We start from the raw sequence: 72089 nt of genomic DNA, 5'->3' as shown, positions 1-72089 counted from the left end.
GGACACACTCACCAAATCATGCATATGACCAACCACCGCAAAGTCCGCACACTCCGGAACGAGAGTAGGAGTGCCGCCAGCCCCGTATCACCAATGACGTCCCCCGACCGGAGGATGAGACGTCCAAAACGCGAGCAAACTACCGGACTCACAAAACAAAAATTCACCAATAGTATTACATGTATTATTATAAGCACTACACATGTGTACATCCACATCAAAAAACGATGCACCTGTCGGCCGCCACACGCGTTCCACTCCACATAAACAGCCAGGAACAAATACCATACCCGTCCCAAGTCGAAGCCACCCCAAGCCATACCGAAGTCACCTGATCTAGGAATACAGAAATGTATTCCCAAACCATGCGACCCGGGGACGACCCGAAGCGACCCCCATCTGAGACAAGCCCGGCACCCACCCCCAGCTATCATGCGAAACGAGACACATGCAGCAACCGACAAGCGCACCGCCCCGATATGGATGTACACATATGGGTTTTTTTTATACAAAAACGGATGATTGTATTACAAATCTGTAAAATGCATTGGAAGCAGAATTTATTGCTGCACATTTTGACACCTCATTTGTAGCAATTGACTAAATATTGACGTCACAGCGTACATTTGAATCAATGTAGCCCAAGATTTGAAAGTTGCAGTTAATTCTATTGATTTTGCATTCAGTGTAATGGAAGGAAATCGGTGTAATGATATCTGAGTGTTTTTGTATTGTAAAAATGTGTATGTAAGTGCAACTTTCAAATCTGGACATCACTACATTAAATTGACCGGGGTTTTATTGTTTTCTGGGCTATCGTATCAAATGAGGTGTCAAAAATGCGCAGAAATAAATTCTGCTTCCAACCCGTTTTACAGATTTGTAATACAAAAGCCCCCTTTTGAATAATGGCCATTATTTAAGGGGGTTAGTTACTTTTTTTGAGATGTTTATAATATATATATATATGCACGAATGGAAATACCCATCCGATCGTCTACCCAGGGTAAGGTTACCCAGGGTAACCTTACCCTGGGTAGACTCTATATAACTTTGTAAAAATCTGGATATATATCCGTGTGCTGTTACTAACCATGCTAACACAAACAGGGTATATGACGTATGACTTCTTGCCAACGTGTAATGTCTATTAAAATTATACTCCTATGAACATTATACATTTTTGCAGTGTCAACCCAGGGTAACCGTTGAAGACATATTGTCAACTTCAGGTAGTTAGTTTAGTGTGCTGGTCAACCTGGGTAGTCACGATGTACACTTTCATTTAATACACATATATGTATGTGAACTTGAAAGATGAACATAGTTGAAATGTTACATGCTGGGAAATTTCGATATGTGCAATTTAGACGCACAATATTGTCAAAAATATTACAGGTATATTATTACTCAACTTTCTATTTTACTGGTATATAGGCCTAATTACTTTATTCTTCCTTTATTTTTTAGTTTCTTCATCTTTCTAACATTCCAAACACCGGCCAAACCCAATCTCTTCTCACTTTTCATTCTGAACTTACACGTGTTATATCATGGTTATGGGTTAATAAAACTGTACATAATAAATTGTAAATACCAACTTGGACTACCGGTACGTACATGTACCACGGCCATGTCCACGCTACGGACGTTCCGTGCTGTGTAAACACTGGGAACGCTGCATAATGTCATACTCATGAGCTGGTCATGCTGGTCGGGGGTTTCCCACACAAACACCACCAAACATTAATGCTTTGACCCCGGTGCTGCATTGAAAGTTTCAATTTCAATTTGAAACCAACGGGAGTGTCACGCTGCATGCATCAACGATGATATTGTACGTTCTTTTAATACTCAGACCCCAGTCCCATCACTCTGTTATAGCACATGAATGCCTTATACCGGTATAACTTGGAGGCCAATTGATCAGTGTTCTAGTTGACATGTACGTTCGTTATTTATTAATGTGCAAACTTGAATGTTGTCCTTATGAAACGGGAATTAAATGTATAAGAACAGCTCTAGGGTGTACATATATCGTAACTAGATATCAAAGTCCCTATCACATTGTCTACCCAGGGTAAGGTTACCCTGGGTAACCTTACCCTGGGTAGACGATCGGATGGGTATTTCCATTCGTGCATATATATATATATATATTACAATATTTAAAGTATTTATTGCCCTTTGATTATTTCCACGGACTCCAGTTGCTGTAGCTTCCTACTTTTGCAAAAAGTCCTGTTGGCTTATCGCGACATGAATTGAAATACTTTGATTCTGATACTTTTTGTTTAGTTTTTGGAGTTTCAGAGCTTAGAAGTGGTATCATCTCGCAAAATACGTCTGGATTTAATGGTGGATAGTTGGTTTGTACGTGACCCTTCAACCTCCATTGAAAGAATTCGTTGTATTTTTGATCATCTCTATCTAAGGCCAAAAGATATTGAGCAAGCTCTTCCGCAGTTGCAAAGTCCCCGACGTGAATGAAAGAATTAGGCGGCGCCAATTTTTTATAAGCAGCCTTTCGACCTCCGTATACAACAGGTACAACATTATGCTTCATGCAATTCTCCCAAAATTTCTCAGTAATGTATTCGTCACACTCAGTATTTTCAAGAGCCAAATAAAATTTATATTTGCTTAGCATATTGTTACATTCAGGAGACATTGGCGGTAAACAGGACAAGTTTCCACATTTTCCGTACATATCAACAGGTATGTAATTCAGTAAATCATGGACGAATTCGCTACGAGGCCAAAAAGTGTTCTCGCAATTACTTGCCATCCATGCTATCAGGTGAGTTTTGTCTTTTGTCCAGTCGTTTCCAGGAACAGTGTCCATCGGCTTGGATGCGACAAAGTGTCCGTAAGGAATTGACAAAGATGAGTGGGAATGATACGCTATTTCATTATGATATTGTATGTTAGATATTTGAGCATCCCAGTAGGTAAACATTTGAGGACTTTCCATCCCCAAAAAGAACCAGGTGACGTCATCACGAAGAATATTACTCAATTTCTTTATGGTAGCATCTAATTTGTTTTTCAATAAATTTGGAGCTATGTTAATGACAACACCATCACTGTTGCCCAAAAGGCGTTTGTCACTTAAGGTAGCACCTATGGTTAGATTACAACGTTGTACTGGACAGGATAACTCAAAGCATGGAACACAATTTTTGATATTTGACGTGAACATATGTTGCAGCAGTTTATACTCTCTCCAAGCCTTAAACGGTCCCATAGATGGCGTCAAAAGAGTAACTTGTTTTGTGCAGTTCCAGGTCGGCGGTTCATTGACGTCGTTGACTCTTCTTGAGCCTCTTCCTAGTTCTGATTTCTTTACTTCATCACCATCCAGTTGCGCTCTGTTATAATTGCGGTTATGTAAGAAGGTCAACAATAAACCCAAAACAAAGATGGCCGCTAGGAAAGCTGGAAGACTAAACCACCCACTACGTCGAAGCTTGGTTAATAAGAGCACCATCTGTTGATTAAAAGGGTCAATTAAATATTGTTAATTCTCTTGGAAAGAAAGGCAGATAGATGTTAGGAGTACCTTTCCTGGCGCTCATTTTAGCGAGAAGACAACAATTACCCCGAGCCGAGTAACTCGTATGCGTACTGGGACATACTTATATATAATAGAATACCGATACACATGTACAAGACATGAAACTTGGCGTAGCTCGTGAGTTATCGGGGGGGGCAACGGTCCGGATCCCGAAGGGGGCACGTCGTTTTTCGGCATTTTTTGGGAATCGATTGGGAGGCACTTCCTCTGTCTACCATGACGCTACACCGCCAATTAGAAAATGTGTTGATTTTAAATTAGCCTCAACATCTTTGATGCAATAAATCAATGCTGCTATATTCCACTGATTGCGCAATAATGTACAGCAATAACTACAACAACAATAACAAAAAACAATTATTTGTATATCGAATGTGGGAAAAATATTCAGGTCTTTAATAATTAGTCTAAAAACGGAATAAACCAAAATATATAAAATACAATGTTTTCGGTTAAGGTTAGGGGTTAGGGTCAGTGACGTAGATTTATCTTTGATATTGGGGGGGATGGGTATGGAAAAATTTCTTGAAATATAGTGAATCCAACACCTATTGGCGATAGAATAAGCTTATGGTCCCAATGCGCGCGAAGCGCGGGAAAATTGCACTTTGGGGGCTAAAATGGCCAAATATGACGTTAATTTGGTCAGAAACCCACATACATACGTCAACATGGGGGGGGGGATGATTGTATGGACCACCCCCCTGGCAAAATATTGGGGGGATTTAATCTAGGATTTAATTTAGGGATATGGTTAAGGTTAGCGTTAGGGTTCAGGGTTAGGGTTTAGGGTTAGAGTTTAGGGTTAGGGTTTAGGGTTAGGGTTAGGGTTTAGGGTTAGGGTTTAGGGTTAGGGTTGGAGTTTAGGGTTAGGACCCAGTATCACCATAGAATATATTTTCTACTTTTTAAAACTTTTACATAATAATTTCCCTCATTCTTCAAACCCTGCCCTCTTTCGGGGGCTAATTTATAGTTTAAGCTTGTTGGATATCCATATTTCGCGGTTAGTGCTTCTTTGTAGCCTTGCGGGGCAAACTAGTTGGATATCCAAATTTCGCGGTTAGTGCACTGAATAGATTCATCAGGTTTGAAGATAAATAAATAAGGTAAATATAAGACGCATCAAGGAATCAATCTGGATTCGTAGAAGAGGACCCAACGTCATGAATAGGGACGAGGGGGCACACTATCTAAGTCACGTATAATGATCCTCTACTCAGTCTACTGAGTGACAGTTCTACACCCTCTGTGGTCAGGAATCGTCCAACCGGAAGAAGTGATCATCAATCAATATTCTGATGATGCTTTTCGACCATGAAAAGCGAAACCGTCAAACTTGTGAGTAAATTTTGGTTTTGTTTAGAAGAAATCGTATATTTATTTTTTCGCGGTTAGTGGTTCATTTTTTCAATATGCTATAGGCAACTCCAACATTTCTCGGGTATAGAATAGAAATACAACAATATGTGAAATGATGTGGCCTTGGCGGGGATATTAAATTGCATTCGATCACCCGTTTGTACACATTGTACACACGTAGACAAAAGAATGGTGAAAGTTTACAACACAATACATCGATTTTTATAGCTTACAATTATCAGCTACAAATACGAGTAGACGGACAGATGATCGCCTATATTTACAACCAGCCCATGCGATTCCTCAGAAAGGATGACGGCATCGGACAAATAATTGATCAGAAACTGTCAGCCATGCTGAAAGCTACTGAATGGAATCATCAAAATGTGGATATATACAATCGTATGATTATCCCCAAAATGACATGGGAGTTCACTTTATACAATCTCCCAAAAACCTACATCAAGAACTGCAGGCAACCTTTACGAAGTACTTGAAGAAATTAGCCGGCATTAGCAGGTGCACCTAAACGAAAACATGGCCTATAGTTGAAAAAATTCACCACCGCGTGTCAAATGCATGCAGGTCATCAAATACCCTCTGAACAAATATTCCAGAGATTGAAAGACCCAAACACTATAGAGGGGTGGAATGGAGTTAAAGAGCTCGAACAGAGAGAGCGCCACATATTAAATGAGATGAGCTGAGGTCAAACTGACCGGGCAGGACTGGGTTTCAAGAAAACCCAAAAGCTTATTAAGGACATGAGCCAGAAAGAGCACAGAAATTGCCTCACTAATCTGGTGAAAGAAGTGAATGAAGAAGATATGCTGGTTTACCTCTACGGATGTGCTAAACAAGGACAGTGGTTGAAATGGGACTCTGCCATACAGACGGGCACCTCATGGAAGAAGCTCCTATATGTCTGAACACCAGAGCTCCTTTCTTTCCATATCAATGCCATCTATGACCAACTTCCTTCACCAGCTAATCTGAAACTGTGGGGGAAAACCAATCGTGGACTGTGCACATCATCACCAACAGGTCGATAATTACATTTGTACAGACGGGATCACATGGATATGTAAAACGCACCATCAAGCGCTGGATTACTATTAAACTGAATTAATAAATAAAATTACCTCTAGAGATATCTTTCCATTCCATTTAATGAAAAGAGTCATAATCCTATTGACCAGGATAATTGAAGCTTGCACCCTCTGGTTGTGTCTATAGAATTGATTGAGCCACACACCACACACAGTTGAATTCATACAATACATAAAAGAGCTAATATGATTTGAAAAGACCGCCACTTGACGATAATTTTATTCATATTATGTCAGCGTTAAAGTATTTCTGGTACTTATTCGTAGCTATAGGCCTAATGAGCTCCGAGTTATGCATGGAACATTGAACATTGGTGGTGTCATATTCTTTTCATATGATTATATTCTCAAACAGCTGAATATATCACATTATTAGCGGTCGATTTAAAAACGTTTCAGTGGAATTGCAGTTATAAAGACGTATTGAAACAACACGATAATCGTATCTTAGTTAATTGAACTTCCAGTGAATTAATTGAAAAGAAAAAACTGACAACAAATTGCATTTTCTTGTGTTGGCAACATCAAAGAGTGTAATATTACTCATATGAGCACGCGCAGATCGTAAAAACGTGCCATTGCAGGTAATGAATGGAAACGCTGTGGTATCTCATATCGTACAGGTAATCTGCTTAGCCTGTGTCGCTCGGCCTATCTCGAACACAATCACCATGCGTAGCTCTTGAAGAACTAATGGTTTCACCTACTGTCCCGGCATTTTTTGACACGAAGATATAAGGATAATGACGCTGTGCTGTGCCAATTCTGCAACTACCGTACCTGTACCTGCTACAGTGCTACTCGCTTGAGAATGGAAGGTACAACTGGCGCCATGACCAAACACTAAGAACAATAGCATCAGGCCTGGCACCATATATTGATGAGGCTAACAACAGCAAAACAACAGAATATACTCCAGACTTCATCCCTACCATTGCTTTCCGTACAGCCGATGGCACAACACACAGGAACCCAGATCTACGTACTCCAAAGACAGAAGTAAAAAACGTCCTGAAGAAGGCTAGAGACTGAGCCTTCCTGATGGATGAGGAGCACAAGCCAATAGTGTTCCCTCCAGAAATAGCAGAAACTGCCAAGCGGCCTGATATTAGGATCTATTCAGCCACCACCAAACATGCAATCATCATAGAATTGACAGTACCATCGGAGGAGAACCTAGCCAATGCGTACGTCAGGAAAAGGTATAAATGTGAAGACCTGGTAGCCGAATCTGAAAACAGAGATTGGACTGTGTTTTACTTCCCAGTAGAAGTGGGAAGCAGAGGCTTCTATACCACATTACTTACCAAGTATTTAGCTGCCTTAGTAGTCCTAAAGGGGAAAAGGAAAGCAATCCTAGACACTGCCTCAAAAAATGAGAGCCAGCTACATCATCTGGCTATGCAGAAATACAAGGCATTCCGGCAGATGGAGTTTATACCAACACCATCGATATGCACTGGGGGAATGAGGAAGGTTGAGCTCAGACCGGTTAACCCGCTAAAGTCTGGTCCTAAGTCCAGAGACCCGAGTGCACACTATACTGTGAAAATAGGCTTCGTTGGTGACAATGTTGTTGTTTTACCAACGACTATTCCTCAACGACACTTTACATAGCTATACACTAGTCCTGCCTGCTGCCTTACATCACCCCGGGTGGAGCGTTGCAACAGTGTGGCACTTGCTAGTGTAGCTTAAGCCCTGTTATTCATAGGCTGAAGTACAAGCTGACTTTGTTTGTTAGTTAGACTGCAACAAGGTGATTTTTCCAATTTTGTCGTCTTCCAAGAGAGAACTACACCAGGGGTGTCCATCTTAAAACCGTATTATAACATTTCTGTTAAAATGGATTAGTATTTATTTTCCATAAAATGTTAGCTTTTACAGTTAGATATGTCGCCTTTAATTTTGAGCCAAACAAATGAGGTAAAGCAAAGACAATTGGAATTTACTAATAGCGCCAATGCATTTTACTCCAGCGGTTGTAATACGGTACGACCCTCTGATGTATGTGTATGTGTGTCCTGCACGCCGTGTACGTACTGCGTTTTGCATGTTATGAACAGAACACCACATAAGTGTTCGAATAATATTTTCATCGTAATAATAAAACCACGGTTCCTGGGTTTTATTCAAAATCTTGGATTTTGACAAAACTACAGCACCTAAAGTCTTGATTTTTGCAGAGCATTACTAAAGTACATTACAATCGTGTAAAAACCAGAATTTAATTTTTTTGAGGGCGTTCTCCACAGCAAATGTTATAATATGGCTTTAAGAAGGGTGAAATTTGACTCCGATAGATGACCGCGCTGGTGATCTACCCCCTGTCATTTTGAAGCAGAAGTAACGAGGTAAAATGAAAGAAAACACTAATTACCTTGACCGCTTAACTGTGGTGTTCTGTGGGGGATTTAAATGTCTTAATAAGACATCAAGGTTGCTCTAGACAACAAACTTGGCTGAGCTGATTCCAAATAGGTCAAGAAAAAAATTGTTTGCTTGCCCTCAATTGAATTTTAACAATTGGGTCGGTCGGTCGGGATTGTCTTTTCTTTTTTCTTCTTCTTTTTTTTTTTTAATTACTAGCAAACTCTACTGTTTGTATTAATTAAGGCTCAAAATATGAATAATCAGACAATTTTGGTGTCAAAATGAAAATTTAATACAAGCTGAAGTTAGTTAATGTCTATCATTACTGTAACAGAAAAGCATACGACCGGCGTTTGCTCATAGTTGTAGATATAACCATTGGGTGACCGTGACATGAATTTTTTCTCATTTTTAGGCTACTTCGGGCACAATAAACATTCATTTTTGCCGCACAATCAAATTGTACACGTTACTGTTTGCTTAATATGTTTCATATATTATCTATGGCCTCAGTACGTAAAATAGGCAAAAAATGTCTCGCGTATTCCATTTTTTGAGTGTTTTACAAAACTTCGTATTTGCCGGCTTGTTATCTAACAGCAGAGGTCACGTAAAAATTACCGGAAGTGATTGAAGTTGCCGTCGTACTGATGGATGTAAACGTTGGCAGGTTTTGAGATGTGTGAGGCATGTGTGAGGATTGTGTGTGTGAATTCCCGAAAAATGATGCCGGCGTGGCGAGTCGCTCGATTTCATGTCTCAACCGAAAACAGGGCAACTACTAATACATTTTTGTTTCATTGTGACCAGAAAAATTACTAAAATGTGACCTTAATGTATATATAACACTATGGTGAGTGAGCGAGAGTGAAATAAAATTCCACGGTGAAAAAGAGTTGGAAACGGCGATACTGTAGAAGTTCTATGGGGCATATATGCGTAGAAACATGGAAGATGCGACTCAAGTATTTGAAATGAGTTTTTCTGTTAGCCAATATTTTACTGATTCTACTGCATATCACATTTACGCCATGACGCCATTTTTTTCTACAAAACAAAAATGTAATTGCTAATCATGGAAGTCGATTTTACGCAATGCAAGCTTTGAGCATAGCGGTTGAGCCCGAACAAGTAAAGACAGTGGGTAAGGTTTTTCTGTTAGCCAAGATGTAACTGATTCCATTGCATTGTTGCCATGATCTCTTCGTTTCTTTCCTGAGAAGCGAAATTACGATTGCCTAATTTTTTTTATTGTTACAGTCTGTATTGCACTTATTTTAGCAGAGTTAAATCTTAATAAGAATAAGGGATCAGGAATAATCCGGAATCTTACCTTTAAGAGAAAACTTCGTTTAATATTAATCCAGCGGCGTAACACATTGTATTTTTTCAAAATAACTGCATTTAACGCAAATCACGTTAGCCAGTGCAGTGTCCACAGTTATAGGTATAATAAAACTATTTAAGCTAGTGTCTTCGTGGGTATATACGTTTAATTCTCGGTCTGATGGATGGCATATCTATTGTATATATAAATGACCGTCATGGCTTGGTAATTATAAAGAAAAAAGATCAGTTTAATGGTACTTTCAGGTCAGCACGCTAAATAGATAAAATAGAGACATTTCCACTAGGGTAGGAATACAGTGACTCATCACAGCTTCGGAGTTTAAGGTCAGCAATTATTTTAAACTGTTGCGATTTGGTAGTTCACAGCATCTTGCGAATGGTAGTGAGTTTTGACAAAAATTACATTGTACCATTTCATAGCGAATTTGAAGAAGAATTCAAATATCATAGATACTCTTGTAGGTCCTGAGTTATGTTGTAAAGACGGCTGAAACAACAACACTTTTGTAAAATCAAGCAAGTTTTCAAAGTATATGATTTGTAGAGTGAACATTTTGCCAAACATGTAAGTGGTATTACCTTTACTACTTTTAATTTTAGAGGGGCAATACCTGTTGTGGTAGAAAGATTAAAAACTGAAGCAAGTGGCTTTACAATTTCGTTTGCTACCCTTTTGATAATGAAGTTTCCAATATTATCGCAACCAGCACTTTTGTTCTGATTGAATTTATCTATGATTTTAATAATTTCAGGTTCTATAATAGGTTTCATATACATGTTACTAGATACGGGATTATCTAGATAATCAAAATAGTCTTTTCCCGATTTATGAATATTTGCTGCAAGTTTCGGACCTATGTTCACAAAATATTTATTAAAATGATCACATATTCCTTGGGGATCTGAAATAGTAGCAGTATTGTCATTATTGTCAATCTTAAATTTATTTTTAATTTGCTGATTTTTACCACGTCCAATGATAATATTAATTGCTTTCCACGTCTGTTTCATATTATTTTTTGCCCGTTCAAATTTGGTATCATAATAGTTTCTTTTCGATTTGCGTATCAAACCATGCAGTTTGTTCCTATAGGTTTTAAATATTAGGAGGCATTCCGTATTTGGATTCTGCAAGTACTGTTTATATAAAGAATTGTTCATATTTATACAAAGTAAAAGCCCTTTAGTTATCCACGGTGATCTTGGTTTCTTTTACTTGAACATTTCTTCAATGGCACACATTCATATATGTGATGCAATCAAGCAAAATCAGTCGGAACTCGGAAATATTAAATTTTCAGTTTCCTACAGGATAGTAAAAAGCATTTACAAAGCTGCATTTTGCAGAAAACCCCATTGAAATTGAACAACCAGTTCCAAAGATATGAGCAACTAAAGAGTTTCCAAAACAGAAGAAAACAATAGGAATTATTTCCTTTGTTTGGCTATATCTCAAAATCAATATTTCCGAGTTCTGACTAATTATCAAGACATTCTTGCCATTTAACATTAGCCAGTTAACACCACACCAACAATAATATTGCGACTTTTTCCTTTTTCTATTTCAATGACACATGACTCATAATTTGAAGTTGCCTTACTTAAATCTTTACGTGGCTTACAGGTAAGTTTGTCGGAAATGTACATACCTGCGCCATCTTTCTCTTTTCCGACTCTATTAGTATATTCAAAATTATATCCAGGGATTTGGTAAACGTCATGTGGTTTATCTTTCAAGTGTGTTTCAGAAATGCCTATAATGGTAAAATCGTGGTTATCAGATAAAATTTAATTTGCCCTCTTTTAAGAATGAACATTGACTTGGTGTGGTATAATTACATTCATGATTACAACTAACATTAGCAACATCATCTTTGTCTCTAGAATTACTTCCAAATCGCAATGGACTAAAAATCATAATAGCATCATATTTCTTACGGTCTATATTGGCAATATGTGTTTCATTAATGAGTTGAGATATATCTGTGTTATTATCATCATCAATACTAGTATTTTCGTCTACCAATTTATTACATTATTACATGTCCATTCATTACATTTCAGGCGCCGAATTTCATTCGGTTTTAGATTATAGCATTTTTTGTGAACAAATCCCTTGCAATTTCTACATGTTATATTTTTATGACAATCTTTTACTATTTTTGAGCATGAAACACAGATATCTTTACATACAACAGACATACAATCAGCATTGACTAAATTATATAAATAACAATAATCTAAAAAAAACCTAAAAAGAAACACTTCTTTCAAAATATAAGCGATTTGTACTAAATGAAAAGAATTATCTTTTTAATCAAATTTTGTGATCAACCAGTCACTGCAGCATGTTATATAATATCATTATACATATTATTAGAGGTTCAACATAGGCCAATAAAACATTTAAACACAATATTAATAATAATAAAATCAAAATGAACAGCGAGACTGGTTTAACGGCAACCAGCATAATCATATTGATTTGATCAATATTCAATCCGTTTCACTATTGATGTGACTTGAATTATATTGATAAGAGTTTTTCACAAATTGCTGCATTCAAGAGTTCAGTATTACATTGATTTGGTCAAAGATTTAATCATTATCGATATGACTCGCTTATTGGTAAATTTTTTCACACATTGCTGCAATTCAGTATCAACCTTGCATAATAAGTAAATTATTGAGTTATAATAATGGAAGTTCAATACTTTTCCAGTAGTAAGTGAAAGAAGAGAAAATAGCATGGAAAATATTGAACAAAGACATACTATGATTCTTACAAAATGTATATTTTGCATCAAGCCTCTACACTACCTCTCCAAGACCTGTCCACAGAAACAACGTATGTTTGTCCAGACTACCTCTCCAAGACGTAACCAAGGGAACAATGTTTGTTTGTCCACACTACCTTTCCAAGATGTAAATCAGGAAACAATGTTTGTTTGTCCGCACTACCTCTCCAAAACATAGCCAAGGAATCTTACCAAGACTTAGCCAAGCACAAAATGTTTGTTAGTCCACACTACCTCTCCAAGGAAACAAGAGTTGTTTGTCCACACTACCTATTCAAGATATAAACCAGGAAAGAATGTTTGTTTATCTACACTACCCCTCCAAGACGTAACCAAAGAAACAATGTTTTGATTGTCCACACTACCTCTCCAAGATGTAAATCAAGAAACAATGTTTGTTTGTCCGCACTAACTTTCCAAACATAGTCCACTCAGTCTCAGATGTAGCCAACCGCGAAATATTTTTTGCCCACACTACCTCTCCAAGGCGTAACCAAGAAAACAACGTTTTTTTGTCCACACTACCTCTTCCAGATGTAAACCACGAAACAAAGTTTGTTTGTCCTGACTTGTTTTATTGCGTAGTCCGAAAAAAATTGGGCCCCAAAATGTCTGCTTTTTCATGAGATGAAGTATCAGGATTATTTTGTGACTCCTAATGTATTCTTTAGTCTTTCAAATTTCTTCTTAACAAAGTTATATAGTTGGTACTCCAGGTCCAATTTTGTCATCATTGTTGCACGGATCCTTATGGAAGGGAGCGGTCCTTTGTGCGACTTGGTCACGGCACTGGTGTTATCTGGCAAAACAAGGTAGACAAACAAACCCATAATCAGTTACTTGTCTGTGGATAGTACAGGTGTGGGGGTTGAAATTTTACGCCATAAAAGGTTGGTTTAGCAATAGTATCTAAATGTTCTATACAGTATACATACATACATTCATAAAATATTTCTATAGCGCTGTTCCGCAGTTCAAAGCGCTTCACAGTACAAAGAAAAATAAATGAATACATGATCTGACATAGATATAGTACTGTCAAAAATATTATGGACCTTATTAATAGATTTAACAGTAGTTGTACTTACTTTAAGATTAAGAGCATTAATAAAGTCTGCACAAAAAGTAACTCAGCTGTTATAAATACGCATATACAGGGTGGTACCGGGCTATGTGACATTTTAAAAAATATATCAAAATTATTAAATTGCTAATTAATATAGTTTTTGTACTATGAATAGAAAGGAGCATATGTTAACTTATTGATCTATTAATCTGAAGTTGATAGGTTGATGCATCTGGGAGCTATTCAGTATCGAAGTTACGTAATGTTACTATGTCAACGGGATCACGCGCTAGAGTAATGAACCACGATCGAAATGATCACCACATAAAGTAAATGGCACTCGAAGGCATACCAAAGTAGCGTGATCCGGTAACCAAGAGAATTACGTAACCACTTCGATGCTGAATTGTCATTTAAACGAAGTTCGACGTAATCATGGTTTGACTTACACAACACAAGATGAATAGTAGGGATGACCACTGTTAATACAGTTTCCACTAGAACGATTTTTCATTTACTGTGTGCGTGCACTCACACACGTATTGTCTATGGAGAAAGTGATCGATACAAGAAATCCCAGGCCTGTTAAATGGCGTACATACTTGTTTTGATCCTAATGTAGGCCTATATCAGGGTGTTTCAAGAAATTCCTGATTCCACCAGAAAACATTAACCAAACTTTTTCCTGTTTGGTCAGTAAATAGAGAGGACCTTCCTTCATGAAGAGATCAACTTTTTTAATGAAAAATTTAATGAGATGAGAACTACAACAGGTTGAAGTGACACCATTCCGTGCATCAGGTGTTCAAACGCAATTATCTCCGAATTTGGAGTGAATCAGACAAGCAAACTTACATACTCATAAAATTTAACTATTTTGAAGACAAAATGTGCAGGATGTTAAGAAATTTAAGAATGTTTAAGCCTACCGCGGCCCATCTCAAATCTTTTACTTCCCCGTGCACTACTCACTACCTAGTCTGTGTTACAGACCGTGTACCTATATCCATAGGGAGAGAAACTACTGGGAACCACACACTCTCGGAAACCATAGTGGGCACATGCACACACAGTGTATTGCTCAATGTAGTAAAGATAACCTTTGAGTTGGAGCAAATTTCTTAAAATTGGTAGTGATTAATGTTACCAAACTTATGCCATGATGAAATATAATAATTTTTGAAGATAAAATGTGCTGACCTTAAAAGATTGAACAATGTTTAAGACTACCGCTATTCATTTGAAATAATACACTTATTGTTCATCTCCTCTATGGAGATATTTTCCATGGCGACCATCTATGATCATGCTTGAGGTTTCACCAAACAAACCATGGGTTTTGAGGTCTTATATTTTTTGTTGTATGTCAACAAAATCGATTACATTTTCAGGATGATCTTATTTTCATGTTGTTATAAGCAAATATAATGTTCCAGATAACGCTAGTTAATAAATACATTAAGAAAAAGTACCTTAATGTTGCACTTTCTGTTAGTATTCCTTTTTGGACTTTAACTTTTTAACATGTTCTAGCAGCCCTATATAAAACCGTGACACTCGAAAGGCCATATCTCTGGAATGAAACGTCCGATTAAGATTATTTAAACGCCAAAATGTTTCTTTCATCAATTCCAAGCCAATAAGTTAGGTCTGAATCAATTTAAAAGTACTTCAATTTTTAGTGGACATGCCTATGAATAGGTTCACTGCTTGAACCATTTATTGCATACATACTCTTCAATATCTCACCTCAGTATACATAACATAAAATTGCTTTACACATGCTTTTAGAAAGATAGTTCCTGAAGTCCCTGCCTTACGACTCTGGCAATGTGAGGTGAAGCCCTATCGTGAAAGAACTTAACAACTGGGATGGGTCCATTCTGTAACTGCCCATATCAAATTTTGAAGCATTGCAAGTTATAGCATGTTTGCATGTGCTCTTAGAAACTATCTCCTAAATCTTCTCTGCACTTCTCCATAGCTTCGTGTCGACCAGTGATTCTTAACTATGAATGCACACTGTAGTGTGGAATACTGTGGAGCCATTCCAACCCGGCATTCCAATAACTTTTACCAGGTCTAAACTAACCTACACTGTCTACAGTCTAAAGCCATTCTGCCACACCATCTAGTAATCTCACAAATACAATTTAAATTACCGCCCTGGATGGTGTTGATACACAAACTTCTTTCACCCCACCTAAATTATTCAAGTCAATAATATTACTCTCAAGCAATAAATATTGATTATTACATTAATAGGGCCTACATATTATGAATGAAGAAATAGGCAAGGAAAATGTTAAAAATTTCCATGATTTTCAACGTATCATCCTCATAAGGTATTTGCAGTAAAATAGATCTTTGAAAACGGTGCGCTACTGATCCAGCGTTACGATGAAAAGTGTAAAAACACCTACTTTCCTTTAGAATCATGTAACTTCTGAATAGAATGTGCTATCGTTATGATCTAAAATTCTTAGAGAAGATAAAACTACTATAATTACAAATATTTAAACAATTAACCCCAAACTGGCACAAAATGTAGATTAAAAAATCGGCAAAAAATCAGAAGTCGTCGGTACCAATCATTTTGATACACCCTGTAGCGTCAGAACTAATCATTGTTTTCACAATATTGCAACATAGAATGAAGGATAATTTATTTATGCGGATTTTGATAGCTCATTCGTCCAATTTTGTTCAATATTAACAACACAGCAGTGTTTTGAAAGAAATATGCCCGAATCTAAAAGTTGCAGCTATTTGTATTGATTTGAAGTCAGCGCGAAGATAATGGCGGATTTTACGTGCCACAATGCTGCGTAATAACCATTGATCGGTATAAACTGCAACTTTTAAATTCGGGTATTTTTCTTTAAAAGCGCTACTGTGGTGTTAATATTGAACAACATTTGACAAATGAGGTATCACAATACGCGTAAATAAATTACCCTTCTTTCTATTTTGAAATATTGTGAAAACAATTATTAGTTCTGAAGCTATAGGCGTATTTATAACAGCTGAGTTACTTTTTGTGCAGACTTTAGATTTAAGGTTATGAGGTGAGCCTGCAACAAAGAACTCTGTTTTCTCCATGTTTAACTTCAACTTAGCATTGAATATCAAGGATGCAGTTCTGAAGCCGATTTATAGCATCAATTCGATCATGGGGTTGTTTAGGGTTAAAAGCGGTGTATAACTGAGTATCATCAGCGTAAATATGGTAAGAAATTTTTGCTTACGAATGATCATGCCAAGAGGTAAAGTATAAATTGTAAAAGACAATGGTCCCATGACAGATCCTTGAGCCAGTCCACAGTCAAGGTAGACAGCAGCAGAAAAAAATGCCATCGATGTTGACACGACTGTGTCTGTTAGACATGTATGATTGAAACCAATCTAGGGGTGGTCCAGAAACACCCATAGTACGAAGTCTGTTAATGACGGTGGCATGATCGATGGTGTTAAAAGCTGCGGTGAGGTCTAACATGACCAGCAGCACAACGTTACGTCACCCTCGTTATGTAATCAATGTCATAATTGGGCATAACAACAGCATCTAAGTCCCTACGGATCTTGTCCGTTTTACTCTTGAAGAATTTGGAAAACTGTTCACTCATGATATAGAGGAGCTATACACAGGCAATTGTTTGTTAGAATTGTTGAGTAAAGTATTAATTGTACGAAACAGATCTTTGTTATACCCATTAGCTATTTTGGTTTTTAAAAAAACTCAGTTGTAGCACTTGTGATCATGTCGTTCACCAAGTGCAATTGATCAAGGTAACATGTACGATCGTGTTCTGACTGAGACTTTCTCCGTTTTCTTTCGAGCCTTCTGCGAACTCGCCTAGCACAAGCAATGTCTTCATTAAACCATGGTAGCCGAGTGCGTATGGACAAAGATCTTGTTTTGAGAGGGGCATGATGGTCAAGTAATTTGGTACAAACGACAGAAAAGTGGTTTACCAATTCATCCGCTGATGACAAGGAGTCAGGAATTTCAGAGAGCTGACATTTAAGGTCTTGAGTAAAAGATGTAGGATCAAAACCCCGGAAGTCCCGTTTGGTTTTGGTTACCTTCTTGGGAGGAGGTTTGTTATATGCCAGAATGAACTCAATAATAAAGTGATCAGAGATCAGTGACTCCTTAACACTGTGGGTAACAACAATGTTGTCATCAGGCCTGGATATCAGAAGATCAAGGGTATTACCACTTGTATGGGTTGGAACGGTGATATGTTGTTGAGAACCATTTATGGATATGGTGTCATGAAAATGACGAACATCTGGTAATTCAGGTTTATTAACGTGGACATTGAAGTCCCCTACTATAATCAATTTGTTTGGCATAAAAGAAACCTCGTCCATTAAATTATCAAATTCCTGTAGGAAATCTGATATAGGATATTGTTAACCTTTGAAGGTTTGGGTCTATACACACATATGTTAAACCAGAATCAGAGTCAGTAATACACATATGTTCGATTATTTTCAGGTTACAGGTTGTCGGAGTTATACGCAAGTTCAGGGTTGATTTTTAAAAACAGAGCACCAACTCCACCTCCACACACAAAAGTTGGCCATTTTACAATTATGTTAAAGACAGTCAATGATAAGGAACATGGTTGTTTGGCAACAAACTGCCACATATGCTGAAGTATGTCAATCATACATTTCGTACATCTTAAAGCATTATAGAGCTCAATCGATAGCGGCATTTGATGGACATGGTAGCCCAACATCAACCAAGGTAGCTGAGCAGAGAGTGTACCCCGGGAGTGTACATCCAGTGTACACTCAATGTTTAGATGCTTAAATTGTATTTCTAACTTGTCTGGGTGCAAAGTTATGGTAAAGAACTAAAAATAATAGCTGCCATTTTGGAGCTCATCTTGGATTTCTGAGAGAGCACAATATTGTACACATATTCTTGGACATATCCTGAAAAATCCAGCTTATTATGATCTATTTTACAATGTTATCATCCTATAATTATAGTAAAATTCAATTCAATTGATGCTTTAGTTGAAAAGTCATGTTATCGGGAACATGTTGTTTCAATATCAACATATATATTTCTATTTTGTGTAACATTATGGTTTACCTGTGGTTGGTCTCATATACTCTGCCATAATAATAATAATAATAATAATAATATCTTTATTTATTCACGGTAAAACATGTTCAATATAAAAGTCATTGTTCTTCCACATGTCCGTGGCATATACACATTAAAGTAACAGAATTATAAATTAGTACGTACAATTATTAAAACATTATTAAAACAATAGTCAGTATATTACAAAATTATGAAAGCATAAGAACATATAATATTTTAAAAATTTTAAAAACTCAGTAAAACTAATTTCAGTATGACATCAAAATCTAAGAAAACAGGCAAGAAGATAAATATAATCACCAGAATAACATAAAAGTTCTAGACTATATTGCAACATATATATCTGAATACCACTTACACATTCACCAAGTTCACACTCGCACTACAAACGCCTATACACACCCAAGTACAGGTGTTCATCACACAGTGTACGCGAACAATCATCACGTTATTGACAACTGTGTTAATTAAAATAAAATTTCTACTTTAGTAAATAAATATTTTAATAATTCCGTCTTGTTATTCATTTATATTAAGTTCGAATGATAAAGTATGGTACTAGAAACATTGTAAAAATATCGACTTCATTTAAAAATAAAAATTAGAAAAATATATAAATTTAGATTTTATATTCTTTAATTGGTTAAAATATTACTCACTAGCATAATGCATATCGAGCATAGGTTTATGTACTGTTTTATTTTGTTTGAGTCTGGTCCCATCAGGACACAAGCTTGTCTCCACACGGAGCGACCGTTTAAACAAACAAACAAACATGTAAATGGCCAAGAGCCAACTCCGGCATAGCTAGGCTTAGCGTCATTTTTATATGTTCAGTTTGTGGTAGTCTATTGCTCAGAAACAAACGCAAGGCATTAATTAAGTGAGTTGATCATGATCAGTATCATGACTTTATTGTTACACTGATCTGATTATTTACAAAGCATTGAAAGAACCATGTGTAACTCTTCTTTAAATGCAGTCGGAGGCATATGTATTGCATTGGGTGAAGGAAATGAAAGGTTCAGATCCCATGTATCGAAAAAGAATACCCCAGTATCCCCAAGGTGTTCTTTCATCATCATCGCAATCTCATACGTAAAGAAATCCGATCGTGATACCGTCATGTATATATTCTGAAACTGTCCAGGGGTTTGTGACATATGTGGCCCTTTTACTATTATTGGTACGTCTGGACACCGCTTTTGAAATCTTTTTATTGCAGATTTGATTTTAATTAGCCTATCTAAAAAAGCACTGCGTGACCATTGAAGAAAGTGTATGCCAAAACCTAGCCAAATTATATAATCACATTGGTTTGCACCAAGACTGTCCAAAACATCAACTTCAAACACAGAGAGATGAAAATGTCTGGGAGCCCCTACTCTAATCTGATGAAAAATGAAATTTATAGTTAAATTGTAAGCACTAATGTGTACAAATCTTGGAATAGAAGAGGGGGCCGCTCTCTGGTCTTCGGATTTTTCTCCGAGAAGAAAAGGCGCATCTAGTAGTTTACACAGGAAACGTATAATAAATGTATTGTAGAATCCCCCATAATATAGATTCGCTTATTACGGAGGCAGTTTCCAACAACATGTTTGTCTTCAAAATGAGCGTTTTTACAGGTAAGCGATCTCCAGCGTGATGCCTCCCAGTATCCCGAGCTGCTTCTAGCATTGGACTGCGGGCTGTTTTTACATAATGGCAGCTTTGACGGAATGTTTCCTGAAAATAAAGAAGCCATAGAGAAATATAGAATATAACATTCTAGTCCGGCATTATACGGACTAGTATGGTATATCTGGTTAACTAGCACACCAAATTATTTCTCTCATTGTAAGGATTCAGAAAAAGTATAGTTTGTCCTACCTGCGACATACCGTTCTTGAGATATAAGCAAAAAGGTCAAATCTTTGGGGGAGGTCAGTTGTTTGGCCACACAGGGGCCAAAAAATAAAAATGCTCCGATTTTAACGAAATTGGGCTCAAATTGCTTGTCATGGAAAAACACATCAAAACAGGAATAACCATGTAGGATTTTTCGTTACCTAGGAAACAACACAACATAGGTTGTGCTCAATAGGCTGTAATGGGGATTGACCTTTATTGGTCCATTTTGTCAATAACGAAGTATTTTAGACAGTGCAAACATTTCCTTATTTGACTTGTTTTCCTTATTTGACCTGTGTGGCCAAAAATACTGACCACCCCCAAATTATACCTTTTTGCTTATTACTTTGTAATAATATTCCCGGGTAACAAAATCCAAAAACAAATCAATTTTGGCCTATATCTATACAAAAGTTTAATTAGATTGCGTCATGTTCGCTATGTTGAGTGGATTAAAGGAAAGAAGAGACCCAAAGCAGTAATCTGATAGCAATTTGGAAATTCCAGAAGAATCTTGAAAACAATATTATTGGTTACACAATTTTAAAGCCTAATCCTGTTACTTTACTTTCTGAAATGTTGGTAATAAAAATGGAAAATGTTTTCGAATGCTTACCTTTCTGTAAATCGATGTATCTTGGTCCGAGGTTTATTAATGAGTAATTTTTGTGTACACTGCATAACAAATGAAAGGGTAAAGCTAGGTTATTGTATTTTCGTTTTCATATTATCTAATCCAACATCGCGAATCATACCAATTAGGAGGATGAAGAAAAAGAGCATAAAAACACATGAAGTATACACAAAACAAATGGTAAACGAGGGAAAGTGGCGACGTGTAAAAGTTGCAAGGAAAAGATGGAGGACGTATGAGAAGAAAATGATGCAGCTAAAAATTAATGAGAAGGTAACAGGAAAATGAAAGAAGGTATTTCAACCCGCTGTGTTTACATATTAAGTGCTAACGACATGTAAACTATCGATATCATAAAAAAATGACCAATGATGGTGCACGGTGGTAACGAACGAAGTGCGTAGATAGGTAACTGTCACGTACGATCTGTGGAAACTGACGTCACATTATTTTAACCATGAGTCGATGCTGGCGGCAGTGTTATTTTTCTGCTATTAATTATTTATGTTTTTATATAACGACATCTTAACTAAGTCTTTGTAGACGAATCCAATTTCACACATTCCTACAGCTCAATGGTAGCCATAGCCGGGTCCCCGTTGGCTCCTTCCCACCTTAAATGTGAAATGATGCGGCCTTGGCGGGGATTTTAACTGCATTTCATCACCCATGTTACACGTAGACAAATGAATGATGCAAAATTTACAACGCATTGCAATATAGCATCGATTTCTAAACGGCTTTAATTCACCCAATTGGGCAGTCACAGCACCAGTTTGTTACAAAGGGGAACCAGTAATAGCCGAATGAATTCTGACCATCACTTGGGTTTTGGATTCGTCTCTAGCAAAACGCTGTGTTTTATTTTTCTGCTTCAAACGACCGTTGACCTTTCATATGCCCTAGCCTTAACCTTAATAGAGGTGCGAAGCAAAACTTATTACGGAGTCTCTATATATTATTATCACTTTTACCCCTGTCCCTACCAATATTATGTACTGATAGGGGAGTGCAAGAGTAAAAGGTGGTAGTATAGAGCTCCGAGTTAACACCGTGATAAGCCCCTAGATCGCCAGGGCTTAAAAGTATAAAGACCGCACTGAGGCCACCACTAGTGGAGTTTCACTCGTCACCATTGCTTTCGTGCCCTGCGGGCCTCTTCTAAATTGAAACCCCATTAGTTGCAAGTCTTATGGAAGTATATGACCTTAGCCCTGCCGGGAATGTGGGCTTAATTTTTTAAAGCCCTGAGCACCCCACCCCATCAGGAGTATCCCCTCATTTGAAAGGGGGGAATAAAGAGATTTCGGGAGTGATTAAATATTGAGGGTATAGTTAAAAGGAAGGGGTATTTATTTTAAAAGAGGGAAATGAATTTGTAGAAAATAGTGGGAGAGTCGGTACTTTTTACCTGCCCTCTATTATGTGTACACATATATACATGTATAGAGACAATGCTAAAATGTGGTAGTATATAGAAATAGAAATACTATACTACAACATTTTACCCCTATTAATACTCTCGGTAGTATTCTATACTGATAAATAAATAAATAAATAAATAAATAAATAAATAAATAGATAAATAAAGAACGAAAGAAAGAAAGAAAGAAAGAAAGAAAAAAAGAAAGAAAGAAAGAAAGAAAGAAAGAAAGAAATGAATAAATGAATGAATGAATGAATGAATAAATAAATAAATAAATACATAAATAAATCAATTAATCAATCAATCAATCAATCAATCCATCCATCCATCCATCCATCCATCCATCCATCCATCCATCCATCCATCCATCCATCCATCCATCCATCAATTAATTAATTAATTAATTAATTAATTAATTAATTAATTAATTAATTAATTAATTAATTAATTAATAATAGAAACCTACCCGTAAACAAGAATTCTTTTCCTTGCAGTAGTTTCTTTACGGGATTATCCTGAATTCGCGTTTTGTTCTTCGTTTGTTCATGTCCGTAATCGATCAAATTTTTACAAGATAAATTTTTTCCTGGCATATCGCACAGAAACAAATGATTGCCAAGAGCTGTGGGGTGAGTGTATTCACATTTATTATACCAGTTCTCGGAGGTTGATGCAATAGTGCAAATCGATGTATCTTCAGTGTTGCCAGATATGTAAAATCCAGTGAAGTAAAGACGACATGTTGGCCATATATTGTATTTGAGATACTGCGCAGATTCACTGGAATGAACAAGTGTTACATTGATCACTGATTTGGCGCTCCATGCTGCTATAAAATACACACTGTAGGTGCCATTAGAATGGTCTTCAATTCTCCCTGAAGTACTGTAATTCCCCGACTTGGAAGATAAAGTTGCTGTCCACAAATCTCCTCCGCCCAGCTTTCGTTGGCCGTTCTCATCTCGTGCTGTTATGAGTATATGGACAAAATCGCCATTATCAGTATGGATATTTCCAAGGATTTCATACGACGAAGTTACGGGACTTGTAATACCACTGGAGTTTCCGCGTATTCCATTTTCAATGATATCTTCATTAACTGCAAAAAACGACATGTTCTTGTTGCGAAGATTTCCAATTTCAACAACACCTGCACTGTCGAGGAATATAGGATTATCTGGTATTACCTGAAACAACAAACACATGGATACATTACAATGCAGTCGCAGCATATTCAAATGTTCAAACAACCGTAGGAGATTCTTTTGTTATCTAAATTAGTTTCCTCCCGGTAATTTTGTCAAATTAGATATAGCTCGTTTGTACAAAAGTAAAATTATCCCCGATTTGAAGGTTTAGTCTGCCAGCCAAATTCGGAAGAGTTACAAAAGACTTAAGTTGCCTGCGCAACTGCCTGGCACGGCCGTGTTTCCTGGCCAGGCAGTTGAACCGGACTGTTCACATTATAGTCGAGTAGATGCCTTTTGTTCTCTCTCCTTCAGAGTAAAGTTGCGTATGACTAAGATTTTCTTGTTTAAAGTTGATGCCTAACATGTTGAGAGGTCAATCATGACGGGTGCCCAGTGGGCAGGTCAAAGGTTATACATGGGTCAAAAGTCAAAATTGTTCCGATTTGGTTAAACCTTTTTCAAAATATTCCTCAGGTCACAAGGATTCGGGAAATATATAGTTTGACCTACCTACGACCAATCAGTCTGGAGTTAATAGCAAAAGGTCAAAGGTTGAAATTTGGGCTCAACATGGGTCAAACACAGAAAAATTATCAGATTTTGATAAAAATGGTCTCAAAATGTCTTTCTTGTTATAATAATTCAGAAAAAAGAATAGTTTTTACTATGTGCGATATTTTGTTCACTGGGTAACGCGGGAAAATACCTCAACATCATTGGAAACAACGGGCAGTAATTCTTTTTGGTGTGTTTCCATGGTAACGAAACATAGTATGTAGTGCAAACTAATTCGTTTCTGAATTATTATAACAAGACAAACATTTTGAGACCATTTTGAGCAAAATTGGGTAACGTTTCTGTGTTTGACCCCCATGGAGCTCAAATTTCGACCTTTGACGTTTTTGTCAATAACTCATGACTTATTAGTAGGTCAAACTATATATTTTCTGAATCCTTGTGACCTGATGAATATTTTGGAATAAGTTTTAACCAAAATAGGAAAAAAATGAGTTTTGACCCCTGTGTAAACTTTGACCTCGGATTTCTCAAAATGCTCAAGGGTGCTCATTAGGCATCCGTTATTCTCTTATTCTATACAACTCAGATATCAATATTAAAGCACAAAATGTTAGTCATACCTGACTTTACACTCAGAAGCGAGTTCTATCCGACTATTACTGATAAACAGCTATATTTATTGTAAGGGCCCAGCAAACACAAAACGTTTAGAAAACGTTTTCTCTAGGTTCTAGTTTGGTCTTTTACGTCTTCGTCTTCCAAAACGTTTTAAAAACGTTTTAAAAACGTTTTGACTTGGTTAAAATATTGTTCGTTTTACCATGACGTTCAGAAAACGTTTTTAAAACGTGACAAAATATTTCGATTTTTTACGTTATTTTGCCACGTTTATAATACGTTATTTCCAGAACGTTTTCCGAACGTTTTGTACAACTTCAATTAAATGTCTTTCTAAAGCGTTTAATTATTATTTCATATTATCAAAATGTTTTAACACGTACTCTGGTTTAAGGCACTGTATGGTCGTAAATCCTGGGGGACAGGGGGGACACGTCCGCATACACTTTGGGATATCAAATGTCACCCCCACCCCGTTTTTGGCAAACACTTCCCTGGTCTAAGTATACTTACTCTAAAAATACAGGCAATAGGCCTATTCGGTATTATACCTTGATTTTTGGATGAAATAGTTTAGAATTGAAATTTTCTCGCGCTCCGCGTACTTCATCGAATTCAAATTCACCTTCATATTCACATCCAATTCACCGTGATTGGGGGCTAAAATAGTATAACAAGTTTTGTGTGAATAATACGCGCATCTCCCCGTAAACTTGACCGGTAAGAAGCAATTTGTCTATGTCTTACCCCTGATATCTGGTACGTCAGCAATTAACAGAAAGGAAAAAGAGGAGTTATCATGTCAGAAGACTGAGGAAAAGGACGGAATCGAAGGATTGAAGAAAGTAAAAAAAAAAGACAAGATACACATGACAAAGCCGACTAAATATTAAATCAACAGGGATTAAAAAATTCCTTGAATTCTTCTGGCAACCCCCCCCCCCCCCACATCTCAAAGAAAAAAAAAAAGTGAAAGAAAAATTCCTTGTTGTTTATAGATAGCCCTAAACGCCTTGATTTGGTATAAAATAGTGTAAAATTGCATATTTTTGCGCGCTTCGTGGGAAATGAACCCAAATGCATATCAACTTTCACTTCAAAATATGAAACTTAATGTTCACCTGCTGTGCGCGCATAAATCCCAGCAATTGTGAAGTCAATGATGTCTGTATATTGTTGATGAATACAAGTTTAACTGTTTAATTCTTTATATATGTGCATCAATCAGGAAACATGTACTTAATTTGGCAAGTGTTTCACGCAGTCCTTTTTATTATAACAATCTCATCATCACAGCACGGTTCAATTATATGCATTCGACAACATCACTTCTCGGACGTTGATCTCAATTTGTAGAGTTAAGCTTTTGCAACCAACATTTTAAAGTCAGCCTAAGCCTAGCATAAGCTGCTGGTTAGTGAGGAACTGTGTCTTAGAGATTGTGATGTATGAACCGGGTGTTTGACTTGCTTGACATCTTTAAGTGTGACCTATATAAAAGTTGTATGGTTTTGTAAATCGTCTGGCAACCCAAAATTCAAACCTGGAATGTGAACAATTATACGTTTCACACGATCGTTTATGCTGGCATGCTGTTCTAAGGAATATATATACATCAAGTTGCTCATCAAAAGGAACTATTTGCATCTGTTTCGTTCAGTTCTACCAAACAAAGGTAAGATTGTATTTTATTGTTACTATATTTGCATTAAACATGATAAAGCGTGTATGTTTTTAGTCAATTTAATCAGTGAAGTACAATGAGTAACATATATGGCATCCACAATATAATGACGGTTGATGTAATTTGAATTCGAGGAAAGTCTTTAAAAGCTGAGGACTTAAACTTAATAAGATGTTTTTAATAGGATATTGTTTTTTCTAATTATTTACAATTCTTGACTTAAAAGTATGTTGTAAGGTTTGATGATATTCATGGTTTAATTCCGGATTGGTACTACTAAATAAAATACTTGTATGTTCGTGATGCATTCGTATATAGCTGGCCTATTCGTCGTGATTGAGCGCTTTATAAAATTGCAATCTCAAAATTGAAAAAGACCGGCGATGTTGTCAGAATTGAAAGGCCGTGCCTACAATTAATTATTTGATTGAAATTCAAGGTGATTTATTGACTTGAGTTTTGTCATGTTTGTCAAATTGTTATACCTATATTTCATAAGTCTATCTGACATAATGTGTTAGATGAGTATTAGATTAGCATGACACTCATGACACTCGATCATCAGATCGTCGGACAACTTAGTACCTGATTTAATTACAAGTAGGCTATATTATTATTCTCATCTATATCATATGTATATTTACACAGACAAATTCCTGAAAGTAGTAAGAGAAGTCATCAAGTATAAAAACAGAACACGTGAGAAGTAACATTAATAATTACAAGTGCAAAAGAGAGTGGCCGTTGTTACCCAATATGTAAGCAATATGTGATTAATAGGGAGTATTTAGGGAACGTTCATAAATACTTTGGTAGGGGGGGCTGGAAAATTTTGATTTCGGTATGTCAAAACTTTTTGACCCCCCTCTGTCTGTATGTTAAACTTTTAGAACCCCCCTCTTTATGGACTGAAAACTTTTTGACCCCCTTTGTATACACCCAAACTTTTTACCCCCCCCCCACACACACACACATATTGTTTCCACTATAAGTAATGCTTTATTTTACTAGTATAGTGGATTAAACTTATACAGTTTGAACCTTGTTACAAATTCAAGCAAACAGATCCGCAATAAATTTCTCATTTATCAGTGTCACTCTTACAGGCCTTATGTCTATAATAGGCCTAAATTGTCAGGACATCATAAAATATGAATAAATTGCTTTCAAATAAGGCCTCAAAAGTTATTGCACGGATGTATCAGGGGTGGATCCAGCTTTCTTGGTGTGGTGTGGGGGCAAATAAAATTTTGGGGCACAGACGAAAAACAATTGCAGTTGCTTTACATACATATACCGGAGCTTTAAAAAAATGCTTTACTGGATGTGCGCGCGTAGCGGGCAAAAAATTTGTATTTTACTCTATTTACACCTATGATCGGGATGAAAAGGGCTTTATTGTGACAATGTGCGCGCGTAGCGCGCACAAATTTTGTATTGAACTTTTAGACCCCCTTTATGGGTGTCAAAACTTTCTTGACCCCCCTTTTGCCACGTTAAAAACTTTTTGACCCCCTTTTGGAAGGTCAAAACTTTTTGACCCCCTACAAATTTTCCAGCCCCCCCCCACCAAGGTATTTATGAACGTTCCCTTAGCGCCCAAAACCTCACAATTTGAATAATTGCTTTAAAGTCAGGCAGAAGGGTTTACTGGAAATCCATTGAAATGATTATCATGTTGCCGGTTATTGCACCCAGAGGTGTATTTTGTGCACCCAGAACTTCACCTGTACCACCTCAGTCTTGACCTATGAGCTGGGTTAGTCACAAACTCCAAGTCCATGGTTAAAGACAACAGATGGTATGACCTATAAATCATATATTACCCAGAGAAGTTCAAGTACGCTAATTTTTGCCCTAAACAATGGAATGTTGCAATATTTATGAAATGATTGCAAATGAATAATGATGTATATTGATTGCTTGGAAGTGGAACACATTTGTTTTTATTTTTAGTGTAATTAATTAGGTTTGTGAGGCTGAAAGCACTGAATTAAAATGGGACGTTGCGCTTCTGTCTGAAAAAAATCAAAGAGATCGATGACCAGGACGATTCTTTAGCCCTAGGTATGCATGCATAAGAGTTCAAAATGATTAAAAACAACTAGTAGAATTTTTTAGCTGTAAATTAAGACCAAAATCAAGTTCATGTAGCCCCTGTAGTCATTAATTTATTCAAGTTACACATGCGAAACGCCCTGTTCCCATAGACTTTATGTGCTCCTCTTCCCATCCTTCCCTCACAAATTTCGATCAACCACACATCTCCAGTAGTTGAAAAGCTATATTGTTCATATTTACAGGGTTGTTAGTGGTGTTTTAGCTTTCAAATGACACCAAAACAAAATATGACATTTTATCAATTAAACAGATCACAATTTAAAAATACATAACCCACCACCCTGTTTGGGTGGCGACTGGGAAAACGCATATCCATTAGTATTAGATTACCATCTCTTGTAATCTTAGTTGTTCTCCTTCGTATAAAGTTTAAGCAAGAGAATTTTGTAACTTATTTTGTACATGTAACATGTCATAAAATTATATAGGCCTTAAGGTCTGGTAACTGCTGGTTCAGAAGTTCAAGATATTGTCCTTCGTTCTGTTGAAACATTTTTCGATGTGCTAAGAACATTGTCGAAAAATATCCATATTCCATATTCTGCAACATTGAAGTTTATCATTTGTTTAAAGAGTGATAGAGTTACGCAATTTGCTGTTTAGTTAGTTATCAATTAGAACTTTGTAGAGAAACATGACAAGCTTTTTATTGTACCTGGTTGAAATACAAAAAAACTATGTCAATATTTTGGTGCACTCTTAACTATAAGTTTTGCTTTTTGCAAAACATGCACATGAGGGCCGCATATGTGGTTTTATATTAAAATTCCACTCAGCCAAAATTATTCCTAAAATATATAGGAATATCGAATAGACACGAGAGGTTCTTTAAATATTTTAATATTTCTCAGGAACTGGAATTTTATACCAAGCAATCATAACCTGTGCAAAATATTCCCTTGCCTCCACCCTATACTAGCTTTAAAAACAAAATTATGAATTAAGATGCCATTTTCGTGTGTTCAAAAGTACACAATATGAAATTGTGGTTGATTTACACAATTGAAGTACTAATAATCATGATCATTTATAAACAGGCCATAATTCAAAATATGTTTGACATTTTGCACTTGCGATGAAAATCACAATAACTTTATTCAGATGTGGGTCAAAGTATCACAAGATACTGAACCATCAACAACGGCAACATCATAAACGACATTGACTTCCAAATTCCATGCGATAATGCATTAAAAATATTTAGCTTTGATTCATATGTCTTTATTCCAGATACGACACCTTAGTCTTAATGTTGGAGGACATGATCTCAACGAAACCATCAGGAGGATGATGAGGAAGCTGGGAACGAACAATTTGTGGTCCTCCTACAGTGTATAGGGAGAAAAGGCAAGCTGAGCATTAAAGATAGCCCTTTCTACAAAGTTATCGTCAGTAAGTTTCAGAGGCCCAAGATACAATCTATGATTAACATAATATGCCAAATCACGTAGGCCTTTCCTTTTATTTCACAGTATGTTTCCAAACATTGGGTGAGAAAACAGATACATAAGCTTCCATAGAGCTAAGATCGGCTAAGCCTAAACAGAATGCATATAATTTGTCATGCTGTCTGAACCAATCATAGTCAGATAGTGGGTGTAATATACTCTTATAAAATTAAAATATGGATATTTAAATCTGACCCCTAAATCGGACGTCTGTTTCCAACTTGTTTTTTTTTGGTTATTTTAGATTATATGTGTATACTTTATTCATAAACTTATCAAATAAAAAATATTTCCCCTAAGACCACAGACCGCACGTATGGTAACACGTCGACATGTAGGCTTTTGGAAAATCCTAATATTGAGATACAGACCGTTTATTTTGATAAAGGAGTTTAATTTAATACTGAACTCATATCATTTCCACCTTTCTATAGAAGCTTGCATGAAGAATCATCCTCAAGCTAAGGAGGTTGAGATAGAGAAGGGACTTGGAGATTATCTGAAAAGAAAACCAAATCTTCCAGGTGGAAAAAAGTATAAAGTAAGTTCAAATATCATTGCTGAAATGCCAAATTCATTTATTTAATTCATGTAGACCTAAAACAATGTCTAGGGATTATAATATAAGCACTCATTCTAGACACCACCTTGTCCTCTATTTGTAAACACGTTTAAATGCTAAACATGTTTAGGAATTAAATATGTCTTGTGTTTAGATATTAAACATATATGATGTTTTGAAATTTGACATTGGTGTTTAGGTTTTAAACGTATTTACAAATTGAGGACAAAAAAAGTGTTCAATCTCTAGACACTGTTTTTGCAGTGTATTACTAATGTTTCTGTATCTGAATATCAAAAAGTGCATAAATATTGTTCGTTGAATGTAAAATGAAAAAAATATCGCATATCGCACAGCTCATTTTCTTAAAATAATGTTTTAAAAAAATAATAAAGCATAACACAAAGCTATTTTACCAAATGTATCCCAGACATACTTTTTTGGCCTTACATTTCACACAACTACGTGATGTTTCTTTCTCTATGGAGCATTTTTGTTTATTTTCACTTCTCTTAGGTTTTTGGGGGCACCATGCCCCCTCCCCACACACACACCCACGCGCGCATTATGATTTCGTTATGGTTTATACAGACCTTGAAAATTACTCAGAATTAATGATACTGATAATATAAATAAGTTGTCTGGATATCTAAGGGTGACCATAACCTGATAGAATTTTTTTATTCATAGAATTTCTTATGCCTATTTATATATATTTGGTCAGGGCTGCTATTTTAGTGAGCTGATCTATTAAGGGGAATCGGGTTTCAGTTCAATTTAAAAAATGATGTTTCCCAAAATGATGATCATGCTTATAAATCGATTGTTTTCCATTTTATTATCTATAGAAAGCTGGGAATGTGGATGCAGCGGTACTTGTAGGGGAATTGGAGGATGATGAGCGGGCGAAAATGAACGTGGCCCCCAACAGGAAGAGGAAGAACAAGACAAGGGGACACATTGAAACGGAAGACCACAGACACTGCACTGGTAAACATGCTAGTTTTACAACATTGTCGGACAAGGTGCTCACTGTCTATTGAAGTATATATATTCGATAAATATAAGGTTTAAGTTTAAAATAGCTGTGATTATATATCAGACTTTTATTTTAAAACATTTCTCATAAGCATGTTAAGATGTTTTTGTTTCTGTACTAGTCTTATAGCTTTTAACTTTTCCTATCCGATATACGCTGGCGGAAGTGACGTCCTAATCGGATTAACTACCATAGCAATAGATGAATACAATTTTTGAATACATCGCTCTGCACTACAGCAGGTTGCACTCATCACCTGTCTTCAATCATATAATAGATTGAATACAATACCGCTCTTTTCAAACAGGCTAATCTTACAGGTACAAGTGATTGCATTTCTTTAGCCTTGTTCACACAGTCGGACTTAAACCACTTAATACCGGACTTAAATTACGTCGGTAATAGTATCGGGTATAAGTGGCAATGTGAATGAGCGTCGGATATAACTATATCCGACGTAATGTGGTTTAAATCCGACAATTTAAATCCGAAGATGACCAGGGTTAAGAGCTGTTAAGACCGATCGAAACGTTACGATCGGTAATAGTAATTACGTGTGAACACTGAACAGCGCTTTTGGGCTGTCGGATATAACTGTGACCTTTCACCTTTCTGCGTGATTCAGCGTGAAGAACACTTCCGGGTTAAATTAAATCACTCGCGCAACTGATTTGAAGCAGAGTATAAATAGTGTGACCAGTGAGAGATAAAACAAAATCATCATGGATGCAGGTGCGAATATCAAACGCAATAGAGGAATGAACTGGCAAGAGAAGGAGACATTAGCTCTGCTGACCATTTCCGGTTAGTTATGACCGGTAATAGCTCGATATAAACACGTCGGACATAGAGCTATTGCCGACTCGTCGTGTTCACACAGTCGGACTATTACCGGACTTAAATTACGTCGGTAATAGTATCGGATATAAGTGGCAGTGTGAATGAGCGTCGGATATAAAAAAAGACCGATGTATCATCTCAGCATGATGAGGTCGATGTTTCATTTTCACATCTTTATTTTAGGAATGTATGCCATTGTATTTTGGCATTTTTAAAACTGAAAAATAGCTGAAAAAGCTGAAAAAAAAGCTGAAAAAAGCTCAACATATGTTGAATTTTGAATTATGTGATAATATCTGGCAATACTGTATAGAAGGAAATATTTTCTGAACTCAAATTTAAAATTTAAATTCACATACTAAGTGTTCTTAGGTTAATTTTTAACCTTAATATTGCGTTCATTCCACAATAATTTTAAAGGTGTGTACTATTTTTTTTACTTGTAAAAAGCTGGAAATATCTAAATATTGTCATATTAAACGCCAGCTATGGCAACACCCATATGGCTTAGAATAACACTGACCATCCCAGATGATCAAATTGAATATGAAATTAACTTTCTTTCTAAAAAGATATGTTCCATATGAAGGTGAAGTTTCATTTTCATATCTTTTAACTTACGGCGAGACTTGTGTTGAATTTTGAAAAAATAGGAAAATATATGGCAACACTGTATAAACTGATGTTCCCCCCATCAAAATAACTTTTCATAAGGCCAATGTATCATCTCAACATGACGAGGTCGATGTTTCTTTCTTTATTATAGAAATGCATTTTGGTATTTTTATAACTTTTAAAAAGTTGAAAATATCCACAAATCACAATAAAACCCCAATTATGGCAACACCCATGTGGTTTAGAACAACACTGACCATTAATATAACTGATCAAATTTGATATGAATAAAAACTCTCTTTCTAATAAATGTTCCTTGAAAGGATGATGTTTCATTTTCACATCATTTAACTTAAGGTGAGATTTGTGTTGAATTTCGAAAAATAGGAAAATGTCTGGCAACACTGTATATACAGATGTGTTTTCCCCAAGCTCAAATGTAACTTTTCATAAGACCAATGTATCATCTCAACATGCTGTGGTCGATGTTGAAATCGGAGCACTACCATATGGTTTATGAGCTATACAAAGTTGGTATATTTTCATACTTTGAAAAAATTGAAACACTCCCCTATTTCAAATAAATGGTATAACCCACCCTGACATCTGGTGATTATTTTTATACTTTCAATGCGGCATCTAAGGTTCGACCTATTCATACCTTACAAAGAAAACAGTATATATATATTGTGTATATTAGTAACACTGGCTTCAAAACTTGACAAATTGACTGCTGAAAAATGCAAAATTGTGAAAATAGGCCTAAAATGAAAATTTGGCTGTTACCATGGCAACGGGGATATTTTTCCCAAATTTATTTCATGTGTGTTTGTTTCAGGTCAAGGTCCATCAAATATGAAAGTTTAAAGGAAATCCATTTTTTGACCGTGGCAAACATTTAACAAAAATTCTCCAAAATAACAGATAATGCCTCTTAAGGCTGAAGATGACCAGAGTTAAGAGCTGTTAAGACCGATCGAAACGTTACGTCCGGTAATAGTAATTACGTGTGGACACGCAGCACTATTGGGCTGTCGGATATAATTGTGAGTAGGCCTATATCACTCGCGGAAAATTTTAAGCAGAGTAATTTATGGCTGCAGCTGCAAATATTAATATAAACTAGCGGGATGCAGGCCTTGCCGTTTAGATTCTAAAGGCGAGTGGTTAATCACTCGCTAGCATGATTGTAGGCGAGTGGTCGAATTTTCACAAATATCACTTATTTAGGAAATAATCAAGTAGAGTTTCTGTCTTGACATGGTATTTATGTACATTTATGTTGAAATGCGCGCGAAGCGCGCTAACATTTTTCACTTTCTACGCTTGGAGGGAGTACAGCATCGATTAAATACTGAAATGGCTGATTCAGTGGCTGATTTTGGGAGATTCGCAGCGAGTGATATTTAGTGTCTATGGCGAGTGGAAAATCGCTCACTAAAAATCGAGTTTGGGCGAGCGGCGGCGAGCGAGAGCGATCGCTCGCCTCAAACGGCAAGGCCTGGGGATGCGATTTTTTTTCGGACATCACCGTTAGATGAGTAAATGGGAGCGTTCACTATAACAGGAAGAATTACTGAACAGGTAGAATCATTGAAAATGAACATTAAAATCTTTTCTTTCTTACATTTCCCTTTTAGTTTCTTTTTTTATTTGCTGCTTGTGATTTCCCGTTTCCATAGAGGGGTCAATTGGAATGACAAGGAAACATTGGCTATACTCAAAATTTGGAGAGACACGGAAAGTATTTCTGCGATAAAAAAAAAAGCTTTGGGAGGAGATAGCCACGCTATTACATGACAAGGGGGGGGGGTCCTGATACGGTCGGGGAGCAGATACCTGTAGTGATAAAGGCACTGAAAACTCTCCATCGCACCCTCCATGATCGGGTGAAAAATTCAGGCGCAGGAGCAATTGACCATCCTTATTGGGATAACCTACACGAGTTTCGGGGGGGGTAGCAAAAGTTAACCCCCAGAGGGGTATAGCCCGGGGGGGAGATGGAGATGAAATTTATTAAGCCATAAGCATGATAACAGAAAGGCATGCAATTGCATTTTATAAGATGATTAGGGGGGTCCCAAATATATACGGATAGAAAAATAGGGGGTGTCATAAAATATTTTGATGACCAAAATGTAGGGAGTCACAACACAGCATGACTACAGATAGTGTGTTTATTTTATTCAAAAGACTGATGCCTGGTTTTTTTGGGGGTGTAAACGGTGGGGGGTCATAAAATATTTGCAGCCGAAATAGAGGAGGTCGCAATTTTATTGAAGCCGACTTTTTGTAAATTTGGGACCCCCCCCCCAAGAAAAAAATAGCATGATGATGGGAGTCAGTGTAATTTTTTTATTTTTGTCATTTTTCAAAGATGTCCACCATAGTAGGGCCTACATGTATAAAATGCGATATAGAGCTAAGTCTACTGTAAAATGGGACTACTTTGTCAAACTAAAATAATAATAATAATAATAATAATAATAATAATAATAATAATAATAATAATAATAATAATAATAATAATAATAATAACAATAATAATAATAATAATAATAATAGAACCTACATAAATACAAAATTGGTCTTAATTTTGGAACTTTTGAATTTGCATTTTCTTACATGACATACCTACCGCATTGTCTGTAATTTGTTCTAAAGAGGGGCGTTTATTGAAAGTGAATTTTCAGTGAAAACATTTAAAATCGGGTTAAATTTTCTGATGATGCTCATGTAGAAAGAAGAGATTTATGACCGGTAATAGGCTTTAACGGACATAACACGTCGGGCATACGCTGGCGAAGTTACGTCATTTATCGGATTAATTACCATAGCAATAGGTGAAAACAATTTTGAACATTTCGCGCTGCACTACAAGCAGGTTGCACTCATCACCTGTATGTCTGCAATCATAGATTGAATACAATACCGGTCTTTTCAAAGATACTAATCTTACAGGTGCAACTAATCAGCATGATTCACCTATTGCTATGGTAGTTAATCCGATTATTACGTAACTTCGCCAGCGTATAGCTCTTATATTGCCGACAAATGTGGACGCACTAAGGGATTAGCCGAAATATTTAATTCGATCGGACATAAGCCTAGATAAAATATTACCGGTAATAAGTGCATGTGTGAACACAGCTTTAGACATATATGGTTCAATGCATCGGTACCGCATGGACGTTGTAGGCCTACGGGGGATACAGTCAAAATTTAATTCAACTATTGCTATGGTAGTTAATCCGATTAACTACGTCACTTCACCAGTGTATAATCACACTAGTATTCGCTGAGTGCGTTTCCACAATCGCTGATTATTAAGCCTTTTTGAAGTATGGCGGGCACAAAAGAGGGAGTACTTTGATTTGGGTAATCTTTTGTATGCTGAAAGAAAGCATACACAAGATTACCCAAATAAAAGTACACCATCTCCATTTGTGCCCGTCATACTTCAAAAAAGCCTTATTGTTGCAGCGTCGAGGTCCGTTCAAACTACGCCGCAATGCAGTGCGATGCGGTACCGATATATCGATTACTTTTTGCCTCAACTCAACGCTACTCGTCGCATTACCAAGTTAAAATGTATTGAACTTCATTGCAATATCGTAAGTATTCTGCAGTGCGGCACCGCACCGCACCGCAATTGCGGCGTAATATGAACGGTCCTTTGGTCAAAGTTGCATTAAAGGCCATGTATGGCTTGCGACTTGACGCTCGAGGGCATGCTATAATCTGAGCCCGAATTAAAAAGACTAATTTGCGTCTGACATCCTGCCAACCAGACCGAAAATGTCGTACCGGTACTCGGACTTTTAAATTCTGCCTCAGATTATAGCGACTTATCGATTAGGCTAGTGAAAGTCGATTCCGAGTTTATCGTCCCCCGCCCGCGTCACTTTTTGGAAACCAAAAACACCCGCGTCAAATTTTCAAAAATGCCAAAATAATTCATTATTTTCAAAGTATCAGTGTTTTCACCAGTTTTAGCAATTGGAAACATATATTTTTGTTTGTAAAACATATAAATTCATAACTTGGAAGCAAAACCAGGCTCTTTTCTAACTTTTCTAGTCCCTACCCATATAAAAACATGTTTATAAATAACATGTATGAGTGTGGCTTTAAATCAACACGCATTTTAGGTCAATAATGAAATCTGATGAAATAATGAAAAATGAAAAATGAAAAAGTCACCTCACCAACCTGGGAAAAAAAGGGACGATAAACTCGGAATTAACTTTCATTAGCCTTATAGTAACTATACCGTGATTTTAATTTGCTGTAAAACTTTTGACGAGAGCATTCTTCCGCGATGTTCACAATGCGCCTCCGATCCGAAGCGTAGGCCTACTATGTGTACTTTACACGCCGTACGTGTTGTTATTTCTGTCGCCATACTCGGAAGTTGCGCCTTGTCAACATCGCGCAAGTACGCTCTTGTCAACGGTTTACAGTTAATCGCTCTGCCCATCAGCAACGAAAGTGATGATATTATTTGTATGTTGCGTAAACAATGTAAATTAGTGGTTTTTACGTTGTATTTGGGGACACTAGTAAAGAGGTAATAATTCAATTTGAGGAGTTTTCACACAACACTTCAATTGAACTTTATTTTATCTTTGAGACTAGACTGTGCGTATTCAAATTATTTGACGTGTTTAATGACATTAAGGGATCTGGAATGAGCGTTTTGAGCGTTTCGACAGTATTTTTTGTGGGACATGAGAGCACATCAGACATATCGAATTGCATTCTGAATACGAAGAATGTCTTTCTGATATCAAATAATTTTCTTTTTTTTTTTTTAAATTAACGGTATAATACAAATTTTATGACAAATTATTAAAATTTGATATTTTTCACATTTTTGATATTAACAGTCCTCGAAATAAATGTTATAATGATATATTCTTAAAGTGTATGTAGCTGGGAGGAAAAGCCGACGATCAATTGAATATTTTGACTTTCCATATTGAAGATATGGATTTTTTCCCAAAAAGACCTATTTTTTTGGGTGTTTGGGAGAAAAAATCCATATCTCCAATACGAAAGGTCAAAATTTTCTAAATTGATCGTCGGCTTTTTATCCTAAATAAATACACTTTAAGTATAAAACATCAAATTTATAAAGTTAACTGCAAGTACTGTTAATTTCAAAAATATCAATTTTTAATCATTTCACATAAAATGTGTATTACATTGCGAATTTAAAAAAAAAATCAAAATTATTTCATATCAGAAGGACATTCTTCGTATTCAGAATGCAATTCGATATGTCTGATGTGCTCTCATGTCCCACAATAAATTTTGTCCAAACGTTCATACCCCATCCCTTAAAGGAACAACCAAAAAAGATCGAGGTTTTTGGGAGTGGGTTTCAAATCTCATTGACGTTTGTAAAAATATTTCTTTTAAGAAGATAATTTTCAACATTTGTGGATTTACGTTTCTGGCAGGGAGGGAGATGATGGCCGAAATCGAAAGTAGTTTCGTTTATAGGACTAATTTGCTCGTTAATGCTTTGGGTACCGGTAGTTCCTAGCACTCTGTACTCTGATACCTGTATGATGATTTTCCACTGCGCTCGCTGCTCGCTCCGCTCGCTGTTCGAGAGGCATCGCGGTTTGAGAACGGGGCTAGTTAGGAAATGCAGACTTATTCACCTTTATAGGCCTACATTTAATCAATTTAGGTAATGAGCCTTGAAAAGGCTCATGAATTGTACATTTGCCAATATATTATGCCTAAAATAAATGCATAAATGTTCATGGTACTTTTATTTTACAGAATTCTGCCTTAAAACTTGGTCAATCAAAATATGTGTTGTTAATTCTGTCGCCATATATTCGTTGTGAGTTGCGACTTGTCAACATCGCGCAAATACGTTCTTGTCAAAGTGTCAAACCGGACCACGTTACTTTGCATAAATGCTAATTAAATGAGAGAGGGGCTAGACATTATAACTCATTACGAACACAGTAGGCCTATGGCAAAATTCTACGAAATTAAAGTAAACCATGAACAATAATTATGACTTAATTTTAGCAAAGTGTTGGCAAAAGTTACGAGCACTTTCAAGTCTAGTCATCATCAACTCTCTAAGAAATAATTGTCCTCTCAGGAGAACCCGCCCTCTTAGATCTTGAACCTCTAAAAGGTTCTTTAGTTTGGGGGCCATTTCGATGGTCTTGGAACCATATTTGGTTCTTTAGAAAACCTCTAAGGTTTCTCCTGAGAGGACAACTTTAGAATCTTTTTAGAACCTTTATTTCTTAGAGTGTTAACTGCGCTTTGTACTTGAGAGTAATCAATTAAGTTTGTCGAATTTAACTGAAGACCGAATTGAAAACATTAGTTTGTGTCTGACGTCAGGGCAAAGGCGCGGTGTGATTGGTTGCTGACCTGCGCAGAACGGCAATTTTGGTCTGGTTGACAGGACATTATACGCAAACTAGTCTTTTGAATATTATTATGTCTTCAATTATAAATAGTAACTTATATTTGAGAGTTTTATTAAACAATAATTATTATAAATCGAGTAATAGAGTGTATAAACAGTCATCAATGGTCATGACAATAGTTGACTCGATACATGGTAACACAAGTTCCACATGTTCCATGTGGTGATTTTGCATAGCATGTTTGTATAAAATCAATTTATGTTTCAGCAGTATTTTCAACGAAAATGAATGAAGAATAATATTCATACACAGGAATAAAGTTTAATGAATCACACATCTAATCAACATTAATTGTCTTGTGTGATTTATTATGTGTCGTGTAAGTCGTAAGTATCACTAATTTGCCAAACTGACTTGTTTCATGAATTTTGTATTGGCCTAATTTAATAATATTTGATATTTGTTTTGGACTTTTATTAAATTACATTTTCGCTTTATTTTCATTGTCTTAAACTAATAAAACATAGCACGTTTTCTAAACGTCACTAAAACGTCAAGAAAACGTTCTTAAAACGTAGTAGAAACGTAACATACGTTTTCTGGTGGTGAGTAATGCATCCTCCAATACGTTTTTTACGTTGCTATAACGTTTTCAGGACGTTTTGGACGTTTCTGCAACGTTCTTAGTACGTTAGTTGCGTGCTAGAACGTCCAATACGTTTTCTGTAGGTCCTGGATACGTCTTGGGTAACGGAAAGATACGTCTTAAAAACGTCTTTTACGTTGTGAAAACGTTTTTAGAACGTCTTTTAATAACGTTTTTAAAACGTCAAAAACCTTCAACAAAATTACGTTTTAAAAACGTTTTATCAAAACGTCTAGAAAACGTCAACGGTACGTTCTCACAACGTTCAGAAAACGTTTTTTTGTTAGCTGGGGGCCGTTAAATTCCCCATTTAGGGCCTGACATTTTCTTCCGAAAAGTACTGGGGGTCATACATTTTTGTAAAGAAAAATGGGGGTCATAAATTGTTGATGACCAACATGTAGAGAGTGTTAAGATGACCACAGATATTGTGTTTATTTTATTCAAAAAGATTGATTTCAATACAATTTTAGCCTGTTTAGGGGGTAAGGTGTATCAGTGGTGTGGGGAGGTCATAACATTTTTGTTGGGGGTCGCAAATTTTATTGACGCCGACCCTTTGTAAATTTGGGAACCCTTCGGAAGAAAATGCAAGCCTCCGTATACTGCTCTAGCAATGCAACACCCCCCCCCCCCCGATCTTCTAGAGACACCCAGTGCTTAATATAGGACTCGTAATTTTTGAACGTTAACAAATGTCATGATCCCCCACATATTTGGGAACCCCCTCCGGCTCCAGGCCTACCAACATGAAAGTTGAGCTTCCCTTCCCCCGGCTCATTGAAAGATTGATACATATCAAATCAATGATGTTCAATGTCGTGTATATTCGGGCATTGCCATGATTGTATTTGTAGTATTTTTATAAGCTTTTAATTATATTGTACTGCTAGTACCGGACTTCTATACTAGCTGCACTTGATATGTTGGCAGGGATGTTGGCGATATTCTTGCTACCTGTACCCTTCTATTTCATTTTATAGTAGGATAACTTGGAAATGAACCATATTGACATTGAAATCATTTTAATTTCTTCTCACAAAAAACAAAACAAAAATAAAACACGTAAAGTGAACCCTGTGCATATAATTAGCTGTCGTCGGCCCAAGGAACGGGAACCCGGAAGTGGGTGTCGAAATTGGTGGACTGCTTCCCTGCTACTATGCCATAATGCAGGCGGCGGATGACATGATCGAGCCGGCAACTCGTGAAACCGTATGGCATTTTCCATATACTCGGTTAGTTTCATTATCGAACCCCAACGGTTTTAGCTTGTATTTATATTATTTATCAACATAGGCCTATTTGTTTGTGATATTTCAAGCGTTTTAAAATTTCAAAATAATCCCATTCAATTACACGGTTGACGATGAAAATTTACTGAATTTAGGGACTGCACGTCATACACCACCTGGCCATAATGCATTTCGTGCCGATTTCGTGTTGAAAGCCCATACGATTTTTAAAAAAAACGACAGCAACCTTCAGTTCTCTTCACGTTTTATCAATATTTGTAAAAGGAAAATAATTTAATGATATTCCCTTGATTTATCAACCATTTTTAGGTGACTTGTGAAAATGTTACATATTTTTAGAGTCGTCGACCAATTTCTGAATGGGCCTTTTTATCCTATTCCTTCAGTGTGTTCACTCTATTATTTGTTTGGGTATTGTTGTTTTTACTAAAGGAGTGGCTGCATTTTGTGGTCAAACTTATACTTCACTGCATACGGTCATGTTTTTTATACTGGCATGCATGTAGCTTGTTTATTTGATATTTATTATGAGCTTGTGTAGTACTATTTTTTTCTTTAGACATTGGTCTTTCAATTTCTGAAACAATAATTAATGATTTGTACTAATTACTGTAACTCGTTAAGTCTAATTAGTCAGGGGTGGCTCATGTGGCGGAGGATCATGTGGCGGAGGATCACAATGCTGTACAATGGTGATCCTCCGCCACATGATCTTCAATAAACATTATTGATGGATTTCTACTTGTTTCTGTATTTGATCTCAGCCAAGTGATATCATATTTAGCATTCATTGCCTCAGTATTTGTTAATTAGACAATTAAAAATGACTAATTACTTGTTGCTACATTAATAAAGTTCGTTGACTTCTATGTATTTAATAGGGATTTAATGTAGGCAACATTCAAAAGGATGCTACGGACAAACGAAACATGATAAAAGGCTCAAATTTCTTAAGCAGACCTTGGTTGTGATCCTCTTTACTTCAGTAAAAAAAAACTAGTAACACATATAAAGTTTGCGACAAATCTGAAAGAGCGCCCTCATGCTCAATTTTGATCCAAAATGTCCATTTTTACGAAAACGCTTTGTCGAATTCTCTTTTAACTTTCAAAACTGGATTGTTGCGCTTATTGTACATCAAGTTACATGCCTCAATCATGAAAATTTGCATCTAAAGTGCCAGATAAGGGATGTTTTAGAGAAATTTATATAAATATTGACAGATTTTTGACCACCCTGTATCCACATAATTGAAGTACTTGACTGCTAAAAGTTCCATATGGCTGGGTGGGCAATTAAGTTAACTATATTTAACATGTGTCAAAACTTTACAGTATCAATGCACGTTGAGGGGTGATACCCCTAACTGAATTAATATTTTCATTCTTATTTTGCTTGTTACACCCTGTATATTATATGGGTCACCCTGTATAATTACGCCCATTGTATGGTTTCTGAAATCGTCTGAGTATATGCTCTCAGAATATATACTTTTATTGGACTCTAATGTAAACTTTTGAAGTTATAGTACCAAACCTGTAAAAGCATGTGATTTGTTTGAAAAATACACATGCAACGTATAACTGGTGCCGAACATAAAAAACATGACCATACGCTAAACATGACCTACATCACGCATTTCTATTCTTATTCAATCGAACCACCCATTCAGTCTTGCACGATTGCCAGTGGCGTATGTTTATTTGTGACAATGGGGATGTGGTTGGAAAATAATTTCTTGAAGTATAGTGAAGCCAGCACCTTTTGACGACATAATATGTTATTGGTACCAATGCGCGATATTTGCAAATTTGCAATATTCAAATACTTGCAAATTTGCAATATTGAAGTGAAACTGATGAAATATGGTGCAAAACTTAAATTAAAGTTTTAAAGCACTTTTTAAGCTAAAATGATCAAACATGGGGTTAATTTGATAATCGCAAACCCACATACAGGCGTCAATATTGGGGGAGGGGGTGATTGCATGGACCACCCCCTATCAAAATATTGGGCAGGGGTATTTATCCACCCCTTCTTGTAACTAAAAGGATAGAACGAACTAAAAATATTACAGAATTAAAATGCGAGAGCCGAAAAACAAATCGTGGGTACTTACAGCCAGGGTGCCCCAGAACAACGGACTCAACGAATCTTGTAATATTTTGAAATGTATTTTTAACACCCATTCAGTGTTTAGAGTGAGAGTCTATAATTTGCAACAAAAAAAAATCATCTTGGTGCTATCAAAATTCACATTTTAAATTTGTTCAGTTTTTAGAGATGCGCTAAGATCTTGAATACAATAATGAATGTTTATATAGGTACAAGAATAAAGTTAACATTCGTTTTTGTAACACGGACTACAAATTTGCGAATTAAGTATTGCAACCTCCCTTAATTTTCGATATAATTCCGTTATATTTGGTACCGGTCCTTACAGTGGTACCAAAATATGTGAATGTGCCCTCGCAAAATTGCGGAAGTTTTGGTTATGTGTAGGCAAAAATGATTTTCGGCTAAAAATATTTACAAACATGCGATTTTAACCGGATTTTCTCATGAAAGGAAATGGTTATTTCAACCTGCAAGAGCAAAATAAAAATCATGGTTATTGAAACTTATGGTGGGCCTCATTTTTGGATGGTTAGCTGGGTTCAAAATTTTATCATCAGAGCAAAAGATGAATCAACGATTAGCTAAAGTAGTTTGGGCGTAAATACGAAAGGCCTTAGGGGATTTAGTACACCCCACCTCTTCGCAATGCTAGGTTAAAGGCCCATTCAGTGATTTGCTCATCCGGAAGATCGTAAAAATCATTAAAATTCAGACTTTAGTACCCAGGGGTGGGGGGAGGCCAAGATTGCCTGAATTTTGACGTCGTCATTGGTCTTACACGTAAACACGAAAATTAAAATGTCTCAAATAATTCCAAGAGTGTATGCATGTTATTAAGCACTATTTTATCAGTCTAAATCCGTTGAGGTTCGACAGTGAACCTCATTGTAAGTACTGTTTTTTTTTTAATTTTTTGTATCAATAACGCACGATATGTTATGATATATATTAAAAAATTCCCTCCACGTGTATCAATGTATGCGTGGTGCAGCGGTAGCGTCTTCGCCTGCCACGCATAGGGTCCCGAGATCGATTCCCACTCCCGGCTATATTATTAATTTTGTTTCTTCACATACATTTTGAATCCAAAATGATTTATTTTCATGTGAATATGTATACATTGCACTGGGAAATATATTTTGTGCATTTTTTTTTCTGTTACGGGGCCAATAGAGCTAAAAACGCGCCTTGGCTTGGGGAAAAATAATTGCGTCCAACGTCCAGGCAGTCTTGCCGTCATATTGTCTGTTTTGTTTACGCTATTGGCTGTTGCCACATTTAATAATGTCGGCCACCGTCATCTGCTAGTACCGTTGTTATTGTCATTGATGTGCTAACATAGCCTGTCAGTGGTTCAGCCGAAAGCCGTGTATTTAAGACAAAATGAGGCATTTTACATGAATACGTCGTATGTAATTTATATACTGACAGTATATAAATTAGCTACATGTATTTGAACGGGGTTCCAACTTCGTCAATACTGCTGTTTCCTTTCTTTTTTGAAAAAAAATTCATTTCAAAAATACCATTATCATGAAAATGTTATCACATGTTTTGCAACCACTGATTAATAGTAATTGAAATCGTTAAGTTAATCCCGGTATATCATAACACCAAATAATTTTGTAATGCAGCAAAAACGATGAAATGTTACATATCATGTATATATGCCAGTCATCGTATATGTCAAAACAACAACCTCCTTATTATTAGGAAGCTTTATTATATAAATCTGACATGCGTCGGTATGTCAGAAAAGAAGTTATCGTACGCCAAATTATTACGTCTAATATCTAATTATTGAATTGCATTTATTCTCAAACCTGGTCAGATTGTATAAGTTAACTAATTTTGTCAAAAAAGTGTCATAAACCGGTTTGCAATTGTCTGTTGACTTCAAGCACATCGTATTGGTTAATTAAAAAATACTTCTCCGTAGAACTAATCTCCATAGTTAGACCAGTTCTAAAGTTAGACCTGGTCAGAATACGGACCAAAAAGTGTTAAGGGAGAAGCCATGTCCAACCCCTTCGCAGGACGAAGGTTTACTTGGTGGTAAATAGGTAGGAATCGTTGCAACATACCGTATGCGTAGAAACTGTTGTTGATATATTCCTTAATAATGCCATTGCAGTCATTGTAATTCCGCAAAACACAATGAGCATACCAACTCGACTTCTCGGCATTAAGCCCATGGTGAAGTGTAAAGCAGTAACCATACTCGTACATTTTGTCTTAACAGTGACAGCCTCCAAAATTTTCCATTTCCGAAGGTAAGTTAGAAAAGAAAGTGACTGAGAGTAGGCCTAATATATGAAAAATAACTCGCATGTTACGTAGCTCGAGCCCGTGCAGATGACATGTCAATATCAACATCAGGTCCAAATGAAATTGAAATAACACTCGATGATCAGTCCGGTCCGACTGCCTGATCAGGAAGTACTGTCGAATCAGGCAGTATGTTGCCGAGTTAGGCAGTATGGTATCCCACAATGCAATGCTCTATTTCAAATAGAGCATCTTTTAATATACCGTTATTTCTTAGTTTAGAGTAAAGAAGTAGGTAAAATATATAAAATTATCAATGAATGTACAATTAGTAGTAATTTTTCATCAGTGTTAGTTAAAATAAAGTTAATTTGCATATTTAAATCAAATTTTTAAAAAACCGTTAGAAATTGTTTTGTTATTTAAATTATTTTTCTCCGGTGGAATTTTTTTTCGCCCGGTGAAAAATTGTCAAATTACATGTAGCTCATGTGGGTCAAAGTAAAATATCCCCCGATCTTTTATAAAATCACCATGAACAATTTAGTCCTTAGTCTGCCGAATTCGGAAGGTTTACCAAAGCCTGTGTTGCCTAACTCGGCAACATGTTGCCTGATTCGGCAGTACTTCCTGATCAGGCAGTCGGACCGGACTGATGATGCACCAAATTATGTTGATTTATCTGTCACACGTATGCTTCAGATGGACATTTTATTTTTGAAAAGACCATACATACAATACATAAAAATATTTCGTATAGCACCCGCACAAAAACTAGTGCATTGCATACGTACTTGCTCAATAAGCATTTTGTGCAAATTTTATTACATAATTTGTTGCCTTTTTTTAATGGACCTTTTCATTTTACATGTAAAGTCTATAGAGATTAATATTAGAGAAAGGAAAGGGCACTATAGCCTCATTTTAGGCCGTTTTAGGCACTTTAATGCTCATAAAAACGGCAACAAAGTGTGTAATAAACTTTGCACAAAATGCTACTTGAGCAAGTACAAACATATAATAAAACTCTTCTGAAGAGGGGGCTATAGCTAAAACAAAAAATGTCCTATACCTAGGTGGTTGTGAAACAAAGGTGGTCACTTACCAGAGTCATATTACTGTTATCTGCAATGAAATAATTGATAATTTCTCATAATTTAAATATTTTGACTATATAAAAATATCTAAAACTTCTTTCATGGAACTTTCTAATTCATTAAACTCTTGAAGGAGAGAAAACATGCACACTGACATGCACACCCCACCCCAGCCCTAGCCTGAATCCTTCTGGCCTCTAATGGCGGCGCCTTTTTTTACCCACAATCCTTCACGTTGCCTTATTCGAGGCCTGAATTCCAAACACGAAAAAAACAGGAGCGCTCCAAGCCCAGATTTTGGGCTTGAGTTTGCGCAGTATGCACTTGTTTATATGACGTAGTCTCTAACGCCGCCAGTTTTATTCCGCTCATGGCGCCAAACTACATGGCGGCTCAGGAGACTATATCATGAATAAGTAATGAGCTTACGTCATGACTTGCATATTGTCGAAGTCTGGACAATCATGTTATCTGCCAGCGGGTTCGGTACTGAGGCAGTAGGCCTAGGCTAGGCCTACTTTATAGATTTTTGGAAAGCAACAGCCGAGTTTGAATGGTTTCGTTATTTATTCACTTTCATTGCCAGAATCACTATTATTCCAAGTTATTCTTTAATATTCTTCTTCGTATCATTATTATTATTAATATTTTGGCACAGAAACACGTTTTTCATTTATAAACATGTATGGGATCTTTTTCTTACTTTTAACTTAAACTTTTTGGTTAAAAATAATACTCAATCACAAAAAGCCATGACTCTCGACTTTAACTGATGGGGTATCATATTAGTCCTCAAAAACCAAGAACAAAAAATCACGCTGTCCTACTTTCAACAAAAGAATTCCCCCCCTCGTGCCTTCACAAGATTTTTCTTTAAGCAACCGCTAAAAGTGAGACAGAATGTCCGGTTTATAATGGGCATTGAACGTTTTCATAAAATCAATAATTTACAAAAAAATATTTTGACATTTAAAAAGTGTTTATAGGCCTATTGTGGAGTTTTTAATAAATTTAACACATTTTCATGACCTTTATAGGCCTATATTAAATCAGACGATTTGAATGTTCTTAGGAAGTGTTCATAAATACCTTGGGGTGGAAAATATAGGGGATCAAATACATTTTGGGTCCGAAAAAGGGGGAACAAAAATTCAGTTCTTAATAGAGGGATCAAAATATCAAGAAAGTTTGCGCACTTCACACTTTGGGTGTAAAACACTAACGGTAATTTTTGGCTAATGAGTTCTTTTTTAGGACATGAAGGGGGGGGATGGGGCATTAAAAAATTTAGACCATAAAAGGGAAATAAAAATAAATAAATAAATAAATCCACGCTTTTTTTAGGAGTATCAAAATTTTTGATGTCCGAAGTTCCAACTTTTCCAACACCCCCACCCACCAAAGTATTTATGAACCCTCCCTTTTAACCAAAACCGAACTGTTTATATGAAAATTATTATTTTTGTACAAAAAAAAGGCATACCAGCAAGCACACAAATGTTTAATTGCTGGTATGCCTTTTTTTTGTACAAGCAGTGAATGTGAACGCATCACAAAAGAAACGAATTAATATTTTAACTAGATGCCTGATTTTGATGGAAACCGTTTATTCAGTTGCTTGGCTCAAAATATTTACATTCATTTGATGAAAAATCGCGTTTAATTATACAAAATCTTATATTTACAAGTTTATAGGGTTTTTTAATCATGTTTGATTCCCTCTTCAGGGGATACTGTCTACACCCCTGGCCAATTTTGTGCCTATGTTTGCATTTTTCTCAAAAATTATTGCGCATATTGGTGACAAGATATGTATATTATAGAGGCAAGGACTAACAATTACTGCACTAAAAATTCAGGAACTCAAGGAAAGTAGTTATTGACTTATTGGATGTATGTACGTCATCCACCAGTGGAGCTCCTGCGCCCCTCCGCAGAACTTCCGGTAGTGGATGTTCTGCGCTCGCGCTCGGGGGCGCAGAGATCAAATATTGATCAAATATTGGTTTTCCCTCATTTTTGACTGTTCCTCCACAACTGTTGTCTGTGTTGAAATAAAATTTTCAGTGCAGTAGTTGTAGCCCTTGCCCCTTTAATATACATATCTTACTTGTCACCAATGCGCTAGTTGAGAAAAAATGCAAAATATAGGCACAAAATTGGGCAGGGGTGTAGTACCCCCTTAAACTGAAAAAATTATCACCCACAAATACACCCAATATTGATACCAGTAAGTCCCTAAAGGACTCGCCAAAAAAAGAAAACAAGCACACAGATACTGGTACATGATACTTCTTTTCATTTTATTTTTCTATCACATGACTGACATGGTGCACAAAGCACACACAAAAAAGGATTACAACTTGATATGGTCAATATGATTCAAACAAGCATCAATTTATTTTAAAATTTAATTGGAAAAATACACTAATAAAATTTGCATTTTAAATAAAAATCAATAAAAAATTAGAGAAAAAAACACTGCTTTTAACATGAAATAACTGGTATTCAGATTACTCAGTTACCTTATTTTTGAAAGATGCTAGTAAATACATCTATAAATTGAATTTATTGATACAGGAGATAATTTTTTGAGACAGACTGTAGAACAAAATAATTAAGGCCATCTTAATTAAATCTGGTGTCTCAAAGTTACCGCGCGCGTTAGTAAAATCGTGTGCGTAGTCCTCTTTGAAAATCAAGAAATTAATTTTTTTTCTCTTTTTTTTAAACAAAAGGCGAAAATAAAACTCAAAATTCGTATTCAAGTTTTTAATTTTTTCGCAAAATTTGAACACGAATATATTCAATTCAATTCAAGAAACATTCATTTCACAATTCACAACTTCAATAATACATGATATACATTGTACTGATAAATGTACAAATATAATAAAGAGAAGAATAATAGTTTATAGCAGTGACTTTTTTGTCTGTTATTCCAACATTTGCAACATTGGATATATTTTGCACAAAATGCTTGCCCGAAATCCTGTACTGACACATAAAAAATACAGTAAAAAAAGCTTTGAGACACAGGATTTAATTAAGATAGCCTAAGCAGTAAGCATCAGTGCAATACACAAAATCATGCATACCTCACAAATGCAAAATTGGAATCAACTGAAATTTTGGGAATAACTGCTTTTGTGGATATCTACTTAAAAATGATATAAAAAGAGGATGCTAGGATCACTAAAAATTAACATTGTCTAATTATTGTCCACTGTTTAATACATACAGGTACATGTATAACCTACAACACATCCCTCTCTACTAGGTTATTAATTATTTATTTATTATTATAATTCAGTCTGTAAAATTGGCACATACAAAAGTCATGTAGCTTACCAGGGTAAGGGGACAGCTAATTAATGGCAAGTTAAAAATGGGCGAGTTAGATCGAAAGAAAATGGCGAGTTAGATAAGTTACTCCTCTGGCCCCTGCAGAGATTAAAGATTGACTCCTGCTGAGAATACGGGAAGTCTCGCCGGTGAGTTAAAGATTTTTATGGCAAGTCCAGCAGACGAGTTATGACAAGTCCCATCGATGAGTTAAAATTTACGGCAAGTCCCATCAGCGAGTTATGGCAAGTCTTATCAGCAAGTCAGAGGATGATTTAAGCACTTCCCACCACGCCACTGTGTTGACTTGCGGTTAGCACAGTGAATATGACACCACTGCGCGCACATTGCATTGACGGACATGGTTAAATTTGAATTTGGACTGATATATTTACAATAAAAACGCATTCACAATGTTAGTCAATTTCACATTTTATGTTACCTACAGAAGGTGTGAATTATCCTTCATGCATACATCACTTTAGATCTGAAATCGACCAAGTAATAATGACACACGCACAATTCTTAAACAACATCTTTTGCACAGGACTCAATGGGATTTGAAAAGTAAAGTGGCAGTTGAAACTCTGGTGATAACACGTTTGCAGTGCATGATGGGGCTTCCTTAAATCATCCTCTGTCAGCAAGTTAAGATTACAATCTGATTTAGGGTAAAATGGATTTTTTTCTCACCATCATGAACCTCAACTAGTGAAAGCAATTTCCCTGTCATAGTGTCATCATATAACGGCATTGCTGTAACTATCTTGATAATGTTGTCAGAACTCGCCGACTTGATTGTGTTGTTGTAACTCGCCGTTGGGACTTCATGGCTTTGTCGTAACTCGCCTTTAGCTTACTTTATGGGAGTAATTGAAAAATCCCTAATCTCTGTGGGGGGTAACTCGCCTTTTCTTTAAGTTGCCTTTCTTTTTAACTCGCCTTTTTTAACTTGCCTAATTACCACTGTGTCCAGGATTTGTTGACTTAAGGGGGTACTACACCCCTGGCCAAATTTATGCCTACAATGTATTTTTGCATTTTTCTCAAAAATTATAGAGCATTGGTGACAAGTATATGTAATAGATATGTATACATGTAGGGGCAAGGACTACAACTACTGTACTGAAAATTATTGATTCATTGATCAAATATTGGTTTTCCCTCATTTTTGACTGTAACTCCACAACTGTTGTCTGTGCTGAAATAAAATTTACAGTGCAGTAGTTGTGTCCTTGCCCTATAATATACATACCTTACTTGTCCCCGATGCGCTATAATTTTAAAGAAATATGCAAAAATAAGCACAAATTTGGGCAGGGGTGTAGTACCCCATTAATTGTAGTCCACATTAGCATAATTATAAATTATGAGTTCCACTGCTATGGTAAAATATCAAATTATCAGTAAGCGATGGCTACCAGGCTAGTACCAGCTAGCTAGTCCACCAAACCTAAGGGATAGGTAGGCGTAGACCTACATGTAGGCTGTAACAGCCATTGTGTTGACAATGTATTTTTCTGTCAATAGTTAAATTCACTTGAACTTAGTTGAAGCGCCGACATTCTATATGGCACAGGTGATTGCTATGGAGCATTTACTTTACACATCATCACTATATCATCATCTCGATCTGTCTCTTGCTTTAGCTTGTTGCTGCAAGTGGTTCCTTCCAATAAGTTCAAATTTCATCTGTAAAGAAATAACCAAAATATCAATTGAAAATATTTAGATGTTTTTCTTATCAAGATTTCAAAATGAACAACCTACAGATCCCCCAAAAGTGACATGGAAAGAAAAAATATCTTGGGGCCTGACTTAATAGCTCAGGCCTGACTATAAATTAGGGGCCAGTGCCACCAAGTCAGATACTATCTTGGGGCTTGAACTTGAAGTTACTATCTTGGGGGCCTGAGTTACTTAGTCGCAGTGGCGTACCGTGGCCGCCCCTTCCCCGGGGGGCTGAAGAAAAGCCAATTTTGCTGCCCCTTCCTCAACAGCCCAAAAAGGTTGCCCCAATTTTTTTTACGGTCGTTTGAAAAAGTGAAGAGCAAAAAAAACAAAAAACAAAAAAAAAAGGATTTATAGGCGTATCGCCCCAAAAGCAACACATTTTGATGTAGTACAATTTTTTCAGATTTTCCGCCCTTTTTTCTTTACTAATTCTTTTTGCCGCCCTTCTTCTTCCGCCGCCCCTCTTTTTGCCGCCCCTCCATCTTCCTGCCGCCCCTTCGATTTTGCCGCCCCCCCCGCTTTTACCCCGGGGGGCTGGCGCCCCCAAAATACGCGCGTGAGTCGGGTCCCAAGTTACCAAGTCCGGGACCCAAATTACCAGATTGGACCCAAGTTACCAAGTCAGGGATAGTATGTAGGGCCCAATGATTATTTTTTTCTTTCCATGTCACTTTGAGAGCTCCTTCCCAGGGGGGGGCTGAAGAAAATTCAATTTTGCTGCCCCTGCCTCAACAGTTTTTTTTTCCGGTGGTTTGAAAAAGTGAAGAGCAAAATTATAAGCGCTAGCGCCCTAATGGCAACACATTTTGATGTATAGTACTTGCCTGGGGTCACTCCCATTGTGGCCTGTACACCATCCGCGATAATCAACTTTTGAAAAGCACCCTAAACAACGATCTAACCCTTGGCTAAAACGATACCCTAAACAGGTAACACGCACCTGTTTCACACCCTAAATTAGGCGGGCCTTAACAGGGATTTTATTCATTGCATCAAATTTCATACCCTTAAATTTCATTTCCGCGTCCAGCAATTGCAATTTTGCTACCCTTTTTTCCAATTTTTCGACACCCTAAACACGATACGCACATATCGTGCCTACCCACAAAAACTACCCTTTTTACGCGTTTTTATTATCGCGGATGGTGTACAGGCTACAATGGAAGTGACCCTCCCCCAGGAGTACTTGTAATTTTTTCTAATTTTTTACTTTTTTTTTCCGCCCTTTTTTCTTTACCAATTCTTTTTGCCGGGCCTTCTTTCGGCGCCACTTCGATTTGGCCGCCCCCTGCTTTTACCCGGAGGTGCCCCCAATGCCCCCCCCCCCAAATACACGCATAAAATCAAACATCACTCTCTTATATCAGATTTAAGGAGAGCAGTAAAGAGCAATGCTCTTACTCTCCTCAAAAGGCAGTCCCTGGTTAATCATAGTACATACCAGCTTGTCCAGTACTGTTGAGTTCATCACTATACATTCTGATAAAAAGCCACCATCTCCTGAAAGCAGTTGCTGCACCTGTACAGTTCATATCAAGTTGACATCACTGGTATCACCTAGTTGGGAAAATTCAAGAAACAACATCTTAATTTGGAGAAACGTTTTACAAGAACAAACATGCTTTGCCTCCCGGTTTCTGAACTTGGGCTTCTCCATGCTGCAATCCTAGCCCCAGAGTTACATGGGAGGCCTAAGTACCAATTCAAAATATATTTTTGGAAATTGTTTAATTTTTACCATACCATTTATTTTTGGAAATTGTTTTACCGTACCAGAAATTGTTTTACTGCGCACCTTTTAGATAAAAGTGCAGCAAATTATTTGATCATTGCATCCCACGGTTGTTTGATGTATATAGACTTGGCTTCATTATTAAGTAAATGCAAACTATAGATGGCGCTATTTATCCTAAATCATATTTCTTTATTTGCAAGTGGTAGGTGATTAATACTGCCATTAAAACAACTGGAATAGGTGAAACAAGCAACAAGGAAATTTTATAAACATATTTATCAAACAATAAAAGGAATCATTTGTATTAAAAGCTTGAAAGAGTAATTTCCAGTAACTAAATAGCGCCACCTATTTTGTCATTAATAGATATATTTTATATCCGAAAAAGCTTTAAAAATGCTATAAAAGTGAATAATTTTGTAAAAAAAGGAGAAATTAAAGTTGAGAATGACTCAAAAGTATCTGTATACGTTAGCATGATATCACTTTTAGCTCTTTAAGCCTAACATTTGGTTGTACATGATATTTTGTTTGAAAAACTAATAAATGATCCCATCAAACAACCGTGATCCATATGTGATCATTGTGATGTGTATAGCATGCGAGTTGTGTTGAAGAGATCTATGGTGGTGCATTTGAAGTGTAACACACGTATTGCAATTTGCCCATTCATGCCTTTTAAAAGGCTAAACTATGATCAGCTTGTCATCATGTGTGAGATGGAGTCAGGACTAACTATAAAAAAAGCCCACAATTTTCCGCTTTACAAATGTCAAATTCCGCTTTTTTCCACTTTGTAAATTTTGCGATAAAAAAATTTTCACAAAAAACCCTTACGATCAAATAGGGCCTATGCGGGTGAAATGATGGTTTATTAACAATTTATTAATGTTGAATTTTGAAACTGTTTTTATTACCGGTATTTAAGGTTGGTCTGAACCCTGGAATTATGGAAACTTTCGGGCCTCATGACTTGATAAGTTCATGCTCATTTTTGGCCCAAAATCCTAAAAAAAATGTTTTTGGCCCACTTCTTTTTCGTGCATCCTACCAAAAAAATTCTTGGGCCAATTTTTTTTTTTATTAATTTTTAAAAACAAGATAAAAATATCTATGACTAGGAGCCATTTTTTTATTTTTTTGAATTTTGACCAACTTCACCAAAAATATTTGAAATTTGGGCAAAAATCAGGCTTTTTTATGATTTTTTTTGAAAATTCAGCCATTTTTTGACCATTTTTGGGGCAAATTTCGAAAGTTGGTCGAAATTCAAAAAAATGAAAAAACGGCTCCTAGATATCTAGCTTTTAAAAATTAATAAAAATTTGGCCCAAGAATTTTTTTGGTAGGATCGGAAAAGAAGTGGGCCAAAAAATTCGGAAAAGAAGTGTGCCAAAAAACAGTTTTTTGGGATTTTGGCCCAAATTTGACCTCACAGATGAACTTATCAAGTCTTTGCCATTCTAAATATGTATACTTTTATATACTTTAGACCAACAATTTAGCAGTTATGAGGCCCGAAAGTTTCCATAATTCCAGGGTTCAGACCTTAAAGGAAGTCTCCGGTAATCACAATGCCTTTATGTAAGAAAAATAAAACGAATCACATGGTTTTATTTCAACAAATTCACAGTGACCATGACCATAAAAACGAATAAAAACATCCGTCTCTCAACACGCGATATTCAAAATTCCCAGGCGCTGAATTTGTCGAGTGCAATATGACATCCCAGACAATGAAGGCTGACAACAATTAAGCACAAATAACCATCACGTCATTGCACTTAGACAATTTCGGCGCGGGAATTTTGAATATCGCGTGTTCAGAGCCGACAGTTTCTATGGTCAATATGAGTTTGTTTTAAATAAAACCATGTGTCTGATGATGTGATTCGTGAAGGCATAATGTTATGATTGCCGGAGACTCCCTTTTTTTTATTTTTTTTTAAGCTGTTTTCAGTTAATTTTTTTTTTTTTTAGCAAAACTGCTTTTTCCGTGTTTCTTCCCGAATTCTGAGATTGTCGCGGAAAATCCGCAATGCAGAAAAAACTATTGGCTTTTTAGTCAGGAGCAGGACTCATCATGGTCTATCGTGGATTGCGTACACAGCTGGGCGCAGCGCCTAATTAGTCGGAAATTATTCGGCTTTTCCTGCGCTCGTCAATAAAGTCCAAACTCAGTCACGCTCACATAAATGCACATACAATGTAAGCGTGCACCAGTCACGCATTACGCAACGCACAACTAGCATTTGATTTAAGCAAGTTACGCCCATGATTGCGCCCAACTGCGTGGCAGTGTGTGCATGGCATTCTACATGTATTATTTATTGTATATCAATACAGCACGTTGGTCGTTGTTACGAGTCGTTTTTTTTTCCGCCTTATATTAAAACTTTAGGTGCTTTCAAACATCATGTTGTCCGCCCGGGGTTGTCCGTGTCAGAGAAAACATTCACAACACATGATGAACAGTAGGAGTAGGGCATGATGATGATTGTATTTGTTATTTTGTAAATCATGTACCGTACCAGTAAATCTAAATGTCATGGCATGCACGTCACGACGGATGTTTTTTCGTGGCCTTTACTAGTCTTTAGCCTACAAATTACATTTACAATATTGAATCAGTCATGAGTCACGACACTGCTCTTGTTTTAGTGTAAATGATGCACATCCTACGTGAAAATAATTGAAATAACTTCAGCTTTTATACTTACATTGCTTACCATGCATGCATGACCACCGTGAATACCGAAGCTGTGCTGTAGTCGGTGCATGTCACTACTGTGTGGTCCCGGTGTGTGCTCTGAGTCTGAGCGGGGTTTGTGTGACGATCTTTCCTTCTCAAAATCAAGTTGAATATTGCGATCTGTCGGTGTGCAATGGCCTCAATGTGTTACAAATCCACATAAGTTTCACCATGATGACTAAAAATCGTGCAAAGTTCATTATTTTGGTTTAAAAATGGAAAAATTGTAGAAACCACTAATGGCGGACGCAACAGATTTTTTATTTTAAACATCGGCTACCAAATTGCAAGCAAAAAAGGTTTATTCCCTGCGTCGGTACTCGGCTGATTATTTTCAAACTCGCTTTATGTATAGCGAACAAAAGCTAGCCAAATCAGCCAAATGTCGGGTTTCATAAGTGTCAGATCAGGGCTCCGTTTGTCTTTATATTCCCATAGTAGCATGATATGAGATACATAGTAGCTGAAAGCAATGACGTAATCAAATTCTACTAAATATTCATTTTCACTGCTCCTGATTTGGAACGCAGAACAGTTCAGTCTTCACCAACAGCACAACCCGATGACCGTGCGTAGTTGTTGAAAGACTGAAGGATCCAGTCTACCCCAGCCTAGCACTGGTTACGTGCTCATGATAATGACAATCCAACTCCCTAAACCACCGAATGGGTTGGATGATGATGATGATGATGATGATGATGATGATGATGTTTTTTTTTTTTATGCAGCCTAGTGACACTTCTCTAGTCCCTGGCCCTGTGAGTTAGTAGTCTGTCACACACACCCCCCCCCCCACACCCCCACCCCACATCTCCACCCCCACACAAATACCCCACATGACATGTGATACATGTAGTCTTTACCTTCGGAGTTACCTGTTCAAGTTACTGTCATGGTGGTCTGGGCGAGATTTTGAAGTTTTTTGGAACTTGTCGATTGCAGTCGACTTTGGAGAGTATGACACCTTTAATGTTTTCCCTGTGAACTCTAACACACTTGAAAGTTTAGTCGCCCATCTCATTATATAAATCCCTGGGGAACCTTATTGGTTCGGGACTGATACTTAATTATATTTTGCCAAATCAAAATTTGCGGACACATAATTTTTGTCTCGCCGAAGGTATGACACTCCTAAAACTCAATTGGTTTCAGAGCGAAGTTCATTGAACTCACCGGACTGCTAAGTATTTTCATATTATTCCAAAATGGATCGAGGCGATTGCATTGAAAAAACTAATAAATAATCATAACAGTTACGTAATCAGTCGATAGTGCTGACATTTCTTTACTAGCAGACCACCGTAATTCGTCACATAGGTTTGCGTTGTAAAATAAAACCCGTGAAGTTACGCATACGGAACTAATGTTGAAGGAGACACTAGCTTGTAATCAAAGATGGCATTGGCATTTCTCCTGGGGAACACGGGGAGGGGCTAAGTGAACTTCAGGAGGTTCAAAGTTATGAAATTTCCTCAAAATTGCCGGGGTTTGCACGATCACTAACTGGGCGCCATTTGGTTTCCCATGCCTGGCCCGTGGCGCCTCCACTGCTTATAGTCTCTATAAATCTTTGGGTAAAGTCCTTTGATGGTGGCTACAAAAGCATGGTATTTGTCCAGATAATACTATCAGCTAACCAGTAAATAATAAGATAACATTCCTAAATCACATAACGCGCAACGTGAGATGAATTGAGGCGACTGCCACTTGAGATGAGCCTGGTATTTATTCCTAGCTACATGTAAAAAGAGACGCAAGTAGCAGCCAGCAAGTGCATCATTTTGACACGGTTATTCACATGTTTCATTTCTTTTTAATTTCAGATAACAAGGTTCCTATAAAGATGTTTCCTTTATGTTGAATGTTTCTTCATCGACTTTACAAAATGCCTGAATTACGATCATACACAATTACATTTCTTACTTTGTTGATAATGACCCTGGGTTTTGTATTCCTGACAAAATATTCAACGCTGACAATTGACAACAACTTTGTATCAGGTGAGAATCTATGAAAATAGTATCGTCGTTTGGTAGGACACACCTATATGTGTCATTGGCCCCTAAACATGTTTAAAGAATACCTCCTATGTAACCTCTTGACAGTTTTATTTTAAACATGTTCAAGGGCCACAAGTACATAGGAGGTTTTGTACTTGTGGCCCCACAGTGTCATCGCCCCGATATCTTCATGGCAGAAATCGACATGGTAGGTTGAATCTACCGCCACGCATGGCCATTTTGTTCCGACCTGTTTAATAGCTTTGAGACGCATAATGGGCCGAAGGACATCTGACTAAGGCTACTGACAATTGCCCGGTGATTGACCTCGCTGTGTGTGAGTCGAGCATGGTACGCCATAGGTCATATGCTTTTAGACTACCCACGATTGGCCTATATACACTGCGCTATATAATTCGGCACATATAAAATCAGAATTTGGAGTTCAAGACGCACGCTTCTTTCTCAAGACGCAAGCTAACGACTAGCATATCTGTTCAACACATATATTCAAGTGCAATGAACCACATCTGGTTTCTTTAAACGAAATCATTTACGGGAGATATTCATCATTTTCTAACCCGGTATCCAAAGATTTTCATGTGAATATCAAAATCTTGCATAGCACATTCACGTGTATCGATCCCGGGTATTGATTTTAGTATCTCTGGTGTACCAAGTAATTATTAGCCAGGCGATGTCGGTGTGGGCCCTTAAACATAGTGTAAAACAAAACTGCCAAGAGGGAACATGGATATTTTTCTTTAAACATGTTCAGGGGCCAATGACACAAGAGGTTTTCCACGCCCAACGACGTTATATATATTACTTTTTGTCTCTTCTAATCTAGCGTGGACTCACGAATAGGTCGAAATGCTGTGTGTGCTTCCACGTAAACATTAAGAGCTATCTCAAAAACGAGTAAACTCAATACTGGGCTTGTTTGTACTAATTTTAATGCATTTGTTATGGTCATGAAAATGTAAAATCCCAACATGTTTTTAAAGAACATTTTGAACTTGTCGACTGCAGTTGACTGCAGTTGCTGGGTAACCCTATTGGTTAGGGACTGATACCGGCACCTCACTTTGCTTGCTTACCCTTACATTAAATGCCCTTTTATATTTTGCCAAAACAAAATTTGCGGCCGCGAAATTTTTGTCTCGACGAAGGTATGACACTCCTAAAGCTCAATCGGTTTCAGAGAGAAGTTCATTGAACTCACCAGAGTGCTAAGTATTTTTATAAATTATTATTCCAAAATGGATCGAGGCGATTGCATTGCGGCGATTGCATTGAAAACCTAATAAATAATTCATAACAGTAGAGTTTAGTTTTTGTTTGTTTTTTGTTTTTGTTTTTTGCTGACGTCATGACACAATTTCAAGAATCTGTTTCAAGAGTAGAGTTTAGCCTCTACACAGTCTGTGTTTATACTACACGGTTGAGTGCATAGCATCATAAGAGCTGTGTGAGATCTGGCTGGTGACTAGTGGAAAATACGGCATCTGTGATTGGTTTTTGTCAAAATCCTGAATGTTCCCTTCATCCAATCAGAAAAGTTTATAATATCAAACGAAAGCTAACACTTCCGTTCCCGCTGTTAAAACACTTTCTTTCATTCCGTCAGCAGATGACGCAATTCAAGGTTTATAGCAACGGGAATGAATGTGAAAAATCTGTTGAAAACGACCTATTCAAGCACAATATTTGACCAAGATGTAAGTTTTAAAAATCAAAACCTCAAATTTTATGTCATTACATGAAAGAGCACAATTATATTGTCCATATACTAGCCTCATTCGAATGAACAATGGCCACTTCTCTTTAAATTGCAAATCGTGTGCAAAAAACTACTATTTTCGCCTGTTTTGTCATACAGTTACCCAGCAAACACACGTTTTCGACATCATTCGCAAAAGGTTATAAAAGGTTGTCAGAAAACGTTTAAATGTCGGGTTATATAAAGGGTATATAAAGAGTATAAAACGTTTTCATAACCTTAAAAATTAAATTATTTTTTTGATAATCTACTGCTCAGCAAACAAAAATGTTTTACAGAACACGTTTAAATGTCGGGTTATACATGTATAAAGGGTATAAAAACGTTTTAATAACATTTCAAAAACATTCTTGAAAACTTGATACAATACATTCTAAACAGAATGTTATTTGGGGGTTGAAAAAATATTTTGCAAAAAATGCTTTCCCCAACATATTTTCAATAACGTTTTAAAAACGTTTTCATGACCTTTATATAACCCGACATTTAAATGTTATCAAAAGGTTTTGAAAAAAACATTTTAAGAACATTTCTGTGTTTGCTGGGTTCAAATATTTTAACATAATGTTATTCAAGTATTGACACAATATTTGGCAAAATGTTTGCAAAAATAGTTTACAATAACATTTTTTGAAAACATTTAAAAATATTGTTTTTGTGTGTTTTCATACATAACGTTTTAAAACGTCATCATGACATTTATATAACCCGACATTTTAATGTTATTAAAACGTTTTTACCTAAACCAAAAGCCAAAATATAACTTATTTAAAACGTTTTTAAAACGTTTTGTGTTTTCTGGGTAGTTGTAAATTCAATGAACTATGACTTTGCTAAAGAGCGCTTACAAATTGATATGGTGATTTATGTCAATATATTCCTGTTTATTCACGATTTCCTTGGATATACATTGATTTGGAACGTCAAATTTCAGGATTGGATTGAGAAAAGTAGGCATTATTGTATGATACAAAATATCTCATCAACATGTAGGGGGGGCTGGAGGTTATCGACTGATCAGGGGCATTTAATACAGACGTTTTAAAGTAAGAAATCGTATCCCGATATCCTTTCCGCAATCAGTGTAATAGATGGTTAATAGCATCGGTTATGACCTTTATTGTTTTGACAATGTGGTTATAATTTTTTTAAATAATGGTGAATATCCATCTTAAAGGGGTGTTTGCCTGTCATTACGGTGTATTTGTATTTGTTAGGAATCATTAGAAAGCTGACTTTTTTTTTTCGTAACCCCATAAATCTTAACGCCGGATGTTTCATTTAGATGGTGTGAACAACTCAACGTAGTGAATCATGTTACTACAACCGGATGTATGGGGCATTTGTTATACACGTTTTTACTGCTCACATCAACTTAAGGGGTATAATCCACGCGTCTAGTACGCACTCGTTTCTAACTGAAATTTCTGTGAAATCTTGTCTGCGCAGTTCTTGCCGCCACGCACGCGTCAAACTAAAAACTGCGTGGAATGTGCGCCAGGCACTGGTAAGAAGTTACGCGAGAGTACCGTGTTTTCATCGCCATTTACCAATGATTTTTGTAGAAGAACGAAAGATAAACAAAGAATAAAAGAAGGAAAGAAATAATTAAAGAAATAAAGAAAGAAAAAGTTCAGGAGTGAAAGAAAGAAAGAAAGAAGGAAAGAACGAAAGAAAGAAAGAAAACTAATAAAAGGAAGAAAGAAAGAAAAGAGCTAAGGAATAAAAGGAAGATAAACAAAGAAAGACAGAGTGAAATAACAGAAAATTTAAGAATAAAGGAAACTGAAAAAATTAATGTAATCAATCAAATAAATAACAACAACAGAAAGAAGTGAGAAAGAATAAAAAGAAGAACGGAAACGAAAACAAAACAAAACAAAGACAGAAGAAGGAAAAGTAAGAAAGAATGAAGACAGAATTAAATAATGAGGGAAAAGAAAGATAAAATAATAACCAAGATAACAAAATATATAGACCTAGGCCTATAGACCTAGGCCTAATTAGATTAGGGCGAGCCCATTTCAGAAATCCAAAAAATGTATTATTTCATGGAAAAGAAAATTATGATGTAATTAAATGGTATTAGCGTTACACATCTCTCATTTGGTTACATATATAAAGTGTAACTTCGTAATGTAATGTAACACAATTTAACTCAATTTTGGTAAAGGTTGGGCAAGAGGAAATCAATAATACGTAAAAATAATATAGGCTATAGGATTATATACTATATAAATAAAACTAGGTCTATATTTTGTTCCTTAGGCATACTGTCCATTTAAACATTAACAGGCACAGTAGGCCTACGAAAAAATATATAAAAGGGATATCAAACGGCCTTTTTATTTGTCTTATTAACTAGTATTATGTAACTTATTTATTATAAAGCAGTTTCTTATTTTACTGATTATTAATATAATGAAATTATTTCAATAGTATTTTAAGGTAAAATTCTGTAATTTGAAATATATATTCACATAAAGTCAATTTTATTTTTTTAATAAAATGTCTATTTTCACATCTGAGTTACTTCGCGTGCAGCTGACTTTATAACTTATGATAAAACAAGAATGATACGTAGATCGAACCAAGTTTTCCCAGCAAACACAAAAAACGTTAAAACTTTTTAAACATTTGGGTTTTGATTTGAGTAAATTAAATGTCGGTTTATATAAAGGTTATGAAAACGTTTTAATACGTTTGTATGAAAACACACTACAATAATATTTCTAAAATGTTTTCAAAGTGTTATTGTAAAAAATATGTTTTGCAAATAGATTTTGCCAAATATTTTGTCAACACTGAAACAACATTATGTTAGAATGTTTGCAGTATAACGTTTTTGAGTGTTTTGAAAACGTTTTATACCCTTTATAACCCTTTAAATAACCCGACATTTAAACGTTTGCAACCTTTTCTAACCTTTGCGAATGATGTCGAAAATGTTTTGTGTTTGCTGGGTACCTGCCTAAAATGAGATGATATTTGAGTAATATTAATATGACTCTAAACATGATAAATAACGGGATCCGCTAATATTTAAGTTAATAATTAAAGGCCTATTCAGTGATAGCCTGCAAAAAAGTATCATTGTTTATAGGATTGCATAGGAATGAAGGATAAGTCATTAAAGTTGTCATAGGTAGGCCTATACAAGTATTTTTGCTATATGCAAAGCAACGAGAAAAAACGGCAGTATTAAGTTCAAATTCAATTCAATTTGAAATGACAGATTCATGTAAAATATCTCATTTTGTTTGTTGGTTTAACCACTTTTGGTTTTCGATTTTTGAAGAACTTCATATTGAGTGAAACTATATAACCTAATGGATACTTTGGAATCAAGAGGGTTAATAAAACCGAAGAAAATCACCCCACTGTCTTGTTTCAGGTGTTTGCGATATCACCTGCATACGCGGACAATTTAGCGCGTATGAGCTGCGACAAGTTTTTGCGAGTGACGCGCTATGATATCGCACTGGTATTTTGAACCAAAAAATATGCCATTTCCGCTCAAATTGTGAAAAAAGTAACTCGGTGACCCCCATTTTTTATTAGCTTTAATGAAACATCCTATCAGTGCGCATAGTATATCAAAAAATCAGCAAAATTGTTGGGGTAGATTTTTTGTTATAATCGAAAATATGTCTAAATTTTCCAATTTTCCATAGACGCCTGTACTAATTTTCCCCCAAAACAGCCTTTTTAAAATGGTTATTTCTCAAAAACTAGCTCGGTGACCCCTCTTTTTATTTTAGATATTCGAAGTATATCGATGAAAGGTAATTGGTACGAAGTTTAAGAAAAATTGTTGGACGGGATCTTGTATGGAGTATACCCCTTAAAAAGCGCTGCAGCAAAATACAAACACAAAATTTGGCAACATATTGTTTTAAGGTAAAGTGTGCTGAGGCTTGTGGATCAACGTCTAGACGATATGCCTGTGCGTAGCACACTATAAATCCCTGCGCCTTTTTTTTTAAAGGCTAGCAACTATTTTAAACTGTTGCGATTTGGTAGTTCACATCATCTTGTGAAAGGTAGTGAGCTTTGGCAAAAAATGCATTGATTATTTCATAACGAATGTGTAGAAGAATTATTCAAATATCACAGATATACTTTTGAAGGTCCTGTGGTTCTTGAGGTATGTTGACAGGGCTGACAACACTTTTGTAAACCGGACATAACTCATTAACAGCAATAAATCAACCAATTATATGTTTTGTAAAATGAATTTTTGCAAAACATCAAAGTGTTATTACTACAATGTCTACTTTTCTATTCATACTCTTACCATTTGTGTAATTTTATTATATTTACAGTGTCTCTAAATCTTGGAAGGACAACTCATCCCAGACTAAAACAGAATGTTTTATATCCATTTCAACCAGCAGAATTTGACCCTAAATCAAGATGGATTTTCTACAACAGAATGACCAAAACGGGAAGCAGGACTTTTGTGTCAACTCTGGTTAGAACTATACTTAAAATCATCATAAAGATATAAAAGAATTTTTACCCACATTGACCAACAACGAGACCCTGTTGGTTGCTGAAGTTTCCCATCATTTATTACCGTTTATAGTCGTCGGGCATCACCTGCACGTTGACTATAACAAATATGGTCTTCGTCAACCTCTTGGAATAGGTTCTTATCAGAGTTTTATTACGTTCGTTATGGAGACAAATCGACGCCGGAAAATTTTAGGAACTTTTCTATGGAAATTTACAATCGTACTATCGAGGAATGTGTTAATATGGCTATTCAAAGTGAAGGAGCTGGAGGTATCGGTAAATTTTGTGGCTGCCAATTGAATCACGAAATCGTCAGATTTTGTGGTTATGATAAAAAATGCCATTATGATCCAGAATTTGCATTGCATCAAGCCAAGGAAAATCTAAATGACTATATCGCTATTGGAATGACCGAATAACTGCCAGAATTCTTTAAAGTTCTGGAAAAACTTTTACCGGATCTGTTTGAAGGACTTCTTCAGGTCTATAATGAAAACGCAGCAGTTCAAAATACTATTCACAAATCAAAGACGTTTTCCAAACGACGGCCTTCAGACGAGTTCTTGGCAAAACTACGTTTTTAGGGAATATGACTTTTATTACTTTGTGAAGGAGCGATTTCGATGGCAGCAAATGAAACTCGACCGATTAGCATAATAACAGGAACTAGAAGGCTATATATTTGTACACAAATACGGCTATACCCGCATGTTATCGGTATACCCAAACTTACAGTCCTTATTTGCTGAGGACTGATAATAATAAAGAAATTGCAAAAGTCGCCTAATTGGGTGGAAAATGTGTAAAAAGTGAAAATCCAAGTCACAAGCTTTAATTTAATGCAGGTTGCACTCTCGTAGCACTTAAAATAATTGTAAAAAGTCCCCTCCCAGGGGAGTCGTCTCTCCATAGATTGCTGTTGTCAGTTTCTCTGATTTACAGTGAGGCTATGCAATATGATTTAGGGAAAACTATTCCAGAGGGAGTATGTAAATTAAATGGAACAGCCATTTCAGAGGGAGTATGTAAATTAAATGGAACAGCCTATTTTGAGGCCATTTCAGAGGGAGTATGTAAATTAAATGGAACAGCCAATGGGTATGTAATTTAAATGGAACAGCCTTAACGCTTCACGCTGGTATTTCCAATTATTATATTATAATACGGATCTGTCTGTTTCAGAGGGAGTATGTAAATTATACGGAACAGCCTTTTTTGGGGACATTTCGGAGGGAGTATGTAAATTAAAAGGAACAGCCAATGGGTATGAAATTTAACTGGAACAGCCTTAACGCTTCACGCTGGTATTTCCAATTATGATAGAATACGATCTGCCTGTTTAGTCCTACGTGTGTGGGGTGGAGGGGTGTGTGGGTGTTAGTAACAATATAATTCTCAGGTGCTATCTCTGTACATATTCTGAGCCCGGAAGCTGCTTTCTTTGATGAGAAACGGCCCGCCCTTTGTTTTATCATTTGGGGCCCTGGGGCCCATAGTATTTGACTTATGAGGCCCATGTACATAATTATGTTGAAGTATAATTCTCTAGTGCTATCAGTAGACTCAAGCTGGCCACTGTAGCTACTTTATTTACTGAGTAACGGCCGGCCCTATGTTTTAGCGTTTGGGGCCCTGGGACCAATATTATGTGATATATGGGGCTCATATGTACATATAACAATGTAATTCTCAGGTGAAATCTGTGTACAAACTCTGAGCCATAAAGCTGCCTTATATGATGAGAAACGGCCAGCCCTTTGTTTTAACATTTGGGGCCCTGGGCCCAATATATATGACTTATGGGGCTCACGTACATATGTTAAAGTATGATTCTCAAGTGCTATCAGTAGACTCAAGCTGGGCACTGTAGCTGCTTTATTTACTGATTAACGACCGGCCCTATGTTTTAGCGTTTGGGGCCCTGGGGCCCATATTATGTGACACATGGGGTTCATATATACATATAACAATATAATGCTGAAGACCTATTAGTGTACCAAATCTAAACCCTGTAGCTCCTTTATTTGCTGAGAAACGACCGGCCCTTGTTTTAACATTTGGGCCTCTGGAGCCCTACCCTAAACCATTTGGGGCCAAAATGGGCAAAAGGTAATTTACAACTTAGGGCCCATATATGTGCCACATATGAGCTCTAGTGGCCTTGCAGTTTTATAGCTAGCCTTGTCAATCTGTTGTCCCTTATTTTAACATTAGGGGCCCTGGGGCCCATAATATATGACATGTGGGGCTCATGTATAATTTTTTTATATAGAGTACTCCTGGATCTATCAGTGTACCAACTCAAGGCCCCGAGGCTGCTTCATTTAACGAGAAACAGCATGCTTTGTATTTTTACATTTGGGCCCCTGGGGCCCGTGACCTTTGATCTCTGGGGCCAAGATGGGCAAAGGATAAATCTACGGGGTAGGGCCCATAAGTGTGCCACATATGGGCCCTGTGGCCCTAGTAGTTTTAGCGCTAGCCTTGACAGAATGATGTGTTTGATGGAGGAGAAAAAGGAGAAGGAGAAGAAACCATAGACTAGAAGGCTATATATTTGTACACAAATACGGCTATACCCGCATGTTATCGGTTTACACAAACTTACAGTCCTTATTTGCTGAGGACTTAGGTTGCTGTTGTCAGTCTCTCTAATTCACAGTGAAGCTATGCAATTTGATAGATTGAAATTCACAATGTGCAATTTGATTAGGGAAAGCTATTCCAGAGGGAGTATGTAAATTAAATGGAACAGCCATTTCAGAGGGAGTATGTAAATTAAATAGAACAGCCAATGGGTATGTAATTTAACTGGAACAGCCTTAACGTTTCTGTCATCTATATTATTATAATTACGCAATTGTCTGTGAATGGGATGGGGTGGGTGTTATTAACAATATAATTCGCAGGTGCAATCTGTGTACAAACTCCGAGCCCTGAAGTTGCTTTATTTGATGATAAACGGACAGCCCTTTTTAACATTTGGGGCCCTGGCCCATAATATTTGACTTATGAGGCTCGTGTACACATGTTGAAGTATAATTCTCAAGTGCTATCAGTAGACTTAAGCTGGGCACTGTAGCTGCTTTATTTACTGAGTAACGGCTGGCCCTATGTTTTAGCGTTTGGGGCCCTGGGCCCATATTATGTGACATATGGGGCTCATATGTACATATAACAATATAATTCTCAGGTGCAGTCTGTGTACAAACTTTGAGCTTTGGTGAAAAATGGCCGGCCCTTTGATTTAACATTTGGGGCCTGGGGCCCATAATATTTGACTTATGGGGCTCTGTGCATATGTTGAAATATACTTCTCAAGTGCTATCAGCAGACTCAAGCTGGACATTGTAGCTGCTTTATTTACTGAGTAACGACCGGCCCTATGTTTTAGCGTTTGGGGCCCTGGGGCCCATATTATGTGACACATAGGGTTCATATATACATAAAACAATATAATGCTGAAGACCTATTAGTGTACCAAATCTAAACCCTGTCGCTACTTTATTTGTTGAGAAACGACCGGCCCTTTGTTTTAACATTTGGGCGTCTGGGGCCCCTAGCCTTAAACATCTGGGGCCAAAATGGGCAGAAGACACATTACAACTTAGGCCCATACATGTGCCACATATGAGCCCTAGTGCCCTTGTAGTTTTATAGCTAGCCTTGTTAACCTGTTGCCCCTTATTTTAACATTTGGGGCCCTGGGGCCCATAATATATGACATATGGGACTCATGTATACTTGTATATATAGAGTACCCCTGGCTCTATCAGTGTACCAACTCAGGGCCCGAGGCTGCTTCATTTAATGAGAAACCGCATGCTTTGTATTTTTACATTTGGGCCCCTGGGGCCCGTGACCTTTGACCTCTGGCGTTGAGATTTGCAAAGGATAAATGTACGGGGTAGGGCCCATAAGTGTACTACATATGGGCCCTGGGGCCCTTGTAGTTTTAGCGCTAGCTTTGTCAATCTGTTACCCCTTGTTTTAACATTTGGGGCCCTGGGGCCCATAATATATGACATATGGGGTTCAAGTATACTTGTATATATAGAGTACCCCTGGGGCTATCAGTGTACCAACTCAGGCCCCTGAGGCTGCTTCATTTGATGAGAAACGGCATGCTTTGTATTTTTACATTTGGGCCCCTGGGGCCTGTGACCTTGACCTCTGGGGCCAAGATGGGCAAAGGATAAATCTACAGGGTAGGGCCCATAAGTGTACCACATATGGGCCCTGTGGCCCTTGTAGTTTTAGCGCTAGCCTTGACAGAATGTTGTGTTTGATGGAGGAAAAGGAGAAGGAGGAGAAGAAACCATAGAATGGCAATATACCCGTTCATGCTTCGCATACGGGTATAAATGGCACTAGAAGGCTATATATTTGTACACAAATACGGCTATACCTGCATGTTATCGGTTTACACAAACTTACAGTCCTTATTTGCTGAGGACTTAGGTTGCTGTTGTCAGTCTCTCAAATTCACAGTGAAGCTATGCAATTCGATGGATTGAAATTCACAATACGCAATTTGATTAGGGGAAAGCTATTCCAGATGGAGTGTGTAAATTAAATGGAACAGCCATTCCAGAGGGAGTATGTAAATCAAATGGAACAGCTATTTTGGGACCATTTCAGAGAGAGTATGTAAATTAAATGGAACAGCCAAAGGTATGTAATTTAAATTGAACAGTCTTAACGCTTCACACATAGTATTTCCAATCACCATATATAATTATTATAATATGCTATTGAAATTCACAATATGCAATTTGATTAGGGGAAAGCTATTCCAAAGGGAGTATGTAAATTAAATGGAACAGCCATTTCAGAGGGAGTATGTAAATTAAATGGAACAGCCTATTTTGTGGCCATTCCAGAGGGAATATGTAAATTAAATGGAACAGCTATTTTGGGACCATTTCAGAGAGAGTATGTAAATTAAATGGAACAGCCAAAGGTATGTAATTTAAATGGAACAGTCTTAATGCTTCACACATAGTATTTCCAATCACCATCTATAATTATTATAATACGCTATTGAAATTCACAATATGCAATTTGATTAGGGAAAGCTATTCCAGAGGGAGTATGTAAATTAAATGGAACAGCCTATTTTGTGGCCATTCCAGAGGGAGTATGTAAATTAAATAGAGCAGCCAATGGGTATGCAATTTAACTGGAACAGCCGTAACGTTTATGTTATCTGTATTATAATTACGCTATTGTCTGTGAATCTGTTTAGTCCTACGTGTATGGGGTGGGATGGGATGGGTGTTATTAACAATATAATTCTCAGGTGCAATCTGTGTACAAACTCTGAGCCCTGAAGCTGCTTTATTTGATGATAAACGGACAGCCCTTTTTTAACATTTGGGCCCCTGGGGCCCATAATATTTGACTTATGAGGCTCATGTACATATGTTGAAGTATAATTGCTATCAGTAGACTCAAGCTGGGCACTGTAGCTGCTTTATTTACTGAGTAACGGCTGGCCCTATGTTTTAGCGTTTTGGGCCCTGGGGCCAATGGTGTGACATATGGGGCTTTATTTGATGAAAAACGGCCGGGCCTTTGCTTTAACATTTGGGGCCTGGGGCCCATAATATTTGACTTATGGGGCTCATGTGCGTATGTTGAAATATAATTCTCAAGTGCTATCAGCAGACTCAAGCTGGACATTGTAGCTGCTTTCTTTATTGAATAACGACCGGCCCTATGTTTTAGCTTTTGGGGCCCTGGGGCCCATATTATGTGACGCATGGGGTCTCATATACATATAACAATATAATGCTAAAGACCTGTTAGTGTACCAAATCTGAACCCTGTAGCTCCTTTATTTGCTGAGAAACGACCGGCCCTTTGTTTTAACATTTGGGCCTCTGGGGCCCTAGACTTAATTAAACATCTGGGGCCAAAATGGGCAAAAGGCAATTTTCAACTTAGGGCCCATACATGTGCCACATATGAGCTCTAGTGCCCTTGTAGTTTTATAGCTAGCCTTGTCAATCTGTTGCCCCTTATTTTAACATTTGGGGCCCTGGGGCCCATAATATATAACATGTGGGGCTTATGTATACTTGTGTATTATATAGAGTACCACTGGATCTATCAGTGAACCAACTCAGGGCCCTGAGGCTGCTTCATTTAATGAGAAACAGCATGCTTTGTATTTTTACACTTGGGCCCCTGGGGCCCGTGACCTTTGACCTCTGGGGCCAAGATGTGCAAATGATAAATCTACGGGGTAGGGCCCATAAGTGTACCACATATGGGCCTTGGGGCCCTTGTAGTTTTAGCGCTAGCCCTGCCAATCTGTTGCCCCTTATTTTACCATTTGGGGCCCTGGGGCCCATAATATATGACATGTGGGGCTCATGTATACTTGTATATATAGAGTACCCCTGGGGCTATCATTGTACCAACTCAGGGCCCTGAGGCTGCTTCATTTGATGAGAAACGGCATGCTTTGTATTTTTACATTTGGGCCCCTGGGGCCCGTGACCTTGACCTCTGGGGCCAAAATGGGCAAAGGATAAATCTACGGGGTAGGGCCCATAAGTGTGCCACATATGGGCCCTGTGGCCCTTGTAGTTTTAGCGCTAGCCTTGACAGAATGATGTGTTTGATGGAAAAGGAGGAAAAGGAGAAGGAGAAGAAACCATAGAATGGCAATATACCCGTTCATGCTTCGCATACGGGTATAAATATACCCGTTCATGCTTCGCATGCGGGTATAAAGAGTGAAAAGTGAGCAACAGTTATAGTTTTGTTGTGTGTAAGTGTTTTAGGTGGTGGGGTGGGGTGGGGGTGGTGGTGTCAGCAAAACTTTCAACTCTCACGCATTTTCACGATTTGGGGCAGTTTCTAACGCTCTCACGACACGACAGTAAAGTAAAATCTCACGCATTGTTGTAATCTCACGCATCGACAAAATAAATATATTTCAAGAATAAAATTGCTATACCAGCACCCAAAAAGCGTTTTGGACATTAAAGGTTATAGGCCCTATAAAGGGTATTAATCCTCTTCATAACATTCAAAAATATTTTTTGAAAACGTACTGCACAAT

General features: G+C 36.8%; 1 protein-coding gene and 3 long non-coding RNA genes across 4 annotated transcripts; 1 reads left to right on the top strand and 3 right to left on the bottom strand.

Moving 5' to 3' along the window:
* Positions 1 to 2191: 2191 nt before the first annotated feature.
* On the bottom strand, positions 2192 to 3490 carry LOC140138776 (4-galactosyl-N-acetylglucosaminide 3-alpha-L-fucosyltransferase FUT6-like). Its single transcript, XM_072160548.1, has one exon. The coding sequence runs from the start codon at positions 3488 to 3490 to the stop codon at positions 2192 to 2194; it is 1299 nt and encodes a 432-aa protein (XP_072016649.1).
* Positions 3491 to 20339: 16849 nt separating this feature from the next.
* On the bottom strand, positions 20340 to 46049 carry LOC140135548 (uncharacterized). The gene is made up of 3 exons (XR_011856536.1): positions 45867 to 46049; positions 21273 to 21331; positions 20340 to 20491 (listed from the first exon to the last, which is right to left on the bottom strand). It is a non-coding gene; the product is annotated as an uncharacterized lncRNA (long non-coding RNA).
* LOC140135541 (uncharacterized) lies at positions 30107 to 31782 on the top strand. Its single transcript, XR_011856535.1, has 3 exons — positions 30107 to 30240; positions 30731 to 30837; positions 31707 to 31782. It is a non-coding gene; the product is annotated as an uncharacterized lncRNA (long non-coding RNA).
* Positions 46050 to 52009: 5960 nt separating the features above from the next.
* On the bottom strand, positions 52010 to 56745 carry LOC140135534 (uncharacterized). The gene is made up of 3 exons (XR_011856534.1): positions 56682 to 56745; positions 53668 to 53783; positions 52010 to 52184 (listed from the first exon to the last, which is right to left on the bottom strand). It is a non-coding gene; the product is annotated as an uncharacterized lncRNA (long non-coding RNA).
* Between the last annotated feature and the right edge of the window lie 15344 nt (positions 56746 to 72089).

This window comes from Amphiura filiformis, chromosome 2, assembly GCF_039555335.1.
Source record: "Amphiura filiformis chromosome 2, Afil_fr2py, whole genome shotgun sequence".
In the NCBI taxonomy this organism is placed as follows: Eukaryota; Metazoa; Echinodermata; class Ophiuroidea; order Amphilepidida; family Amphiuridae; genus Amphiura; species Amphiura filiformis.
This window is presented reverse-complemented; position numbering and strand designations above follow the sequence as displayed.

What these genes read in the sequence shown, in the direction of transcription:
- LOC140138776 (XM_072160548.1), bottom strand. Translation starts at nt 3,490, where the DNA reads ATGGTGCTCTTATTAACCAAGCTTCGACGTAGTGGGTGGTTTAGTCTT.